Below are 72,089 nucleotides of genomic sequence, written 5' to 3'. Positions count from 1 at the left end.
GCCGGGCACAATAATTGTTTTGTTCCTTGATTTATTGATCTGCATTAATTACAGAAATCGAGTTCCTGCTCTTTGCAGACGACCTGGTCCTGCTGTCGCCCACAGAACAGAGGCTGCGGCAGAACCTGGCACTGCTGGAGCAGCACTGTCAGACCTGGGTGCTAACAGTCAATCTGGACAAGACCAGAGTTATGGTCTTCCAGAAAAAAAGCCAGACTTCCTTTAGTCTTCCTGAAATTGTCGGATTATGAGTGAACAAAAGCATCTTATTAAAAACACGTTTGCGTTTGTTTGGGAGCTATATTATGTATTTTTCATATGTAAGATATAATGATGTGTTCCCACTTACACATCGCACGACTTTAAAAGCTAGAAAAACAGGTTTCGATTCACATTATCTGGCGAGCCTTGTTTTGTCAAAGGACAGCACAAAAAAAAAACAGACAATACACAGGAGGGGGGAGGGCAAGCGAGAGAGAGAGTTTTTTACCCCACTGTCAAAAAAACCAAATCACCCGGGGCAGAGACTCTGGGGGGATCATTGTGTGGTACAGAATGGAGCTCAGTCAATCCAAACAAGTTCAGTAGTAAAGAGAGAAAAGTCAACAATTGATTTAAGGCAAATAAGATACACTCCACAGACATTCACAACAGCGACATATCATAAAATGTTTGCACATATAGTTAAGTTATTACTTGGTTTTCAAAGTGCAATGAAATACAATACTGTTGTTGTTGCTGTTATTGTTGTTTTTATCCTGTAAAGCGTTTTGAGAAGTCACCTTTAAAGGCGATATATAAAAGCGCTGATTCTTATGGAATGTGAATGTGTGACATAAAAACTCCTTTGCTTTTAACAGAGCATTTCATAATTTCCAACTACGAAATTGATTTAAACTGCGACACTTATCATTCAACCAGAGCTCGAAATATCACAAGGATCCTCTAGAGCACAGCAAAGACTGTATTAAAAGTATACTAGTGACAAACTTGTATCCTTTAGATCTTTTTTTCTGAACCGGGGAAAATCTGATCATGTTTCTCCATAACAATAATAAAAAAACATTATTTTACATATCACCTTTATGTGATATCACCTTAAGGACAGCACATGTTAATTGCACAATGGACCATGCAAAGAAATTTAAAATAGTCTTCTTTAGGTGTGAGGGCAGGAGTGGATCGCAGAAGGCATAATCAGCAAATTAGGAAAACAAAGAACAGGACAGGTGAGACGTTTATCCAGAGAGAGAGTGATCAGAAAAAGGAACAGCTGTTACACCCAGGTTTTACGCTTTCTCTCTGCTGAATAAATAAAAGCATTTTATTAAAAACGCATTTGCGTTTGTCTGGGTATTTACTTTGTAATCTGTGGTTTACATCTACTGTATTGCTTTGAGATGCCACTTTTAAAGGTGAAATATAAAATAAAGTTTTTTATTATTGTTATAGAGAAACATGATCAGATTTTCCCTGGTTCAGAAAAAAGACGATTAAAATCTTTAATCTTTCCACTTGTATGTCATCGGAAAATACAAGACGTTTCTGCTTTGTGTAAGGATGGTATCAAAAAGTAATCTAAGTGGTGAGAAAGCTTTGCTCCTCAAAGCGCTTTACAGGATAAAAACAATAACAGCAATAGTGTTAAGCTGGGCAAACGATTTTTTTATAGAAATACAAAATGAGATATAATGATGTGTTCAGGCTAAGACATTAACGAGTACAACCCCCCTCTCTGCGGGAGTGCTGGCTGTGATGAATTAAGCCGGTTTCACAGGTATTTTCAAAGTAGAAGGGGGCGAGATTTCCAGTGAAAGACACCTCCCCCCTCCAAAAGTACAGTACTTACTAGTTAAGAAAGCTAGGCTCCTCAATGAAATCGCTTTAACATGCTAATGCATTGGTGTAACAGTCCGGGCGTGGCAAGCTTCTAATGTCAACTCGACTCGATTGGAAGACAATGAACATATTCTAGCCCTAAATGAATTAATAGCAAACATGGTTTTCATAAAAGACATTTTTTCAAGAAAGTTCATAATAATACGATCTATAGTTGAAATCTGAGCCTAAATAAAAAGAAAAAGCATTTTCAGAGAGTAATCACGCTGTGTTTATGTAGAAAAAGTGATTAGGTTTATGAGCAATCTAATTACTTATTCATTTAAAATGCTATATAAAATAAAGTTTATTATTAATTTGCTGGACAGAGCGGTGAACATTATTATGGATAAGACAAAGATAACGATCCTGATCAGTTTAGAAATCTGTGTACGCTGTAAGGTTTTTACTTTTAAAATACACGTTTCAAATATAAAGAAATCATCTTCCTGGTACAGTATGTATAGCAAACCAGCACATCTTTTTTCTCCAATCAGAGGGGTTAGATGCTCGGTTAAAAGCAAAGGAGATTGTCTGTTATAGTGGACATAAAAACAAGAGTTCGCTGGCATTATATCCTAGAAGACACAGACCGGCGCCAGACCAGGCGTCTGCCTGCAGCGTAAAAGAAAATGCCTGATGAACTAGGGATTGGACAGTTTCCAAGTGCATATACAATTGATGGAAATTTTCAAATAAATGTGCAAAAGAAATAAACAAAATAATCATTTATTTCTTTATCATATTGGCTAGCTAATGTCCTCTCTTTGCTAGTTAGTGGCTGTGTTTCTGCATTGGGTAGCAACGGGTGACTGTTCTCAGGCGGAAGATGTAAACAGCTTAATTTTCGTGTTAAATATTTTTTTTAAATTAAAATTCATTCTATACAGCAATCGCATATTTGGTTACCGTTTCATAAAACTTTCATGCTTAAAATGTTTAGGGAGAAATGGAAGACTGATAATGGAATGGAATGAATGATAAGTGTCGCAGTTTAAATAATTTTCGTAGTTAGAAATTATGAAATGTTCTGTTAAAAGCAAGGGAGTTTTTATGTCTGTTGCAGTAAAAGAAAATGCCTGACAAAGTAGGGTTTGGACAGATTCCAAGTGCATTTTTGCAATTTACGTTGCATTGTCCATTGTGCTGCTGTAATACAGTTTTAAATAATTCAAAGTCTAAACTGTATCAGCTTTATTTATGGGTTGCAATTTAGAAAAAGTCAAAAACCACACTCAAAATGCAATTTAGAGCTTTCTGGCAAGAGGAGACACCCAAATTAATGTTACATGCCACTGTTTGTGCATGAACAAAGTTATAATGCTATTTCCTTAGATTAAAAAAAAAAGTAAAAAAAATTTTGAATCCCCGGCGGAACACATTCCATAAGAATCAGCGCCTTCATATATCGTCTTTAAAGCTGGCTTCTCAAAACGCTTTACAGGATAAAAACAACAATAACAGCAACAACAACAATATTGTATTTCATTGCACTTTGAAAACCAAGTAATAACTTAACTTTATGTGCAAACGTTTTATGATATGTCGCTGTTGTGAATGTCTGTGGAGTGTATCTTATTTGCCTGTCTGTCCTGGCTCTCTCGCTCGCCCTCCCCCCTCTCTCCCTCAATTCAATTCAATTCAAGGTGCTTTATTAGCATGACAGATGGGTACAATCAGTGTTGGGTATTTACATTGCCTTGAGATTCCACTTTAACTCCGCAAGTCTGAGTTCTCGTGTCTGTCCTATCCAAACCCAAAAGTATTACAATATGTATCTTTATAGCGGGTGGTGTACAACTTTTTAGCATAGATTACACTTTTCTAAATGTATTTAAAAAATAAAAACGATTACAATCTAATCTTTCAATGTTTGATCCCAAGATCCCAAGAAAAATAAATCCAAACAGGGAGAAAGTTATGCTGAAAGTTTATTTAGATACTTAGAAGACAAATATATCAATTTATGTTGCATTTGTCTGATTGTGAATCAAAAAACCCATATATTTAAACACGCATTTACGATTTAAATCAAAACGCGATTCAAATCAATATAAATGTTTATATTGTAACGCATAGGTGACTATTCATTGTTATTAAAATGACTTAAATTCGATCATGTTGTGATATTTAGAAATATAAATTTGTTTGGTGCGAGTGAGGTTTTATTTAATCTCTGACCAAGGGAAACATTTCATTTTTTCAAAGAAATGTTTGTTAAAAAAAGTCATGGCTCCAGTGGGATTCGATCACAGACCATGTGACGTGGGAGTCAGGAACCTAACCCACAGCGCCACCAGCAAGGTCACATGCAGAGTGCTGAAAAAGCACTAAAGAAACATTATCAACAGACAACGTACAGTGTGTACTATTCTTGTGTTGCGGTACATGAATATAATTATATCGTTATTAATTTCTTTAGATACGCGCTTCCATATTATATTCCCTTTTAATCAAAATCTAAAAGTATGCTTGTTGACTCCGGTATCTCGTTAGTTAAAGACTTCGATGCTTAAAATGTTTAGGGAGAAATGGAATTCTGGTGTGTATTTTTTCTTTAAAGTACCAAGACCAGCCATATACTGTAAGTTTATGTTCCAAAATTAATATCGTTTATGGCCTTCACACGCGTTACAGTATGCTCCTATTCTTTTTATGCTCAGGTACTAAGATTTCCCTTCAGTGGTAAAATTCCATATAAATATTCAATACCACAACAGGCACAGTAAAGACGTTAACTATAAATCTTTCTACGACAGACCAACGGACCACGAGTGCCCCTGTCGGTCAACCAATCACGTACCGCGATACCGCATGTCATCGTACGTCACATTGCGCGATGCCGTAGCCAATTACCTCCGGTACGTGTCTGTACCGCGCACTTTGAATGGCTGCATCTGTAGATGGCTGGGCATTTACTGCAAGAGATACAGTAAATAAGGTTGCTGGAGGTACAAGATGCTGTCTGGGTGATCCGGAATTGTCCTGAGGGGCCTTGAATAAGTGTGGTTGTGGACGTGTACTTAAGGGGGTACAGAGAGCTCTGTTGCAAGGGAAAGTACTGAACTGTTGCAAGGGAAAGTTTTCCGAACTCATTCATCAGGAAGACTACCAAATCCAAAATGTGTTTTCAGCATGGAATAAACCTATTACTTGTTCTCTGTTTGTGGATTGTTTACTGACTTTTGCCTGTTTCTTGGTTATCACTTTTGCCTTTCAGATTTGGATTTGTTGTCTTGCTTCTACTGCCCTCTACTGTTTTTTATTTACTTATTGCTAGTTTTCTGGACTTTGGATACTTTCTTAGAGTTTTGAACCTCTGGCTATAGCGTTAGTGGGTTCCCTTTATTTTTTGGCGCTGCACAGGGTCTATTTTCTCTTCCTTCCTGTGACAGAATAGTGAGCAACTTAACATGGACCCAGTGGGGCAAGACGACCTTTTTGCCTTACTGCACCAGCAATCTCAGATAAAATTGATTGCAGCAGTTCAAAATGTAGTCGATCACATCACCCACTCTCCACTGCCTCACCCTGCGGCTCCCAACCCGGTACCACCTCTCGCCACCGCCATTAGCCCTCTGCACATCCCTACCTCGGAAAGGTTTGATGGAGACCCCGCCAAGTGCCAGAGTTTCATCACCCAGTGTTGGATGGGCTTTCACCTCCGTCTGGACTGTTTCCCTACTGACAGAGAAAGGATTGCTTTTTGGTCTCACCTCTGTGGATGAGGCTTGGTTTGGGCAACTAGCCTCCTCTCCCTCACAACACCAATATCAACCTTTTTCACTCCACCATGCAATTCGTTAGTGGCCAGTTTCATTCCTACCATCTGGCCATCTCACAGCTTACCTCTCTCACTCCGGGTACCCGCTTCCTCCAAGATTACGCCACAGACTTCCGCTTTCTGGCTTCTCATGTTCCCTGGAACCAGGAGGCTCTCATTCATCAGATCGGTCTTGGCCTTTCCAATGAGCTGTGAGATCACCTCACTACCCTGCCCCTCTTCTTCTCTTCCCTAGAGGAGTTTATTTCCCGAGTCTCCGAAATTGACATCAGACTGCAGGAGCACAGATCTGAAACTTTACCCGCTCCCGTTTCTCCCCCTCCCCCAACTGTCTATCCCTCTTACTAGACTTTCATCTGAAGAGAGGAACCGCCAGATTTCTGAAGGCCGTTGTCTTTACTGAGGGGCTTCCAACCAGTTTAGAGCTTCCTGTCCTCTTCGTCCTACTCAATTCTCACTACCTACAACTAAGGTTAGTTGCACTCTTTACTCCTCCCACGCTTCTGGATTCGTTCTTCCAGCATTCATTTCCTGGAACCTTTTTTCCCTTATTGATTCAGGTACCGAGGACGGATGGCCCCCACCTTGCTCGCATTGATTGGCAGTCAGCACCCCTCACTCTTCGTGACAGCACTATTCATACAGAACAGATTAAATTCCTACTCCTCCTCTCCCCTTCACACCATCTGGTTCTGGGATACCCATGGTTATGGAAGCACAACCCCCACATCTCCTGGTCTGATAATAAACATCTAGCCTGGAGTACTTAATGTCTCACTCTGTGTTGTCAACCTCCCTTAAGACTCTCGACTACGCACCTCTCTCAGGAAGAAGCTACCGAGATCCCTTCCCCTTACTCTGATCTCATATTTGGCCTTTTAACAAACAAAGGGCATTATCTCTATAACCCCACCATCCCTACAAGTGTGCCATTGACTTACTTCCAGGAACTCTACCCCCTAAAGGGAGAATCTACCCACCGTCCATGGAAGAGTCTGGCTTCATTTGGCCTTCTACCTCTCCAGCCTGTGCAGGATTCTTCTTTGTTGAAAAGAAGGATGGATCACTACGCTGACTACCAGGGGCTCAACAAGATCATGCTTAAGAACTGGTTCCTGGGTCTCGCAAATTTTTATCATCACTTCATCTGGAATTTTAGCTCTATTGTGGCACCTATCACCGCTCTGACCTGTAAAGGCCCCAGACAGGCAAATGGACCTCTGAAGCAGAAAAGGCCTTTAACTGTCTAAAATAGCACTTTTCCACAGCACCAATTCACCCGGACCCTTCACATCCCTTTGTACTTGAAGTTGACACCTCAGCCCATGGAGTCAAAGCCATATTGTCACAACGCCATGGAGAAAAGGGTATCCTCCATCCTTGTGCCTTCTTTTCTTGAAAACTCTCTCCGGCAGAAGCTAACTACAACATTGGGAACGGGGAACGTCTGGCCATCAAGCTTGCCATGGAAGAGTGGAAGCATTGGCTGGAGGGTGACCAACATCCTTTCACTATCCTCACTGACCACAAAAACGTGGCTTACTTTCAGTCGAAAAAACGTCTCAACCCCCGCCAGGCAAGATGGGCTTTATTCTTCTCCAGATTCCACTTTTTTATTACCAATGCTCCAGGGTCTAGGAACATCAATACCCCCTCCGAACCCATTATACCTCCCGGCAAGTTTCTCACAGCTATACATTGGGACATTGCAGATCAGGTTAGACGTGCCCTTCAAGGCCACTCGAAACACTCCCCCCCCACCTTGCCCACTGGACAAACTCTTTGTACCCAACTCCGTCCACTCTGCTGTTCTCCACAGGGGTCAAGTTTCCCGCTTCCCTGGCCATCCGAGGACTAGAAGATTCAATTCAGTTCAATTCATTTTTATATAGCGCCTTTCACAACAAGGTTACCCCAATGCGCTTAACAATGCAATTGACGATACATTTTGTCAATAGAGAACAGAAGACCAGAAGACAACGAAGGAGAGGAACCAAAAACTCCTTAGTAAGGAGAAAGGAAACCTCTAGGGGTCCAAGGTCAACTGGTTGCCCAACTCCTTTGGGTATGCTAAAATTATATAATTAAAAAATGAGGGTATTAATCCATCCATCCATCATATTTTCTGTGTGTTAGTACTCCATGCAGATCTCTGTAGACCAGTAAATTCTTCCTAAACGATAGCTAAATCCACAATGTCACTCTTGGATCCATGGCAGTGATGCAGCATCCAACTCAGATTGTACCCAGTCCAGGCACCATCTGGACATGTGGGGAGGAGAATAGGATAGTTTGGTCAGAACAGATATATCTACCTGGTGGGCCAACATAGAGTCACACAATGGCATGTACAGCAGCACCAGCAACCATGGTTGCAGCAAGCTATAATGTAAGGTGTAAGTAGGATAGGCTGAAGTAATAGGTCTTCCGCCTGGGTTTGAATAGTGAGATTGACTTGGCATCCCGCATATGGGGAGGGAGACTGTTCCATAAGCTAGGGGCCCTGTAAATGAAGGCTTTACTGCCAACTGTTTTTTTAATTAATTTGTGGAATATGAAGAAGACCTTCATTCTGTGATCTAAGCAAGTGACTTGGATGTTAAACATTAATAAGTTCCAATAGACAGCTGCCTGACCTCTGAGAGCCTTGTAAGTAGAAGAATTTTGAAGTCCACCCTGTACCTGACAGGAAGCCAATGAAGAGAGCTAAGTATTGGAGTTATATGGTCGTACTTTCTGCTCCTAGTAACAATTCTAGCTGCTGCATTCTGAATTCACTGTAAGATGTTAAAGGAGTGGTGGGTGCTCTCTGATAGTAGGGCATTGAAGTAGTCTAACCTGCTGTATATAAGAGCATGTATTAATTTCTCTGTGTCTTGAGTGGAGAGAAACTGCCTTATTTTTGCAATACTTCTTAACTGTAGGAAGCATGTTTTAGATATTGTTTTAACATGAGAGTTAAATAAGAGCCTTGTGTCTAATATGAAGCCTAGGTTATGTGCTGAGTCTTAGAGACAAATTTTTAAATCCTCTGAGTTAAGTGCTGATGTTATAGTAGTCCTATCAGTATTGTTGCCTCCAAACAACAGAACCTCAGTTTTATCAGAGTTGAGTAACAAAAAGTTTTCACACATCCAAGTCTTTACTTCATTAATGCAATTAACTAAAGTAATAATAGAAGAGTTGTCGTTTGGTGTAAACGAAATGTATATTTAAGATCCATTGAAGATCCATTGAATTAATCTCCAGGGACTTCTGGTGGCCTTCTCTGAAGACCAATTTAGTGGAATTTATACGGGCATGCCCTACCTGTGCCAGAACCAAGGTTCCCTGACAGAAAAAGGCTGGCCTCTTGCAACCCCTCCCAGTTCCCTCACGCCCATGGTCCCACCTCTCAGTGGATCTTCTTACAGATCTCCCCAATTGCCAGAGCAAGACCACTATCATGGTCGTTATTGACTGGTTCTCTGAATCCACTCATTTTATCCCTCTCTCTTCTCTCCCTTCGGCCCAGGAAATGGCTGATCTTTTTATCCTCCATGTTTTTCAACTCCATGGCGTCCCGAAGGATATCGTTTCTGACAGGGGCCCTCAATTCATATCCAGGTTCTGGAAGGCCTTCTGAAGAGCCTTGGATGCTTCTATCTCATTCACCTCTGGATACCATCCGGAATCTAACAGCCAAGCAGACGGGATTAATCAAGACCTTCTTACCTACCTCAGAGCTTATGTCTCCACCTCCCAAAACAACTGGGTCTCCCTCCTTCCTTTGGCCAAGTACGCCCACAACTTTCTCTACACCTCTTCCACCAGTATGTCTCCATCGCTGTGCTCACTCGGATACCAACCCTTACTTTTTCCTGACACCATTCCAAACACCAATGTCCCCTCAGTGAAGAACTATTTTTCCCTTCCCCAAAGACTGAAAGGCCACTATGACCACTCTTTTAAGATCCTCACTTAAACAGAAGATCTCTGCCAACAGACATCGTCAACCTTTCTCCGGTTTAAGATAAGGTCAATATGACTGGCTTTCCGCTAAGAACATTCCTCTCCGTCAACACTCCTGTAAACTAGGCCTTCGCTTTAATTGGACCTTTCAGAATACTTTCTCAGATTTCACCTGTTTCTTATCATCTTGCCCTTCCTCCCTCCCTCAGAATTCATCCCACCTGCCACTTTTCTCCCCTAAAGCCTTACCATAGGTCTCCCCTGCAAAGACCACAACCATGCCCACCTCATTCCCATCTTATGATGGCTCTCCTACCAATGTGTCTCCTCTATAACTCTTCAGTTTACAGAGAATTTCCACCAGAGCCTCACAACATTGTCCAATAATACTCTTCTTGTGTCTAATTTTTAGTTAAGCAGGATTTGAGTTACAGACCATAACAAAAAACAGGATTCACTTTTTTCTGTCTCTTTCTCACCCGCTGCGATTCGGGTGTTAATAAAACGTGTTTACAAAGAAAGTGGAATACAGTAATACTACCAGCTATATAGATACATATATGTAGATATTTAGATCCTTAAATAAATATCATTATTAATTTCTTTAGATACGTGATTCCATATTATATTCCCTATTAATCAAATTCTAAAAGTATGCTTTTGTCTACTCTGATAACGAGTGTATTCGCAGAAAAGGTTAAAACGATCACTTTTCACAAAGTATATAATATGTTAGAAGGAGCACGTAAAAATGTTTCCGAAATAACCACATGTAAGACTGGTGTGTATTTTTTCTTTAAACTACCAAAACCAGCCATATACAGTACAGTTTACATACAGTAATATGTTTATGTTCCTAAATTAATATCTTTTATGAGCATGTGAAAGGCATGGTGAATCGGAGATTCTCAAGACTTATTTTGTATGATTGGAATCAAATGCGTGATCGGATCAACAAAATGCTGTGGTGTTACTTTTTGTTAATGAAAAAGTAAAGTATTTTCATTCAAAGAATATGGACCAGGGTAATACTTTGAGTTTACAGCTTGTCCAAGGTCATTCATTATTAATACTATTAGTAATATCTTTGGTAAAGACTTTGATGCATAAAATATTTCTGCATAATTAAAGTATTTATGATAAAGGTGGTAGGTTCTGTACTTTTGTCCAACTGAGTAATCTTGCTTTCATAAAATATACCAACTTTTTAATGTATAATGATTAATATGGTGTAATACATGGTTTAAATTTAAAAGTCTAAAGAGTATACAACTTAAATTCTTAATTGAATAAAGATTGTCCCTTGGCAGTGATCGGGATTCGAAACCGGGTGTTTTCTGGTGACAGCTCAAATGCTGTACATGAGAGGTTAAGCTTTGTTAGCTCCACCTGGCAGTTTTACAAGATGATTCAGGATACTATTAACACAATCTAATTTGCATATGGTAAAATGTTGTATGACACGGAAGGATGCGATATGATGCGATACGCCCACCGCGTTGTACCGCAGTGTACCTAGCTCATTTTGAATGGCTGCATCTGTATAAGTACAGTAATTATCCAATCACTTTTCTCTGCCATCACTATTTTAGTTCCTCTCTTTCCCTTCTTCCTTGCTCTCTATTGTGGTTTGTTTCCCTGAGCTCCTGTAATGTGTGTTGTCTCTCTCGTCTTCTCTGGCTGTGGATTGTTTATTGAGTTTTGCCTGTTTCTTGGTTATCGCTTTCGCCTTTCGAATTTGGATTTGTTGTCTTGCTTCTACTGCCCTCTACTGTTTTTTTTTACTTGCTTGTTTTCTGGATTTTTGATACTTGCTTAATGTTTTGGACTTCTGGCTATTGTGCCCATGGCTTCCCTTGTTTTTTAGCCCTGCACAGGGTCTATCTACTCTTCCTTTTTGTGACAGAAACTCACATGCCTACACTTAGACTAGTTCCAAATATTATGCTATGTCCGGTCAGCAAGTTGGAAGTTTATGAGAATTTGCTCTCTGTTCCAATCAAGCAAATAGACTGGCTCACAAAGTGTCCTCTGCATGATTTTTAAGTGTCTGCAGCTGGTCAGGAGACAGTTGGCAGCAGCTCATGGCCCTCAGAATTCAGTAAATTGTAACTAGAATCACCATTTTGTCTGAGCTCACTAACCTCTTGCAATATCATAATTAGTTTTATACACATTGGTTAACAAAATCCACTTGCTTTTATTGAGAAAAATCTGAACATCATGTGAAACAAAAGTCCTGTATATGCCCAGAGTTGTTGCTAAAAGCATTGTCTTCCTTCCCTTACCATGTATTGGTTGTATGATTGCAGAGAAAACAGGGGAGAGAAAGTATAATGGGACGATTTGTTCAGGACAGCCATGACTGGAGAGAACACTTTGGTGAAACTATGTAACTAGCTAGAGGCTCGCTAGGTAACTAGTCAGAGCTGTTTTGGTAGAAACATAGTGCTGGATTTCTCTTTGGTAACACTGCTTTTGGGTAACTGGGGTCCACAGGGTGGGGTTCATGTGGTGCTGTGAATGCATGTTCTATATGGTTACTTTTTTGTGTGTTCTTTTTTGAATAGATTTGGATCTTAGGTGATGTATGCTTTTACGTTAGGAATCAGATAGAAAGAGAGACATTGGACTGACCTTCTTATGAAACTGATACAATGCCAGATGTTTTTCTACAACTGTGGCAGTTATCTCTACAAGAGTCTAGGATACCTTGCTGGTCAGAAAGGTCAACAGGAATCTTCTTTTTTCACTGCAGGACAAGTCTGTCTTGCAAGAGAGAAACTGAGTTCCTGAATGCCCAGTCTAGATTTGAAATATGTTAATTGTCTCATTAGAAGTATCTTGAAGCAGAATTGGTCAAAATTAAATAATAACTTTTGCATTCAATATACAATTCCAATTCAAAAACTATCCTTAAATATGCTTAAAAGTTATGTAATTCGCAGACTTCCTTTTTTACTTCATATTGTATTATTAACCCCATTTCATGGAAATATCACAATTTCCTGAACAGTTCTTTTAAGCCTTTAGTAAGAATAATAAAACTATATGAGCCTAAAAGTACTTTTCTGAATTGTAATAATCACGTACAGTAACTGATGTCAAATTCCATTCAGATTACTTCTTTAGTGAAAAAAATGTTTTTTCCAATTCAGCTGTTTAGTATTTAGAAACATTTATTGCACATATGAATTTTATGTTGCTGTTAAATATTTACAACATTCATATTAGCTAGAATATGCTATGATGCTCACATGCAAATGCAGACTGAAAATGGAAGGATAGCAATAGTTTTGGTAAAATGAGAAATATTTTCTACTGGTATGTAATATTAAATGTGCTTGTGATTAGATTTTTTATTTGAAACTGTAAAACAAAAATCTGCATTTATCAATCCTGTTCTATAAAATAATTTCTTTGTTTTGAAAAATGTGTGTATTCTGACAAAAGAAGGTATAAGGACTCTGTCTTGAAATAATAATTATGGGGATTTTTGAGATAAGAGTGATGAGATCATGATAGGAGAACTAAAAAATTCCATTTCCTTGGCTAAAAGGATCTGTAAGCTAATGATGTGATAGACCCTGCTGTTTGACAAGATAAAATAAATTATGAATATAGAATGCCATTTCTTCTCTTTATTTTACAATAATAATCACTGAAATGCTCAAGTTTGAAAGATTAGTATCATTGATATTGCTAGCCCTCTGTTAAGCTGATCTTCTTACCCTCTATAATTCTTATTAGTTTGCATTTTCATGGGCATACCTTTCACAGGCTAAGAACTGCTGCTCTGAAGCATGTTGTAAGAATGGATTACAACACTGTGAACATTTTATTAATCCTAGAAATTATTGTTGGATTACCTCTTAAAGTGCAGTTTTACATTAAGATTCATTCTAAGAGAATAATCAATGTAATCCAATTGATCATGAACTTAACATGCTAAAGAAAAGATTGGATTCAGAATACCCCAAAGAAAGTAAGAAGTGGGTGAAATATAGGTCCGGCACAAGCATGTCAAATGATTACACAACAAATGTTGGGTTAGCTCAATGGGGCACACCTTTCATGCAATTATTGCTTCAAAGGGATATAAACTGTAATCCAATTCTAACTTTTTCTCTCTGAAATATATTTTAACTGAATGTGTACAAATACTTATCCTGACTTTAAAATACCAGGTTGCACACAATATACTGTACATATATGTATATATCAAAGATCAAAAGAAAAAATAAACAAAGCAAAAAAATAAATACTAAAACTACTTTCAGGAATAAATACTGCATAAAGCTGACAATAACAGTCAGGAATATAAACATAAATACGTCCTTTAGCAAGTTGATGAAAGTTGCCTTAACAAATTAATCACTCAGCTGAGTAATAACATTGCTAGCAGCCATATCAACCTGTAACTCACATCTGGCAACCCACTGATGCTAAGCACCTGTGAGCCTGGTTAATACCTGGATGGGAGATCTCTGGGGAAAAACTAAGGTTGCTGCTGGAAGAGGTGTTAGTGGGGCCAGCAGGGGGCACTCACACTGTGGTCTATGCGGGTCCTAATACCCCAGTATAGTGATGGGGACACTATACTGTAAAAAGACACTGTCCTACAGATGAGATGTAAAACTGAGGTCCTGACTCTCTGTGGTCATTAAAAATCCCAGTGAGTTCTTGAAAAGAGTAGGGCCGTTGCATTATCCAGCTGAATGCTGCACAGTGACATTGTTTTTCCCCACAAAATGAACTTAATCTGTTATTGCAAGTTATTGTTATTGCAGAGTCTGGATTTGACATTTTAGACAAAGCTTATAACCCAGCATAATCATATGGATAGAAGAGTCTTTGATACTGTATGTTTCAGAATTTTGCAGGAACATTATGAAAGAAGCAGGAACCTTCCTAATTGAGGTAAGAATGCCTAGCATCATTAACAGAAATGTCTGAGTAATGTATTTCAACTGCAAAAGACCCAAGAACAGATCAACTTGGTGATCCTTTTAAAACACCTGCACAAAATCTTCTTCATCAGCATTACAGGAACATCAGCTCATTGAACTGAAAAATGACAGGACTGAAAACATTTTTAATGCAGTGTCCTTGCTACCATCATTCTGGATGAAAACCAGGACAGAGCATCCCAAATTTAGCAACCTGGCTTTTAAAAGGCTGATTGTTCATCCATCTATAACTGTGAAATGTTTCTTAGCCATGAAAATAACACACTTGTTACACTTTGTCAATATACATTGCATGCAAGTCATACAATCCATACATGTCGGTTAAAACAACTACTTTTTTTTAGGATTTATTTTTTACTTTAACCTCTAAGTCTACAGAATGTTGCCAGTTTTGAATTTGTTTCTGATATGAAAAAGGATTGATGAAGGTGGAGGCTGTCATTGTCGTGTAGCCTGAAAAAAGGACTGAGCTCTTAACCTAGAGTCAAAGGCATCCCTCTAGAGTTCTATGTAAATGAAAATAGTAGCAAAAGGCAACAAAAACAAAAGCTTAAGTGCAAAATACAACTGAGCATTATTTTCTTTTCACCTTTAAATGGAGTTGTGTGACCATACATTTAATTTTAGATTTATTAATTATAATCACAGCTTGTATACTAAATGTAAATACTATGTTGATGAGTGATGACACCACAGAAAGTTGTAAAGGTAAAAAATAACTTTACATCTGTAAATGATTTGATAAGTACTGATGTGTTTTGCAATTCATTCCAAAGTGAATAAGGGAATGGAACCACAATACTTTTTATTTATTTATTTGGATTTGACTATTTTTGTCATTATTTTTTTAAAAACTTAGATTTATTAGCATTAGCATAGCAGAATCATGGCATTTTTATCTTACATCCAATAAGTAATTTCTGCATGGACAAGAACTTAAAATACCAGGAGCTCGATTAAATATCTGTTCTGGGAAGATGCTACCTGCCATGGATTTAAACTAGGGTAAATTAGTTTCTGAAAGAATAAAATTGCAATGGTAGATAAATTATCAAAGGAAATAAGACCTTTTCCATCCCTTTCTGTTATTTGATTTAATGCAGCAGCAATATATGCAGAGATTTTAAGATTTAGAATATGATGTAAGTTGTAATGATTAATTTAATGTCTCTTTAGCATAAAAGCTTGATTTCTTATCTCTCTAACTCAGAAGGAGACATTCAAAGGTTGTTATCTGGGGATAATGAGCTTTTAAGTCAAACTTCTAAGTCCTCCCCGTGGTCTTTTGGGAGTGATGATTGTTTTATTCTCTGTGTAACCAAAGTGAATGAACTCTTAGACTATGTTTTATAAGAGAATAAAGCATATTCAATCAATAGTTATAGTTCTGGAATGCAGGAATGTGACAGTGAATTATTAAACATACAACATATAACAACATATTAAACATACAAATGTTATTGTAATGTATACAGTATATCAGCTGTTTTTGAAGATAGAATAAAATTGACCAAGACAGTATTGCATGGTAGGGATAAATAATTTAAAAATGAAATTATACATGTAATATATAATTCATAATATTTCATAATTTTGGGAGACAATATAATGACATGTAATAAGTACAATTCAAATCATCTATACTGTATACAGTATGTGTGTGTGTAAAGAATAGGTCTGCAGTTTTGAAGGTAAAGATTTTTTTCAGTCTGTCAGACTTTAAAATACCACAAATTATATTAAATATGATTTAAATTACTTGACAGTACCAAAAGTGCCAGCTCTTCGTAACACAAGGTTTTTATTCTATTAGTATTAGATATCATTGTACATTTTATATCAAGAGAGCGAAAATGTTTTACACTATAAAATAACTCATTTTACCAAGAAAAAACATTTCTTGTTAAATATAAAAAGCAGAATGTGAATACAGAAAGTAGATAAAGTGATTATATCAATTCAAATAATGCACAATAAGGTACTGTAGCTGAACCACTCTGCACAATAAATTCATGAATTTATAACAGCAGAGGCAATAACACTATTTAAAAAATTAAATGTAACCCTTTTCAAAATTTCGTAATAGGTAACTTATTGATTACAAGAAAAAAATGGTTAAGGCAGTGGTGTTAGGTATTTTATTAACAGGATTTTCAAAAATTAAATGATGCACTGGGAGCAGACTAGCAGAAAGTAGCATATTAGTCATTCATGGACATTCTTCAATGTAGAAAAAATAAAATGTTAACAAGAGAAATACTTTAGATAATAATACTTCAATATGAAAAAAATACTAACAAATACACATTACTTTATAAATAATATAAAATATTTACAAATTTAAAATGAATTATTATGTATTTATTTACTGTATGTTACAGAGATAGAACATGATATGCAATAATTAAATGTTGTGAAAATAGATGGCCTTAATTACATTATTTACAAATGATTTAGATATAATACATATCAGAAGTTCAGGTGATACTGTTTAACACAAAGATATTTTGTCCAAGATTAAATGTGTCCATTTTTTTCCCTGATAAAAGCAAGAAGTCAAAGGGTCAAAGGTGTACAGTGGACCAAGATGCTAGAGGGCTTTGTAGAGAAGTTCAGAAATGATGTAACAATAATTTTGAAAAAGTCGTCAGTGCAGTGAAAATATTAAATCTTAATCAATTTTCTAGCCCTCAAGTATATAAACTATAATCTTTTTTTAAAATACATTTGCTTGTACAGTCAACAGCGCTATATCATTATAAAAAATACAGAAAAAAATGCATTGTAAATTTATAGTGTTTGTCAAGTGTGCAATAAAAAGAGAACAGCTATTCTTTTTTAAATAAAAAAAAACCTCTAAACTTGGCTCTACTGCCCAGGCTTTGTGTAGCAGAAACCGGTCCTGACTCCCGTGTAGTATGTAGTTTAGGACCCTGTGCAGACAGTATAATCCAGAAGTGACTGGAACAGGGCTACTGTTAAAGAAAGTTTACACAGTTAGGAAAGTAAGGGATGGTAAACAGGGGGTGGTGCCGACAGTGATCAGGTGCAAGGGGGGATCGCAGGCAAACAAGTCCGAAACGGGAAATCCATCCAAGCTGAGACAGGGTTAAAATCCATAGCAGGATCCGGAACAGGAACAGGAGGTTAAAAACAGAATGGTGAGGCCAGGCGCTCCGAGCCCTGGACTCAGCTTGGCCAAAACGCCGATCAGAAGCCTAAGCCCTCAAGCCGCAGACGTAAGGCGATGATGCTGACGGGGCCTCCGGGTATCCGTCTTCCAATGCAGAGCCTGGAGCTTCCGGAGCACCGGGTTTAAATAGTACGGTGAATCCAGGGAAAGGTGTACGTGATAATGAAACTAAAAACACAAAAGGGTCGGGGCTTCCTCTAGGAGAGATGACGATAGTGACACTTTGGTTCTAATGTAACAGCCATTCTCTTCCTCCTAAAGGTAGCACATCAGATAATCCAGTATAAGATTGCACATACAATGTTTGTACACCGTCATTGTTATTCCAGAAGGAGATTGCTCCTGTCCCTGTCTGTCATATACAGTACCTATCTATATACAGTATGTTCTGGGAGTATCCTTTGTTAGTGCACTCTTGAATAGGTGACAGAGAAGACTGTGCTGTTGAATCCTCAAATGCTCCTTATCAATGGAAATGTCTAAATTGCTGTCAACACACAAGTGTTTTATTTATTGATCTGGCTGCCGTCCAACCAATTTGTACAAGGTTGGATGGAAAGAACAAATTTACAGTAGATAAGATCTGGTAAGTCTTAAAATATGCAATAGATACTTAAATTGTTATTAATGTCTAAAGGAAAAAAAATCACATTGCTGCCAAATATTTTCTGCTGGTAGTGCACAATGGGATATATATCTACGACAGGCTATTGTGAAGTTGTTCAAATTTGTCATGTCGGCACATACTTGGCTGTATATGCGATAGAGCTCTGCTGCAGATCACAGATCAATGAGGTCAACCTCAAATGGTAGACTGAGAAACATTATATTGTGGAGATGCCAAGGTGCTTCGGGAGACTCCTATTTGTTGTCCCTGAGACTTCTCTGCTCACATATTTGGTTACAACAAATGCATTAGCTATGAACATCTTGATGATGGAAAGCACAGACAAAACTGGGGTTCTTTAGGTTTCAAACATCAAAATGCATGAGTAAAAATATCTCTAGGTTTCTTGAGGTTGATAGTCTTTTACCTTAGATCACTGGGTTAAAGCAGCTGGATAATAATAATAATAATAATAATAATAATAATAATAATAATAATAATAATAATAATAATAATAATACATTTCTTACACTTATATATCGTTGGACACTCCACTCAAAGCGCTTTACAGGTAATGGGGACTCCACTCCACCACCACCAATTTTCAGCACCCACCTGGATGAAAACACATATTGATTATAATTTGATGTTATTTTTTTTTTCATATTGCACTCACTAACCTATTGTCAAAACTACAATACGTGATAGCTGAAGTTAATTTCAAAGTATTATATTGCTTTTCCCATCTCCTATTATTTGTGAAGCAGCAAGACTGTATCTCAGGGTTATTTTTGAAATGTAATTCCTAATGCCAGAAGTGGAGTTCAATGAGAATGTCTCAATTAAATGGAGAGAGGAAACTTTTCTAGACATTATGAAATTATCATCTTCATTTTGCAGTCTGTAATAATGAAATTGTGTCAGTTTTCTGGAGCTCTAAGGAGCTTTCAGGTTTTCATACAATGATTTATAAAGTAATTATTTAGCAAACATTTTGAAATAATTCATGATAGACACAGGTATTAAAGCTATAATGCCTACTATCCAGTGATTACAAATGGTGTATCTGTAGAGAGTAATTTGGATTTGTGATACTAATTAAATGTTTAGGATGATAGGGGAAATTATTGCTTTACAAGAGGTAAATATATTTTCTTCCAGATCCACAAATCAAGTGCAGAAGATTACATTTGGGACATAAAATTGTGTTACACACATAAATGACAATCTCTTCAAATGTTTTCTGTTTGACAAATACTGTTTAATTAAACACAAGTTGAATGTTATATATTATATTTATTTGTAAATGCCTTCTAAACACATAATGGGAAATTTGATTTATTATTGTTTAAGAAAGAAAATAGCTTTGTTTAATGTTTCCCAGAAAGTTCTTATAACACATACTGTAAGTTTGACTCTTCTAATACAATGCAAGCATTCTTGAAAGTGGTATTGGGAATAAAAAATAAAGAAAAAACCTGCTTAAAAGTCCTTGAATAAAGAACAAAGAACAAATAACCAGAACATGTGTTTCTGTCTATCCCCAAGGTGCCGATCACCCAGGAAAGCAATCCTCCAGTGGCTTAGCCTGCGGCAGAGGTAAATAAACAGAATGGAGCCCATTTCAAAGGAAACAGAATGACTGCAACTGATAGACTTTCCAAATTAAGTATGCAAGATAACCTTTGATGTAATGGGCTAAATCTACATTAAACCATTAAGTCTTTCTATGAATGTGTTGTACATGAGGTACATGACACAGCCCCTGATGTGATTATATGTTTCTTTAGAATATTCCAAAATGTGCCATTGTAGACTGTAAAACTGAATAATAACTCTGTATAAAAAACAAAGGAAAAAGACTGAGTGAAGTAGCATCTCTCAATATTCAAGATGTGAGTTAACAAAACTTAACTGAAACACACAAAGAAACATCTGTGATTGACAAACCCAGAAACTATAAAACCAAAAATGCTGTCCAGCAATTCTGAACAAAATTTGAAGATAATGAAAGATGAACGTTGGACTGTGAAACAGTGATTTGGAAATGTCAAAGTTTCTGTTATTTGGATTTAACTGAAAGCAGTACATTTCTAAACTTCTTAAAATGCCTTTACAATCTTAGTCTCAGTTATCCAGCTTTCTGGGGTTCTGCACATAAGTAACAAAGCTCAATAGTTATACGATACATTATGTTAATATGAAACATCAGTAAAACTGGCAGGGGGTAAATTGTCCTTGAAACAAGCAACAATGGCATAAAGTGGAATGTATTATCTGTCTCCAGGGTCTGACAATATTAATTTATCTGTCAATCATTCCGGTATGTAGGACCACTCTGAAAATCCCTTAGGAGCATTATAATTAAGGTGCTGTCGCACTAAACTAAGAAGCATTTGGTGCATAACAAGACAATATCTCTGAAGTAATTATCATGGATACCAGTGTCCCTAAATATAATTATTAAAGTGACATTTTTATAAAGACTTCACAAAATAAAGACATTTTCAACACTTTGTGTTTGTAATTTAAAGCACGTTTTATGAGTGCAAATTATTAAAAGGCTGAAATGTAAAGCATGTTTTTATAACAACAGCCTGCAGACACAAAGAATACTTGTTTTAAGAATTCCAAAGAATTGTTTTTGTGTAAAAGACCAATCTCAACTGTACTTCTTTTCAGAAAACTGACATACAGTTGCTCAGTTATGTAGACATCTTATGATTGCAGGCATCTTATGATCAATTGTCCTAGAAGTTTACTTACCAATAGAAAATAAATACAATTGAAGTTTTACTTTTTGAGACTCAACCTGTTTGTCTTCCTTATCAAATAAGTGTATAAAAGGTCAGCTGTAACTTTTCTTGTTATAACCATCCCCATGAAGGATCTAAAATGTTTTTTTTTTTTTTATCTGTCCCACACAAAGCACATTTATGGAGTGACCAGGACATGGTTGACTCACGGACATTCAACTTCAACAAGCTCAAAGAGACATTTAGGGTCTTGCAAATGTTTTATACCCTTGGCCAAATTTCTAAGTTTATACAACTTGATCCATGAGTTGATCTGAAAGCTTCTTGGTCTTCTTGGTCTAGTTGAATCTTTGCTTTAAACTTTGACTGAGGAATGTTACAGATATGGGTGTATTTATTCTGAAATAATGCGAACCACTATTATTGCAGACTAAATCTACTCCACTAGTGGAGTGCCTTGTTAAGGTAATTGTGTACACCTAAATTAATTTAGATTTGCAAAAAGATATAGCTTGAATACTTATACAATTATTACAATTCCAGTTTTTTTTACTCCGAATTTATGGAGTGAGTCATGCAAAGCATTGTGAATATATACATATGCAGATTTTGAAGCTTTTTCAACATGCAAAGCAAATTCTATCAACCATAAATTCATTTCTGACTTTTCAGACATGATGTATGTGACTACTACTGTATACTGTATAAGAGTAGTACAAGTAAATGTTAAATGCTATCTGTTCAATCTTTCTGAATTCAACAATGCATTTAAATGTGTTTCATTCTCTTCAGACATGAAACAGAAATGAAAATAAAAAGGAGACAATTATAGTCAAACCAACTTTCAATAGAAAAAAATTGTCATTAAAGTATAAATTAACAATTAACAGGTAAAATGTTACAAAATGTAATCAATACATACAGTAAGTACATAAACAGGCTACAAAACAATAAATATGAGAATATGATATATAACAAAAATAGTATGATATGAAACTAAAAAATAGAAGTAGAACACCAAGAATATAATTAATTGACACTGCAATATATTTTTTGTTCACAATTTGCAAAAAATGAATGCCTCCTTTTAAATTATCCTTTTTGTACATCAGTACAGAAAAACATTGTTCTATTACTGGAGCATTTTTAAATCACTAGATAAGGCAAGTATGTCCCCTGAGGACATTGTTCCTGCATTTGGAATGTTTTTTGTTCAAGTTGAATAAGTTTCACAAGCTAGGTTTAGAACAATTTTATTATTAATTATAATTTTTGCAATGTTTTCTGTGTCCTGTATGTAAAACTAATTATGTTTGTTGCAGGCATATGGGAGTTTTGTTTTTAATTCAGTTATATTTTTATAATAAAAACAGTTTTACCAGTTATCTTATTATAATGTTTAGTAGAATAACAGATGTGCACAAAAATAAGTAGTCCTTGCCAATATTTTAAATTACAAGATCACTTACTTATCTTAATCTTTGAAAATGTGGCCAGGTTCATATATAGATGTATAACCTTTCAAAGAAATGAGGCTATCTTGCCTCAGGGGGTCCTGCCTGGTTAAACCACTAATTAAAAAAATAAAAATAGTCTTTTGGAACAGACAGGTGTTAGAGCACCTAAGACACGTTAAGTCCTCTGCCTTTTATTTTAATTTTAGTATGATTAATTACTTTGGGGACAGTGCTATAAAATAATAAAGTTTCACAAAGGCAATGTTTGATGAACTGTATAAAATGATACAGTTATGCACTTTTTATTTAACCTTTGGTACATTTTCTAGACATACTGTACAGTACCACATAACTGGAATTTTATGAAAATACAGTACACTAATACAAAGAATTAATACAATTTCTTAAATATCTCTGTAAAGATATTGTTAGGGTAACATATTTTATTTGTATAGAATATAATACATTTACTGTGATGTAACAATTCCAGTAAAGTATTCTGTCCACTAAAGATTTTACACTCAGCAATAAGGTGTTATTTATATTATACTGTAAGGCGTATGGTTTACTTCAGTTCCTTTCACTTTCTTGACATGTTGTTTCCAATTATTTTGACTTTGCCCTTTAGCAAACCCTGTTGTGGCAAATTTTAAAGGAAGCACAAATGTAATTTGTTTTAAAAAACTTTATCTCATTAACCTCCATAGTGCTTGTGTTTTAGATCTTTTCTGGTATGTGTTCTATTTAATCTTCAGAAAATTAGTTGGTAGGCTGCATGAAACTTTGAAAAGATATTTTTCCCAGTAAGAAATCAAAAAGTTAAAAATTAATCAGACTGATGCATCACTTAAATCGGAAATATCATGAAATCATACAGCATATAAAGAACATATTGATTTATTCCAAACAAACAATGAAATGCATAATTTTTTGCTCACATTATTAAAGATTTAAAAAGTAAAATACTGAATGTTTTGTATTAAATATTAATATACTGCACAAATTACAAAATAGCTTTTTATACAAAAAAAAACAATTACCATGGGTATATTGAAACGTGAAATATATTTTATTTGATCCCTTTCAGTTTTAAACCAATTTATAGTTAATAGTTTGGTTGACATGTGAAAGGTATTAAACGCATTGGGTTGAACTATGAAAGGAACATAATTAAATAGTTTTTGGCATCCTTACAATATACACTGTAAAGTGTTTCTCATACAACTGTATTGAAAATGGGTAACAGTGCAACCTGAGAGCTACAGTACGTGACTTTTACAGAGAAAAAAAACTGTGCCCCAGTTTATGCAGTCTGTCAACTGTACATTTTCTCACCCAGAAATGTGAACAGACTGAAAATTATTATGACTGTTCCAGGTCAGGTTGGCCATCACAGAAGTGCCATTTGACATGACATAGCTTCCATTCCCAGGCACATGCTTATGTCAGCAGTTTGCAATGTCATAACGCAGCATGGTTCATTTCTCGAACTAGACAGAGCTCGTACAGAACCTGAATCATGTAATGGTGATTATTTTACCCATTGCCATTGAGATGTCCATTATCCCAGCAGTGAACCCTCTAAACATTTCAAACACATTCAATTAGAAATATTGAAATTAAATTAGAAAATTTAAGAAGATATTACTTTTAAAAGTTATTTAAACTCTTTACAATTTTATACTGGTTTAGTAATTTATACTGTATATTAGAGGTAATATTAAATATACCTTTCTCAATATCTTTGCTATAATCCTGCATCACGTGATTATCTGAATTTACATATGATTTTTTACTCTTTTATTTTTAATTCACAGCCCTTTAACTTTAAAGAAATTAAAAGCAATTTATAAATTATTCCAACGAAACTTTAATTAGTGCATTTTAGAGCTTTTTATTCTCCTGACAGTTTGATTAAATGGTAGAATAATCAGTTAATGGAGTGGGTTGTAATAGAGTTTCACAGATTTTCTTTAGCTAATCAGACCTTGATTTGATAACTACCTCATTTCTCATCCATGACAAACTAGCCAAATTGATATTCATTTATTTCGACATGAGTTGCTTTTAATTTATAGAATTGGAATATTAGCTCTATATTTTTATCGTATTTCTGTGAAGAACATACAAAGAGAACAGTATTTCCCTTCCTACATAAACATAGTGCAAGAATAAACACATACTGTAATGCCATAGTTTAAAATGATTTCCTTATTTTCCATTTTGGTTTGATTTTTAAATACAGTATTTTGCAAAGCAGATTGCATGCATGATTATTTCAAATCTGAAAGACATAGTGGGTGAGATTAAAACACATAATACATGATAAAAATAGATTACTGTAAAGTGTTTATTTAATTAAATAAGCATACAATTAAAAAAACATTCAAAATGAAATATATATCGAGCATCAAAAAACATGTTTGTAACTGTAACAAAGTTATATATCAGGGACATGAAAAAATCTTTGTTGTAGCAGGTGCCATTTTATTAAACAGGCACTACACAGGTAAATCCATTATGCAGATTTAGTTCGTCATAAACATCGCTGATCAGCAGATGTTGTACACACTTTGAAGGTGGCTACACTGCTAAAATGTTTCTTCTAGTTTTTGCTTTTTGGCAAAAAATATTATTTTCTTAACTTGAAACCTTACTTCTTCTTATATTTAAATATAAAATTAATCTATACATTTTTTTTCTACATTGTGTAGCACCATCTACTGGCACTGTTCATTTGAAGATACAGTAGATTGTTAAGGACACTGGGACTGCTCCGGGGACAAGACATTTACTAAGACTGTAAACTTGCACCAGACAGTATGTAGCTGTTTTACATTGATGCTATTCTGATTCTGTTCATGGAGTTCTGTCCTTGTCTGAGTTTCCCCAGTGTATCTGTTTATCTTGCTATCTCTTTGGTCACCCTGGGCTGTGTTATCTGTAGTGTGTCAGTTGTATGTGTCAGTGAGGGCTGAGCCCTATGCAGGAAACATTACATTATACATGGTGTAAAAAGAGAAGAAAACATAATATCTATGTTTGGTTTTTACTGAGATCTTGACTGGTACTCACTTGGTTCTAAGGAAAAGGTAAATGTTTATTCCATGCTGAAAGGAAAAGAAAAGTGACTAAATGTTTCAGTGTCACACCTGAAGAAGTCTTCACAGCAAAAATCTTGTGTCTCTTTTCTTTTCCTTTCAGCATGGAATAAACCTTTACCTGTTCTTTTTCAGCCTACTCATGCTGATGCAGCTACACTGGATCTGCTTGAACTCACTAGTTTCTGGCACTTAACAGTTCAACGTATTATGTTATGTTATGTTATGTTATGTTATGTTATGTTATGTTATGTTATATTTGTAAGCATACTCCAAAAACAGTTTTAAATAAAAGTATTACAGCACTGTATTTAGACTATACAAATATATTCATATTTGTATATATTAATATTGTATATAATATATTAATATTTGTATGATGCAAATAAAAATGAACCAGAAAGTCTGACTTCTTCTCAAGAAATCACACAAAAGGGATACAATATTTCCAAATGTACTATATATAGAGAACCCTGATACCTTCTAATAATAATTGCTGTATTTTAATTGTTACACTGCATTAACAGTCATATTGATAATTACTCTTACATTTTAAAAACATATTTATTTATATACAATATATTACATTAATATGCTGGACTACTTGGACTTATACTATACTATGTAGTGTATACTATACTATATACTACATATATAGTATACTATGTAGATGTATAGTATGCTATGCTATGCTAAGTATTTACTTAGAGGTGTATTATAGTTTTTTTTCTGGTTATTTATCTTGTCTTTAGTCTTTAAAAATATATTCTATCTATGCAGAAATATCTTGTGGTAAATCAATTATTCTCTCATGGTTGTCGTGATTCTATTTCAGTTTCTAGTATTTATATAGTCAATTAATTAAATACAATAAACTTCTACTTGAAACTTCATGTTAAGGGCTGTTAGCAGTTTCCAAAAATAAGATTACTGCTATCACTGAAATATCAACAAATACATTTTTATATCTTGAGATTTACACCAACATTTACTGATATAAAGTTTATAAGAAATGCCTTTTTGCACAAACACAAGCAGAGCACTCTTTAAAAAGATGCATTGCAAAGCTCAAGACTGAAACTGAATGCTTAAATTACTACTTTGTCAATACGCATGATTAAGTGAAACATGCAAGTCCAAGATAAGCATAAATTGTGAGTTTTAGAAAGCTAGCAATCAGTTTGTTACAGCTTAATAGGACTGAGTAGTACAACGTAGATATACAACATTCTTGGCTGAATGAACAAAAGCTTTTATATAATGCTACATGTAGCAATGAAGGTTATATGGTGCCCATCTGGCACATTTGTTGAACAGAAACTTCAACAACATTAACAGAAAAGTTCATTTAAAGCTGAATACTTGAGTTGAATGCAACACCATGATCCTGAAAACTTGCTAAATTCCTGAAATGAATGAAGAGACAGAATCAAGAGGCATATGCTTTGTGTCACTAGATGTCACTAAAGATCAAAATCAAAGATCAAAATCGAGGCATTGCTTTCTGAATAATTTAGCAAGATGCACCAATAATATAGCACCGCAGAACCTGTTTGCTATTGTGCATCTTGAAGAGAACCTTCAACTTGAGATAAAGGAGATATCAGGATTTGTTTACACATCTAGGATACATGCTAGTTACCTGCATCCATAAAAGTACTATAAACCTGGAAAAAATATTAAAGAGCAAGACAATAGAAGAACTGGAAGTCACTGAGTCTACAGATAAACAGAATGGTATTCATAAAAGCTAAAGCCAAGGAAGTCATGAGATCTAATGAAATCATATTTCCCAAATTAATCCCAAATCCCAATTAATTAATCCCAAATATGTCAATAAGGGAATATAAAACAGAATATTGACCTTAACATAAAGTGGAAAAAGTACCAGCTGGAATTTTAAGTGCCCGATGATTTTTAGAAGATTTTGCTGTATGAAGAACATTACAGATAGTTCATTTATTACACCCTTTAGAAAATAAAGATTGAAGAGACTGGCCTTTGGAATTTCATCTATAACAAAAGTACTCCAGAAGAGCATAGCACATATATTAGAAGATGTGCAAACATAAAGAACATCGTGATTAATATTATTGTGTGAGGTGAAGATGTGACACAACATGGATTGGGATTAATTCAGTTGTTGTAAAGAGCAAGAGGCATCAATCTGAAACGTAACATAAAAGAAAAGCAAAACCAGAATGGTAAAAGCCTTTACCAAAACATGTCATTAAACAGCGTAACAGTAAACAGTAAAGACATGGTAAAGAAAGCAATTCAGCAGATGCCAATCCAGAACACAATTCAACAATGATGAGGTTTATGGGAATGTTAAGAACAGATTGAAATTTATTACAAATTTGTCTGATTCAAGTGCAACTCTGAGACAAATGTTTAAATGAGTTCCAGTGGCATTGTAAAGAGATCCAGAAAAAAAAACCTTTGAAGAACTGAAAAATCTAGCAACATTATGCCCTATTCTCAAATCCTATGATGTGATCAACCCAGTAATTGGGTACGTTGTTGGTGGATGTAAACTGTGATAGATTGGGAGCAGTTAAAAATACTACATGTACTATGTTAATGGCTCCATTTCCCCACCTGTATGGTCAGAATGAAAAGAAGCTTAATCGTGTGCAGATGTCAGAAGCTTCACCAATACTTAAACAGTGTCGAAGAAAACTCAGTCTTCACTCAGGTTTGGAGATTGTCAACAGAGATCTTTAATACAATCAGCTGAAGGGGAGCACATCACAGAGATAGGGTTTCCCCTAGCACTCAAGACATGCTCACTGGACTGAGGTTATACTTTCCTTTTTATACATTAAAAGTAGGCAAGACTTTAACAAATCAAAGGAACATACAGATGTAGCCATTCAAAGTGCGCGGTAATGACACGTACCGGAGGTAATTGGCTATAGCGTCTCACATCGTGACGCGCGGTACCGCGGTACGTGATTGGTTAACCGACAGGGGCACTCGTGGTCCGTTGGTCTGTCGTAGAAAGATTTATAGTAAACGTCTTTACTGTGCCCGTTGTAGTATTGAATATTTATATGGAATTTTACCACTGAAGGGAAATCTTAGTAGCTGAGCATAAAAAGAATAGGAGCATACTGTAACGCGTGTGAAGGCCATAAACAATATTAATTTTGGAACATAAACTTACAGTATATGGCTGGGCTTGGTACTTTAAAGAAGAAATACACACCAGTATTCCATTTCTCCCTAAACATTTTAAGCATCGAAGTCTTTAACTAACGAGATACCGGAGTCAACAAGCATACTTTTAGAATTTGATTAAAAGGGAATATAATATGGAATCGCGTATCTAAAGAAACTAATAATGATATAATTATATTCATGTACCGCAACACAAGAATAGTACACGCTGTACATTGTCTGTTGATAATGTTTCTTTAGTGCTTTTTCAGCACTCTGCATGTGGCGCTGTGGGTTAGGTTCTTGACTCCCACGTCACACGGTCTGTGATCGAATCCTACTGGAGCCATGACTTCTTCTTCTAACAAACATTTCTTTGAAAAAATGAAATGTTTCCCTTGGTCAGAGATTAAATAAAACCTCACTCGCACCAAACAAATTTATATTTCTAAATATCACAACATGACCGAATTTAAGTCATTTTAATAACAATGAATAGCCATCTATGCGTTACAATATAAACATTTATATTGATTTAAATTGCATTTTGATTTAAATCGCAAACGCGGGTTTAAATATATGTGTTTTTTGATTCACAGTCAGACAAATGCAACATAAATTGATATCTTTGTCTTCTAAGTATCTAAATAAACTTTCAGCATAGCCTTCTCCCCGTTTAGATTTATTTTTCTTGGGATCTTGGGATCAAACGTGGAAAGATTAGATTGTAATCGTTTTTATTTTTTAAATACATTTTAGAAAAGTGTAATCTATACTAAAAAGCTGTACACCACCTGCTATAAAGATACATATTGTTATACTTTCGGGTTCGGATAGGACAGACAAGAACTCAGACTTGCATAGTTAAAGCAAGTTAAAGCCTTGATTTTATATATCACCTTTAAAAGTGGCATCTCAAAGCAAAGTAAATACCCAACACTGATTGTACCCATCTGTCATGCTAATAAAGCACTTTGAATTGAATTTAGAGAGAGAGAGAGAGAGAGAGAGAGAGAGAGGGCGAGCGAGAGAGCACAGCCAGGACAGACTGGCTGTGCTTTTTGATTTAAATCACAAACGTGGGTTTAAATATATGTCTTCTAAGTATCTAAATAAACTTTCAGCATAGCCTTCTCCCCGTTTAGATTTATTTTTCTTGGGATAGAGAGAGAGAGGGAGGGAGCACAGCCAGGACAGACAGGCAAATAAGATACACTCCGCAGACATTCACAACAGCGACATATCATAAAACGTTTGCACATATAGTTAAATTATTAGCTGTTTTTCAGGAAGTTAAAAAAACACTTGAATTACTTATCCAGTCTCTCGAAATAAAGTTATTTTTCAAGCAATGCAACAAACGTCGGGCAATGTGTTTTTTTTTTATCCAACATTGACAGCCACATCTTAAATCTTGTCAGTCAGCTCTTTTTTCTCTATTTGAATTGTGGCGATTCAAACAACCTGGGATAACAAGTGGTCTCAAAGTCATCGAGCTCACAGAACTTCAACAACAGATAACAATTCCCTTAGTCCTTCCTTAGTCTTCCTGAAATTGTCGGATAATGAGTGAACAAAAGCATCTTATTAAAAACACATTTGCATTTTTACGGAGCTATATTATGTATTTTTCATATGTAAGATATAATGATGTGTTCCCATTTACACATCGCACAACTTTAAAAGCTAGAAAAACAGGTTTCGATTCACATTATCTGGCGAGCCTTGTTTTGTCAAAGGACAGCACAAAAAAAACAGACAATACACGGGAGCGAGAGAGAGAGTTTTTTACCCTCAAAAAAACCCAAATCACCCGGAGCAGAGACTCTGGGGGGATCATCGTGTGGTATTGAGCGGAGCTCAGTCAATCCAAACAAGTACAGTAGTAAAGAGAGAAAAGTCAACAATTGATTTAAGGACGATCTGTCAAAGTGCAATAAAATACAGTACTGTTGTTGTTATTGTTGTTATTGTTGTTTTTATCCTGTAAAGCGTTTTGAGAAGCCACCTTTAAAAAGCGCTGATTCTTATGGAATGTGTTTTCTTTCTTCTTTTTTTCAGCATGGAATAAACCTATTACTTGATTTTTATGGATGCCCTGTTCCGCCGGATATTCAAATGTTTTTTTTTTAATCACGTATCTAAGGAAATAGCAGTATAACCTTGTTCATGCACAAACAGTGGCATGTTACATTATTAATTTGGGTGTCTCCTCTTTCCAGAAAGCTCTAAATTGCATTTTGAGTGCGGTTTTTGACTTTTTTAAAATTGCAACCCATAAATAAAGCTGATACCGTTTAGACTTTTAATTATTTTAAACTGTATTACAGCAGCACAATGCACAATGCAACGTAAATTGCAAAAATGCACTTGGAATCTGTCCAAGCCCTTCTTTGTCAGGCATTTTCTTTTACTACAACGGACATAAAAACTCCATTGCTTTTAACAGAGTGTTTCATAATTTCTAACTACGAAAATTATTTAAACTGCGACACTTATCATTCAACCAGAGCTTGAAATATCACAAGGATCCTCTAGAGCACAGCAAAGACTGTATTAAAAGTATACTAGAGACAAACTAGTATACTTTAGATCTTTTTTTTCTGAACCGGGGAAAATCTTATCATGTTTCTCTATAACAATAATAAAAAACATTATTTTACATATCACCTTTATGTGATATCACCTTAAGGACAGCACATACAAGGGTTAATTGCACAATGGACCGCGCAAAGAAATTTAAAATAGTCTTCTTTAGGTGTGAGGGCAGGAGTGGATCGCAGAAGGCATAATCAGCAAATTAGGAAAACAAAGAACAGGACAGGTGAGACGTGTATCCAGAGAGCGAGTGATCAGAAAAAGGAACAGCTGTTACGCCCAGGTTTTACGCTTTCTCTCTGCTGAATAAATAAAAGCATTTTATTAAAAATGCGTTTGCATTTGTCTGGGTATTTACTTTGTAATCTGTGGTTTACATCTACTATATTGCTTTGAGATGCCACTTTTAAAGGTGATATGTAAAATAAAGTTTTTTATTATTGTTATAGAGAAACATGATCAGATTTTCCCTGGTTCAGAAAAAAGACGATTAAAATCTGTAATCTTTCCACTTGTATGTCATTGGAAAATACAAGAAGTTTCTGCTTTGTGTAAAGATGGTATCAAAAAGTAATCTAAGTGGTGAGAAAGCTGTGCTCCTCAAAGCGCTTTACAGGATAAAAACAATAACAACAATAGTGTTAGGCTGGGCAAACGATTTTTTATAGAAATACAAAATGAGATATAATGATGTGTTCCGGCTCAGACATTAACGAGTACAACCCTGGCTGTGACGAATTAAACCGGTTTCACAGGTATTTTCAAAGTAGAAGGGGGCAAGATTTCCAGCGAAAGACACCTCCCCCCTCCAAAAGTACAGTACTTACTAGTTAAGAAAGCTAGGCTCCTCAATGAAATCGCTTTAACATGCTAATGCGTTGGTGTAACAGTCCGGGCGTGGCAAGCTTCTAATGTCAACTCGACTACGGCGAAAGGAACCTTTCTTTCATTGGAAGACAATAAACATATTCTAGCCCTAAATTAATTAATAGCAAACATGGTTTACATAAAAGACATTTTTCCAAGAAAGTTTAGCCTTTGTCACTAATGAAACCACTAAATAAGATTTTTAAAATACATGACTTTGCTAAAATTAAGTTAAAAATAAAAACGATTACAAACGCCAGCGGAGAGAGAGAACAGGGGAGGGATGTTGGTTTTGCATAAGGGGCGGGGCTAGAGGAAATGAGGAAGTTACAAGTTCTGGCTCTTTGTGAATTATTGTTGTTGAGTATAGAGTGTTGAGGTATTGATTTTGTGTAATGCTTTATGTTGAAAATTGAGCTGGATTTTGTTTATGATAAAGAGGATAAACTGGGATGGGAGGAGGGTTTGGTTTTGCATAAGGGGGGGGATTATGATAATTTGATGACTTTGAGAGAGTTTTTGGTTTGTATTATGAATAATTCGTACAAGATATTGAGATTTGTTGTTGTTTTGTTGAGATTTAACTCCACAAGTCTGAGTTTTTGTGTCTGTCCTATCCGGCCCGAAAGTATTACAATATGTATCTTTATAGCAGGTGGTGTACAGCTTTTTAGTATAGATTACACTTTTCTAAAATGTATTTAAAAAATAAAAAACGATTACAATCTAATCTTTCCACGTTTGATCCCAAGATCCCAAGAAAAATAAATCTAAATGGGGAGAAAGCTATGCTGAAAGTTTATTAAGATACTCAGAAGATAAAGATATCAATTTATGTTGCATTTGTCTGATTGTGAATAAAAAAACACATATATTTAAACACGCGTTTGCAATTTAAATCAAAACGTGATTTAAGTCAATTCAAATGTTTATATTGTAACGCATAGGTGACTATTCATTGTTATTAAAATTACTTAAATTCGATCATGTTGTGATATTTAGAAATATAAAAGTCAATTAATTGTCCAAAATATTGCTATTCTATTTTTTCAAAGAAATGTCACAGTACACGAATATAATCATATCGTTATTAATTTCTTTAGATACGCGATTCCATATTGTATTAGCTTAAAACTACCACTTTTTTACACGCTATTTCACATGTTAGTTAAAGACTTCGATGCTTAAAATGTTTAGGGAGAAATTGAATACCGGTGTGTATTTTTTCTTTAAAGTACCGATTCCTGGAATCTGACTGGCTGACACCCTTCTGAAGTGGTTCCATAATATCTGGGATACGAAAAAGAAAGCGTTGATGAAAAAGCCTGGATTCTCATGTATCTGATACAATTATCTTTTAATACAGTCTTTGCTGTGCTCTTGAGGATCTTTGTGATATTTTGAGCTCTGGTTGAATGATACTGTAAGTGTCGCAGTTTAAATAATTTTCGTGGTTAGAAATTATGAAATGCTCTGTTAAAAGCAAGGGAGTTTTTATGTCCGTTGCAGTAAAAGAAAATGCCTGACAAAGTAGGGTTTGGACAGATTCCAAGTGCTTGTACAAATGTGCTAAGGAAATTATACTTTGAGTTTACAGCTTGTCCAAAGTCATTCATTATTAATACTATTAGTAATATCTTCGGTAAAGGCTTTGATGCATAAATATTTCTGATAAAGGTAGGTTGTGTACTTTTGTCCAACTAAGCAAATATACCAGCTTTTTAATGACTGATGATTAACATGCTGTAATACACAGTTTAAATTTAAAAGCTCAAATGCTGTACATGAGAGGTTAAGCTTTATTGGCTCCTCCTGGCAGTTTTACAAGGTGATGCCAGATACTTTCCGGCATGACGTCAAATGACGTGATTAACCCCATGATACTGCGTGATACTGCGACACGCCCACCAGGGTATACCGGGAATTACCCCACCCATTTTGATTGGCTGCATCTGTACAGTGAAAGGGGCGGTGTCAGAAGTCAAACAAACAGGACAGGGAGATGCCATTTGGCATCCTACAATCTGTTTCATTTCTCTCTGGTTGAATGGGTGTGAGAAATCACAGGCTTTAGTTTGCACCTAAGACAGCGGTCTTAGGTGCGAACAGAAAACCTTTCCCCTCGCATAGTCACTGTCCTGACCTTTTGACTCGGTCTTCCACAACAGAAAACAGGTGTAGATGGAATCGGACCACAAACTTATAGAGACATTTTTAAGAAACTTCCCCTTTAGGCACCACCAAAACTTCAAAGAATTTTAAAGAGACTTAAGAGATACAGCTAGCAACTCAAGTACAAACTAGGCAAACACATTTACTGACAAGGGCTTATTGAAGAGAGAAGGGTATAGAACTGCTTGATAAAAGCTAGAAAGTCTCTTACCCACACCTCAGAAGAGATCCATCTTCTGGCAAATTGCAAGAATTTGAGACTTCTATACTTGTAGCATTTTAATTAAAAGTTATATAAAAATAATCTTAGTAATATTTTTTTAAGATTTAAAATAAGATGTTGAATGTTTCATTGTATGAGAGATTACATTAAATCTCTTTTGCAAGTGTCAACAGGGATAAATGAAATCACACATACTAATTTTTCAGGTTTTTTTCCCCAAGATGTTTAATACAGCCTAATCATAAATTAATATAATTTACAGAAAGAGCTTGTTATCAAAGCTGAACATAAGTGTAGAAAATTAATGATCAATGCTCCATTAGCATTAATGGAATTTTTGAAAGCCTTCAGCAAAAACAGAATTTCACATAACACAAATTACTCATACTTTGCAGCTTGGTTCAACTAACACTTTCAAGATGCCACCACAACTCATCTCATTAGCAGATTTCTATTAAACTCACAGTCATGAAGTGTGTTTTCTTGTAAATTCATAACTGTAACAATACCAAGACCGACAGCATATCTTTTCAACAAATAAAAATATTAATTTGTGTATTTGTAAACTATGTATGCATGATTTATTGTACAAGGAATACTAATATGCATTACTGTTTTGATATATTTCTATGAGTGCATATTTATAATATTTGAATGTTGTTGTCACGGATCTCACTGACCAGACACAAGCCCAGACTATTTCCCGCAACTGCATTTGCACATCCTAATTATCCAATTATGTCCCTCACCCTGCACCACACCTTCCGACAACCACTACTTAACTGCTACTCACCTAGAGTCTCATGGTCAGTATTGAGTTAACCCTCATCGAGCTACTTTTTCTTCGACTTCTATGTCTAAGAAATCCTTCGTCCTGTGCCTCTGGCTTCTTGGGCCACGCTTGCTCTCGACCACGAATATAGACTACGTTACTTGGATAAGTATACCCGGCTCCACTCCACTTAACCTTGTTTCTTTTGCTCAATCTTCGGCTATATTGCAGTATATATGCAATACAAATGCTTTTCAAAACAGCCATATTTGGCACATTTGGTTCTACTCAGTAGAGTAATTCAAACAGGCTTCACATTACCATAAAGGACTATTAGCTCTGGCTGGCATTGTGTAAAGTTAACTTCTAGAGCATGACTGACCTTTATTGGTTATTTCAGAAAGGAGACTTATTTCTCACCAGGATTTACTTGTAGAATTTAAAAGGATGAGATTATAGGTTGGTTATTGTTTAGAGGAGACAAAGTAAGATGGTTGTCATAAGGACTATATTAAGTAAATGGTGTTCATTTAACAAAGTGTACTTATAGTGTCATATACTGTATAGTATTTAGAATATTTACAAATACATCTTTTTGCCTATCACTAGAGTTTTATCTGATTTTTATTTATCTTTTTTTTTGTACTTTTTACCTAGCTGGTCACTGGATTGAACCTACAGTAGATAAACATGTGCTTGATGAGCTTTGTTTGATAAACACCCTGCAGCCTTTTTAGGAAACACACTTCCTCATAGATTCTATGATACTAAGGATAAGTAAAATAAAGTATGTGTTCTTCTCCTACAGTATATTGCATTTAATGTTTAATAATTAACAGTTCTTGTGTATATATTTATATAAAATGAAACAATGTTACTTGAAATATTATCTGCAGCTAATGCATGACACTCTTTACAGCAATTACTGTACTTAAGTTAAGGAAAACATACAGTACAATTATACAAGGGCTTGCCCTATTTTGGAATGGCACACATGAATTTAGCCCACTCAGTGTTCATGTCTTCCTCATTTGTGTCACTTTATGAGAAAAGAACAATGTCTTTGGAAACTGGCAAGGTATGTAATGCTGCAATCATGTGCATTCCTCCATACCCTGCTATGTGAATGAAATACACAAAAACAATTTCACATGGTTGATGGAAGCCAAATGAACTGTGGATAAAGGTTAGAAAACATAATGGTTTGAAAATTATTACTGTAACCGGGATGGCTTACTGTATCAAAAAACACAACACGCTAAAGAGCAAAGAATGGAATCCACCATTTTGTGTGTGTGTGTGAGACAGCCCTCTGATTTCCCAATTGACTAAACCAAAAAACCTTTAATTAAAATGCATGCAATATAGACAAGTATATAACATACACATTTTATAGCTAGAAAGACAAAGGAAGTTTTAACAAGCTTAAAAGGTATTCACAGACCCAAATCACATAGTAGAATTTAATAAATTCACACTGTTAAAGAGAATCAGAAAATATTACACATAAGAAGAACTTAGTTTAGATTACTGAGGGTAATAGCAGCTGACAAATGGTTTATTCTAAGCTTCACTCATTTTGACTACAAATAAAGCAAAGCTTTATTTATTTGCAAAGCTTTATTTATTTGCACCCTTGCACTAGTAAATTCCCAGAATGTAACCTAATACAAACAACATTTCGTCTGTGGCACCTTCTTCGTGTATAAGCAAGACCCGAAGAAGGCTCCACAGCCGAAACATTGTGTTTCCTTTCTTCTCTTTTCAGCATGGAATAAACCTTTACTTGTTCCTTTGCAGCCTACACATGCTGACGCAGCTACCCACTTGAACTAATACAAGCTTTATCTTACATTATAATTTACACGTGAATAATTTTATTAATTAAGAAGTCCAAAAGCTACTTAGAAAATAGAACATGTTCAATTTTGTACTGCTTTTATAAAATGTCAAATTTGCTATATTCTATAGCTGAGCATATCTGTTAACACTGTTTTTTCATATTACAAAGGTATTTCCAGTTAGAATGAGCACTAGAAATTGTATTTACTTTGTAAAAAATATGTATTGCAGTAGTGAGTTCACAGAATGAAAGGATAATCTCTGCTATTTTGCATTTGTGATTCTAATGTTAATATCTTCATTACAACTCATTTTACAGCTTTGGTACTGTAATCCTCCAAGTGATGCATATACTGTATACAGATTGATCTAATGGAACTGAACTAGCAAAAGCATTTCTAATTTCATCTTCCAAGAAAATGTAAAGAATATTTTGTGACTATACATATCGGAAAAAAAACATGATGGTAGATGTACACATTTTAAACAATATTACTGAAATAGACATTTAATGTTAATATATGGGATAGAAATAAAGAGAATAACCAAAACAAAAAATGTAGGAATGAAAAAAAAAGTGTATTAGTGCAATAGTAATTATCCATACTCCTAACTGAATAAGGGACATTTCTAATACTGTACATATTCTTGCCATTCACACAGTATAGGTACAAAAATTATTATTATAACCAGACATTTGTATATAATAGCACAGCCAGAAGGCCCCACAAGCACAGGTTTCCTCTTGTGTCTGCTGGTTTTGTTGATGCTGATTCTGAAGAAATAATCTGAAGAAATGTATTGAGTTGACAATATTAATGCCACTGAGGACTTTGAATATTTGAATCAGGTCCCCATGTAGTCATCTCTCTTCAAGAGTAAAAAGGTTCAGTACTTTTTGCCTGTCAGTGTACGACACTCACTCCCTTAAGCCCTACTGTACCTACTGTATCTATTTGCTCTTCTTTTGTGGATTCCTGAGTGTTTACATAAAGGCATGACTAAGATTGTACACAATATTCTAAATCAGTATTTACTAGTGCATTGTACAATTTTAAGATAACATTGCTTTATTTGAATTCTACAATTTTAACTACGGTATACATCCTTATATTGTTTTCCACATCTTCAGCTTGTAAATGAGATGTCAACACAAATACCAATGTAGTTTTCTTAAGAAGTCGCTTTAAGCTTAGTGCTTCACATTTTGTCTTTTTTGCTAGTTGACAAAACAGGCATTTCCCCTGGCTTCAATTGTAACTCGAAATTCAGCTCCAAGCTTAACTAGTTTACTATTCCAGAATCTACTAAATCGTTGATTTAAGTTAGTAAGTGCAGTGGTCCTAGGACAGATTCCTGTAGGCTCTGATTTTTGCCCAACCCCTTTATCTGTACTTTCCACATTCTACCAATTAACCAAATCTCAATCTTTACTCAAATATCACCCCAAACACTAGTATTTTAAGAATTTTAGAATATTTGATGAGAAATTTGATCAAAATCTAAAAAAAATATGAAAATCTAAATGCTGTATGTATGACATGATTTAGATTTGAATTTGACATTGTATCACATTTGAAAAGTTTACCCATTCAATAATACACATGTAAATGGGAATGTGTCTCTTCCATGGACAGCCTGGTATGAGATCATTATATTACTCTAGTGGTTAACTGCAGAACCCCTTTCTATGACACACCAAGTTTTCTCAGTCATATCTCATTACTCTTTTCTTTTTTATCCTTCCTTATCACAGCATTACAGAAGTTGGCAATTGACTTTAATGATATATGATTTCAAATGAGAGGATACCATTTAGCTCATTTGGTTGTTAGTAGTTCATTGATACAAGGATCTCATCCAGTTATTTCTTGAAAGCCAGGGTACTTCAACAATATGACTGGAAAACCTGTTCCATACTCCCACAACCCTTTGTATCAGACTTTGACATTGTTTCCACTTGTGTTCACTGGTTCATTTTTCACTGTTGATACTGAACTTAAGGAGATCCCTGGGTTGACTATGAAAATGACTCCATGGGTGCTTTTGTGCATTTTGTGCTATTGGGAACTTCCAGACTATATCGCTCTCATGTCTGCTTCTCATCATGCTAATAAAATCAGCATACCTTCTGGCAACCTCTTTACACACTGTTGTTGAGATGCTAATTGCATTAGGTATGTGGAGTGCAGGAGAATTACAGATCTGAGTTAGAGAAAAACTAAGGAAAAAAATAAATATACTACAACACTTGCCAATTAACATACAGTCATACCCATGCTAATGAAATTGCAATTTCAATACAGTCACCTATACACTGACCTTATTTAATAACTGAAAACAAAAATGATTGTTGAATTCAAATGAAATATTGATGGTTCTTACTAAATAACTGGTATAAGTGATTGACAACAGAGTTGCTCTAGTGCAACATTCTCACAACAATGATATTTCTTAAACCAAATTTTCTGAATCTTGTAGGTTAGCTTTACTTCAACCATTTAAATTTTTTATATTATATTATCTTATAGGTGTGCATAAACTAAATGTGCAGTGGCTAATAAATGCTTAAAATAGAATTTCAATAATCAAAAGCAAGTTCTATTTGAATAAAAAATAAAAACACTTTAATTGTAGCTAATATATATCCAGCTGTGCTTTCTGAGTCAAAGAAGTTAGATCTTTATGGCCACACATCACTTCTCACTTTAATTCAATCTGTCACTTTTAATATGAATTAGCTAATTGCAGAAATTAGATATCGTTTGCCTATTTGTTCTGCCATTGTGATAAAATAATTAAGACAATAGCTTGTTTGCCCTAAGCTAATGTCCTCTAATTTCAGTTCTCAATTATACTCTGCAAAACTAAAAACATCGCCAACCAGCTGATACTCATATACATCACAAAATCTGTCACTGTCACAACACATTAATTTGTTTTTTTTTCACTCTTGTTTTTCTAAAAACATTGATTTCACATTCTTCACTTTTTTGATACAGCTTTAGAGACACCTTGGTTAACTCTAACCATACTCATACTGTATATTGATTTTGGAGTGAAAAGAAATGTTGAATATGATCATTGTTCCATAGAAATTATTTACCAATATCTTTGCTTAACCTGAGTTTTGAACACTACTACAAAGTGATACAATTTACAATTACTGCTAAATATAGTTATATAATAATACAACACTTATAATATAAGTTTATCAAACCATCAAAACAAGATTAAAGTGATAAAAAAACAAAATTTCTTCAACTAAATAATGATTATTTTATATTGTTTTAAGTTAAAGGTACACCTGTTGTAAAATTTCAAATTTAGATTCCATGTTGACTTTATTAAGGTTTTGTTAACTAGCCTTATAATATTTTCCAGTAAAGTGCTGCTGAAGTAATAACAAAAACTATATGAATATATAGTGTATAGAACATTATATAATTCTTAGTAGTGTCTAATTTACAGTATATAATCTTACAGGAATAAAGCAGCTGTGTATCTCATTGTATTATAACAAATAGATAACGGATGACACAGACAGGTGATATACATAAGAATAAAACTTTAATACTCCTGATTATAATAGTCGCTGTATTTTAAGTGACACACAATTCTGATACTAATTTGGATATTTGGTCACTGCTGTAATGTTTAATTCTAAGCATTCTGATGCACTTGTTTTCCAGGACTATATTTTATCAATGTTTTTGAATAGCATTGTCAAAGAAATGGGAAAAATATTAGTTTATAGACTTTTCACCTCTTGTTATGTGCTTTCAGACCTGCTTATCTTATTGCCACTCAAGTATCAACCTTTCCCAGGAGTATGTACTGTAGGAGTGCTACAAGACAGATTTGAATGATGTAAAAGTCTCTAAAATCCCTAAAAAGGAATATTTAATTGATCCACCTGAGACCCATGAACCAGGAGTCCTGTTTAAGATTCTATGTGTTTGAATTAATTGGTTTAGTAACTTGCAGTACATGTCCTGGGTGTGAGTCCCATAATCATCTTCTGAGGAAGAGATTCAAGGGTGAAAATAAGGGAGAAAGGGTGAGAAAATCAAATGTGGCCCAATTTTATTTAAAAAGGTAAAATTGGGTCAGAACCACAGGGATCAGACCCTCAGGAGGAATCAACTCTGGGTAATTCATGAATCTTTTTGACATAGAAATATTCAGTCCCACGTGAAAAGAGGCATGGATTTCTTTAGTTTTCAATAATATAATTTTGTTTGCATTTCAAAATCAAAGCAGAACTTACCACGCTGACGGAATTAAACATGCCCTATTCTGCAAAGCTCCAGTTGTGCAACCTTGTACCTTTTGACTTATTTTAATGCTATTGTCTTAATTCATATGAAAACTATAAAAAGGCCACGGAAACATTCTCAATAGACATGCATTAATCTTGTGTTTTCAAGCAAGCGAGACAGGATGATGAAAACAGAGCTGAGAGAAGCATTAGGAAGCTATGATCATATGCAGTGAAATACATTGTGTACAGGTACAGTTAAAAACAAAGGTACACAATCTTAGGAAAAGAGGCTATAAGAAAATGAGATACAGTTTAAGAAACATAGAATGGTATAGGAGTAGAATGGTATAACGAGAGCCTAGTGAGCAGTAGTGACTAAATAGTTCAACAAATCAGGAAAGAAAAATATTAGGGAAAATAAAGCAATAAATAAAATGATTAACAGAATCCAAGTATGGACTGCAAAAATGAGCACAATAAACAGAACCTGTGTAGGCTACAAAGGAACAAGTAAAAGGTTTATTCCATGCTGAGAAGAGAAGAAAGGAAACACAATGTTTCAGCTGTTATTATCAATCTTTATATTTATTTAGCTATTTTTTGTTGTTGTTTTATTGGCTGGTTTGCTTTTTTGGCAGACACCACTACACAGGGTGATTTACAATGTGTATCCACAGACAAAAGGAGGACATTTGATGTATTTGGCAAATATAATAACTTGCAGATAGAGTAAAAGAAATTTGCTTAAATTAATTTCATTCATATAATGACAATACGACTGGTACAATAAAGCTCAAGGTGCAGGACAAGAGTCATATAAAATTAAAAAAGAAAAAGCAAGAACTAAAACTAGAAAGTATATTCAAATAGTGTGGATACAAAGCAGAAATGTAAACACCTCGTTCTATGTGTTTAATGTTTGCAGAGAAGTGCAAATTATAAGTTTCCTTACCAGTTTGAGAATTAAAAACATAAAAATAACAGTTACTGGAGATGCTTCTTAGAGCTGGGAGGGCACAAGTATTTGAGATGAGTCTTGAGCAGATTTAAAAATGAAGTCATGGACAGAGAACGTTTGATTTCTGAGGGTAGTTCTTTGCACTACTGAATGGCAATAGTGGAGAATGAGCAGGCTCTGGAAATATGTGAATGTAGATGAATGGAGAGTTTGATGGAAGAGGAGAAGTGAATGGGATAAGAAGGGGTGTGGGGAGAGATTAAAAACTTCAAATAGGCATTATACTGCATATCACAAATATGCTTTGTCTACAGGGAAAGGATATGTTATAGCTGATTTCTTTGCAATTGGAGTTTTCCAATGTGAAGATCCAGAATTTAACCATGAGTAATTGAAAGTAATTTTCTACATAAAATACTTCAAATCCCACAATTTAATTATCCTCCTAATCATAGCATGGCTTTCACTACCATTTAGCTACACAGCTCTGTCTTTTTGACACATTGACCTCAACTGTGCAGTCATAAAAGTACTGTTATTCACTCCACAGGATGTATAGTTCACACAGATATCAGAAAATGATATAGAGAACAAACTTATTATTTTATTTGGACACTTAAGCAAAGATCAAGGTGGGAATGAACCAGCCACTGAAAGCCTTTTGAGAGACCCATTTTACATTTCACTGCCTTATGTTAGAAATTCCCATGGAAACCAAGCACTGCTGTTTACTGATATGTTATCCACACTTATAAAAGAAAATAAAAACGTTTTAATTGCACATAAGGAAATAATAAAGGTAAATGTATTAATAATTCAAAAGCCTGGAATACTCTCAAGTAAATTAAACACTCAAATTACAAGAAACAAATAAACAGAATAAAAAGCTAATATTCTACACTACTCTTCTGGTGTAAAATGTTCCATTTACAGTACATAGCCCAGGATGATCCAGCATCGAGAGCAGATATGTATGATGCCACTGCAATGGATCTACTACTGGTTTTACTACACTATAAGTGAAATGGGGCTTTAACACTATTATGTAGCACTTACTTCAGATTAGAGGGGAAAAGGGGTTTTAAAGGAGGAAACTACTGGGACTAATCAATAAAATGAGATAAGCTGCGTCAGCATGCATTGGCTGCAAAGCAACAGGAAATAGGTTTATTCCATGCTGAAAAGAGAAGAAAGGAAACATAAAGTTTTGGCTGTGGAGCCTTCTTTGGCTGTCATTAGCAAAAAGCAGTACTGAATGTTTCCCTAACTGTCTGTCAGATAGCACAATTGTAGATTAAAATAAAAGTTGACTACACATTGTGAAGAAATTATAAAACAGTTATTATCAAATGTCTAGAAGAATTATAACATTTGTAGCTAGAAACAGTAATTTTTCAATATAGAAAAGTTGTACTAAAACCGTATAACACATCTGTGCAGCTAATTGATAAAGGGTGCCAAGACCAGACCATCCTTCACATATGGGTATGTGTGCTTTGGAGGACCTGCATACTGTTCTATTTCCACATTTTTGCAAACGTTTATCTTGATCTAATTTTTCCATAAAACATTGTTCCAAAACTATCCCATTGAACTTCTGAGTATATTCTGAAGCAAGGTGGAGGTAAGGAAAAGCCTGGGCATGGATGGCCAAATCAGGAACTGTCTTAATTTTTACTGATGATGTACAGTAACTAATGATTTCCAGAAACATTTTGTCTACTTATATAGAATAATTGATTACATATTGGGCAGTGCTTCACCCTGACAATGACCCAAAACATATAACTAGTGCAACCAAGGAGGTACTGAGGAAAGTGAAAATCAATCTCCAGATATACTGTAAATGCAATAGAGCATGCATTTTATGATGAAAAGAAAACAATTCAGAACACCCAAGAACATGCAAGAACTTTAATTGGCTGCAGCAAAATATATCAAATAATTACACCGTAGTGATGAAAATTACTTTGCATACTTTGTGCAGCTATTGGCCTAAAGGAATAAACAAAAAAATACTGACTTTTCACAGAAACTTGATTAGAGTGAATGTGTTCCAATATCCATGGTGTCTCGAAAGCACTGGGATGAAAGCAAAGTATTTTAATATGATTTAATGTATACATGGAATTACCTAAAACTAAGGCAAGCTAAATTTTTACTTATTAATTACTTAAGCTCATGAATGTATAGGAAAAATAGTACTTTTGCAGGTGGATTCTAAAACCCCTTTCCCTCTTGTGCCATTCTTAGATCTTCACAAAGATTTGTTTTGCACCACTCTTTTGGATTTAGTCATCTTCTCTGGGTAGATAGCTTGCCATTGTTATTTATCTTGTACTATGTACTGAAAGTCCCTAATGCTATTTGTGTGTTTTCTTTATTTTACAGGTGCAGTTTCTGTCCCTTTTTATCAAACTTCTAAGATACACAAAACTGTTTTATACATTCTTTTTGTTATCTATCTGGATTTGTACTTTTTTCTTTTCTTAACATTATGATGTTTTTTATTTGTTCAACTATGGTCCATAATGTTTCCCACTTTTGGACATTTCACATGGTTTAAACAATGTTAGGTGCATGATAAATAGCACCCTGTTAGAAGATTATAAACATCTTCTTAATGCCACTCTACATCTCTCAAAATTTGTCTTCAGTGTTACCTCTTGAGCCAGGAGATGCCTACCTCTTGTTAAAGGATTTTGAGTACATATCCTGTTGTATTTGACATATTACATAATTTAAAGGGTCTTTTGACACACAAAATGTACTTAAGAAACAAACAATTCATTATGAGCCATACAGCGTAAAAATGGTCTTGCACAATACAATAATCAGCAATATTCCACATTTAGTTTAATCAACAAATATTGTGATATACAATCTCCAAATGCTCCAAATGCTGTCTGAAGCCTTTGAATACTTAAATGTTTGAATATGGAAATCGCTCCTTGTGTATGTGTGCCTGGTATCCTGTCTAGGATGTGGTCTTGCCTTGCACCCTCCTGCACAGGCTTTGTATTGCACAACCCTTACTGAGTATTACAGCTTTCTAATAATAGATGGATGGTTGATGAGGAATCATAGGCAGATTCATATGCAAGACAGTCAATTAAAAACTGTTTTAGGATATTTGCAATTATTTCTGGGCTGATGGATAATCCTGAGTAGTAGAACACAAAAAAACACCACAGTTAAATTTTTCTTGCCCCAACTTTGTGTTCAACAGCATCTGGGTCTCCACACTGTTGCTTGACCTCTGGGGAACTTCCTATATTGCCACCTGCTGTTGAACCTCCTGGGACTCATCTTGATTTTTATATAAAACACATCCATATTTTACATATCATTACAAGTTACACATCTTTATTTTTCAAATCTTTACACATCACACATCCTAATTTTACATTCAGTAGACGTTACGCATCCTTATTTTACATATCTTTAGATGTTATTCCAGCAGCCATATCACTCTGCAACTCACAACTGGCAACCCACTGAAGCTAAGCAGGTGTGAGCCTGGTCAGTACCTAGATAGGAGACCTCTGGGGAAAAACTAAGGTTGCTGCTGGAAGAGGTGTTAGTGGGGCCAGCAGGTGGCGCTCACCCTGCAGTCCATGTGGGTCCTAATGCCCCAGTATAGTGATGGGGACACTTTACTGTAAACAGGCGCCGTCCTTAGGATGAGATGTAAAACCGAAGTCCTGACTCTCTGTGGTCATTAAAAATCCCAGAGTGTTTCTCGAAAAGTGTAGGGGTGTCCTGGCCAAATTTCCCATTGTCCCTTACCAATCATGGCCTCCTAATTATCCCCAGCTATGGGGATAATTAGGAGGCTTCATCATTCTGTTCTCCTCCCCACTGATAGCTGATGTGTGGTGAGCGTACTGGTGCACAATGACTGCCATCTAGGTGGATGCTCCATTACCCATTAAAGCGCTTTGAGTGGAGTGTCCAGAAAATATCTATATAAGTGTAAGCTATTATTATTATTATTATTATTATTATTATTATTATTATTATTATTATTATTACTACACATCATTTGACCCATCCATGGTCAAGGAACCTGCAATTTAGCTGGGTAGCTTGTTATAAATTCATGCCCCCCTTTGTTTGAAAAAGTGCCTCGTGTTCTCAGTTTTAGTTTAGTACAGTCTTTCAATAATCTTTAAATTATATCAGTAGTAAATACAAATATATACAGTACAACAGTAAGGAATCAACATGAATAAGACAAAAAACAAAACTGTAGAAATATCTTACAACTCAATAAAAGATATAACAAGTGATGTTTAAGGAAACAAGGGGAAGAACAAGCTACTGTAGGAGAACAGGGATAGTGTGGAAAACATACAAGATAAAGAGGAGTTAAAACGATCTTTGAAATAAGCACTGTTAATTTTGTCTTACATTATCAGTGAAGTTTGTTTTTCTTTGTGTGATGTTATGGGCTTTGGACCCAATGTTTCAGTCTGAGACAGAAAGGGTAAGAGATGTTTTTTAGTTATAACTGTAATTGTTAATCTGACAAATTAACAAACAGAATGATAATAACAATGTTATTTTTTTGTCCTGTAGTATTGATATGCATTTTCTCAATGGAAGCCTAATCAAATCAACACAATGTTAATTATATAAACAGTATTTGCCTTCCTTTCATTTCAGTAATATAACATTTTTTACAAACGCAGTAGCCAAAAGAAATAGTCAATGGTATTGGTGGATGGGGTTAATAATGAGAAGTCTCTAATTAAGCAGAAACCTGGAGATAATGGGATGGTTCAGTACAATCTAAGAATTTATTTTATTACCTTTGGTTTATTACCTTTCCCAGAACTGATATATTGCAGAACAATGCCAAAAAACATGGTGATGGTCTGGACAATGTTGACAAAACACAGTCAGTTAGGCCCATTGTGAATAGCCCTTTTCTGGTATAGTGTGTTTGATGATGTACTTTGTATTGAATATTGAACCTTAAGTTTAAGATTGTATCTAAGATCCTTATTCTACTTATCATGACGTAAAGCATGAAATAATTGAATGAGAAATAATTTATATATAATTTATATTAGATGTTATTTCATTAAATTTCCATCAGTACTTCAAACAGTGGCGAGGCTGTAACAGAGATGGATGGATTTTTATTTTATCATTCAGTTCTTCCTTCTGTTTTCAGCTTTAAAGTACAGTAGTTTAAAAACCTTAAACTACTTTTTTATGATCTCTGGTTTATGCTTTACTGATTCTGGAGAAGTACATTGGGGTACTTTTGAGGATTTTGAATATTTACATCAAGTCCTCATAATTTGTTCTATATTATAGACTAAACATATTCTGTGCATTTAGTCATCAGGACATGATATTTGTTTAGGCCCTGGTCTCTCTTCTGTACAGTTACTCCACAATGTAAAAAAATACAGTTTTAATGTGGTGAATGTGATTGTATATCCATCCACATGTTTTCTAACCACTTTATCCAATACAGGGTCCTGGGGACACTGGAACCTATCCTAGCAAGCAACAGGTACAAGGCAGGATACACCCAGGATGGGCTGTCAGTGCATTGCAGGGCACACACAGCCACAAAGACAGAGACTCACAGAGGGCCAATTTTCCCAGAGGCCACTTAACCTACCAGTACATTATATTGGACTCTTGGAAGAAACTGGATGATCTGGAAACCTACGTGAACACAGAGAAACTACAGAAACTGCATCTCCATGCAGATAGCACTCCAGGTCCAGAACTGAATCCCGAGTCCCCATGCTGCAAGGCAACAATGTTAACCACTGTGAGAATAATATAAATAATATACAGTACACCTATAAATAATCATATATATCATTCTAAATAAGTTTGTACTAATGTTTTGTACATTATGATTTTGACATACTGTCAAATTCCCAAATTTAAAGTTGCATACAATTTCAAATTTAAAAAGGGGAAATTAGATTTTAAAATAAACCTGAAAACATAAATATTCCAATCTATACAGAAGATATTAATGTATTGTAACTAATTATCTCACTGCAGCCTTCTGAGTCAGTATTTGCAAATCCCTCAAGTGATTGTCCTGCCTCCTGTATTTGCAAAACAATGTTATATTGCTGAAATGGAAAAAATATATATATATTTCCCAAATTCAACTATTCAAAACAATATAATATGATACAGTATAATACAAAACAGCACATGATCTTGTAGTGCAATATGATATAACACCTGTCATGATCGCTACTCTCCCTCTTAAGGGCGCTCCAGCCCTTCCTCGTTTTCCCCCATTGCTTACACCTGTTCCTTTGCCCAGCCCCTCTTTAGTTCCACCTTTAAAGCCAGACATAGGCGTTTGCCCGAGGCTTCTCATTGAATCCCATTTCATGAGAGCCCGGCGTCCTGCCTTGTCTGGCTCCGTCATGGTTTTAGTTTCCAGTTCCTGATTCCCTGCCTTGGACCCTGCCTCCCATTTTGGATCCCCCCTTTGGATATACCCTTGGATTGTTTGCCTTGGATTCACTCCCCCTGGACACCTGCACTCCTCAGACACGCCCCCCGTCTCCAGACCCTTCTCCTGCATGACTATTTTTCCTATTGTATCCTCACAATTCCGGATCATGTCGTCTGCATAGGGCCCCGAAAGAACTGATCGATACAACACCACACACTGTTTCATGTCTTCCTCTTGTGCAAATTCAACTTAATTCCCTGTGTGGATAGCTCAATAGCATGTGTTTTCCTTTATCTCCCTGTCTCATTATCCTCACCCAATGTCTGAACAGGGCTACAAAAGCACCTGTTGAAAAGGTTCTATGAGGCTGGGTAGTATAGTTGTAAACTCTAGAATTATTTTATCATCTGTCTTTTCTTCTGCCATCATCTACAGCAGTGAAAACCTCTGCAATGGTCTTTCTCCACTGGGAGAGGCAGCATGCCAGATATTGTAATTGCTGTATCATATATAGGTATTATGACTGTTAGTCCCAGTTCTCAGCTCAGCTGGAAGTATTGTTATATTTTCCCACATACTGTTTGAGGTAACAAAAACAGCTCTGATTAAATCTGTGGATTGAGAGATAATCACTGATGGAGTGCCTTCTGCCTGCTGGCACTTATTATAGATCAAATTAATATCTACATGACTAAGTTGCAGGATATTCTGAGAGAGAAATTCATGAATAAAGATTGGTTTCTTTTTTTTACACTGGTACAGATAATTTGCTATGCTAAACAGATCCAAAATATATAAGAGTGGATAGACCTGTGTTGTTCAGGGACTAAGCAGCAAAAAATACAAAGACGGCGCTTTGAACAAATATAAATACTAGCTGTTCTACAGTATGTGACAACTCACATATATGCAATGCTGTACACTCACAATCACAGAATTGCACATCACAAAATAATAACTAATGCAATTCAATCCATGAGGGTCTTCTACAGACAACATAATGTGTCGCAAAACTTTTAATTTTTATCCCAAGTGTATTTGGAATTTGAAGTGTGACTGGGACAGCTACACAACTTTCATTGTGAGCAACAATGCTACCGGTCACGTGGAGAAAAAAGGCAATATAAATATGTGTACATCAGAGTTAAATATTGTATGTTATTTTACCATTTAAGGGTTGGTTGTGAATAGACACTGTGTACAATATCTTTTGTATGCTTTGAACAGGTTGGACTAGGTACCTGTTTCCTGTACAGTATGTTCATATATTTATAATTGTTGGAAAACTATAATAAAGGAGGAAGAGTAGACTACTTAGCAGACGTGCTTGCGTACCTATAGGGTAAATGTTATTCTTTATTTCTATTTCATACTTTATTTCACCCAAATTATCATCTTCAACAAAGACTTGGAAAGTACCTGTTTGTACAGAAGACAATATACTTCATTTTACTACATGTGCATTGTACCTCATGAGAAGCCTCAAAGTTTCTCAAAGGTACAACTGGTGCATCCCTTTCAGGACTTGGGCCTATAATTCTCTGGTTTACAATTGTGAGGTAGTAATAATCTTTTGTTCTGTCTTCTTCAAGTGCTATGCCTCTTTGTTGGTGTAATTGACCAGAGGGATCTGTAGTGTTAGTCATGGATTAGATCCTGAGATGGTGTATAAAAACTCCAGAGACTGAACAAAATAACTCACAGTTCGAATGAGGGTGTTAGACAAATATGCTTCACCTAAAGGTGACCTGATTTCTCTCTATAAAAGTGTGGAAAGGATGACAGAAGTTGCCTCGTCCCCTTGGGTATATATTGGTTAAGTCTCTTTGAGGTAGACAAATGTGTTTACACTGTGAAAGCAGAATAGAAGATCAAAGTCAACTGCGATATACAATAGTGAAGCAGTTACTGGCAGTTGCTGTGTCAGAGGCATAAAAAATATCACAAGGTTGATATTTGTCCCTGACCAAATAGGATCCAATAAGGAAGAAGAAGTTTTACCTGTATGGAAAGTGGAACAGCTAAGGTTAAGGACCAGACCACATACAGTAGGGAAGACTTAGATAACACTATTGGTCCAACTGCTTACCTACTTTCCCATACAGCAGGAAAAGTAGTTACAGTATATACATGTACTGTAGATTCTGCAGACTGTGCTTCTTGAACAGGGAGATCTGCTAGACTGGCTTATAAAAAAATTAATATTTTGAAAGACTTATCTATAGTTTTGGATTGGTGCTCAGTGAGAGACTACAGTATATTTATTTTAATTTAGAATTGCCAATTTTTGTTTTTTATACTTACCCAATTTGGAAAAGTCAGTAGTGTGTTGTTACATCTCAGCACACAAGTAATAATCCTGTGATCACGCACAGGGGAAAAAGGGAAAGTATAAGCAGATTCCACTGAAACACCTACAGTATCTTTGAGAGAATGATTTTTTAACTCTTCACAGGTCTTGTACTGGAGGTTCAGTGTTGATTGGAAGAGGGAAACATCCCTCACTAACAGTTCTACATGCCCGGGAGCCTGCAGGTGTTGCTGAAATACTAATTTCTAACCTCAGCACACTCTGCCAATTATGTGTTGTCACTTGTAAAAGCCCCAGTCAGGTTCAGACATCTGGTGAAATAGACTAACTTGCACTTAGGCGAGATCCCTCACTAGTAGAATTATTTAGCATTATTGTAATGGGCTCTGGAATCAATTCGTGATGTCTGCTTGGAGTATCCCTTTGTTTAAATGGGTTTCTGCCAGAAGCTCTGGTTTCCACCCACAGTCCAAAGACATACTGGTAAGTTACTTAGCTTCAGGGACTACTGGCCCTGATGTGAGTGTGTGCATATCTGTGTGTGTCTTATGATTGACATTTGTCCTGTCCATTGTGCCTTGACTCCTCCATGATCCTGTATTAGACTAAGCGGATAGGAAAGAAGGGATATTTTTATTTCTATTTACAGTTCACTCTGTAATATAAGATCAGTCTAATATTTCAGTAGTAATGCATGGGTTAACATCAAAAGACATTTTCCTTAAGCATAATCAATTTCAAGCTAGAGATCACTTCAGAATGATTTATCTGAAGTGAATGATAGCAATAGCATTTAAATATAAAACTTGAGAACAAGAACCGGATATGTTACTGATGCTATGTTATTTTCCATTTCACTAATTTTAAAGATAAAGCTAAAGATGTCATTAAAAATAGACCAAATTCAGGAAATGGCAAATCCCTGGTAGATGTCGTTTAATGTAGGTATGTATGGTATTTATAACAAAAATAAAATACTGTAAAGATAAAATGTGAAACACTGAGCATGAAGAGGCTATTTATGAGGAAGACATCCTCAAGATACTACAGGGACAAAATGAAAAAGGCAAACTTTCTTTCAGGACACAGCTGGAAGAGATCCTGAGAAGAATCAACTATTGAAAACTCAAACAAGATGGCAGATCATTTGTAACTGTTCTTACATCCTCATCTTGTAACAATGTGGAGGTCAGGACCCTATGCAGACGATATAATCCAGAAGTAAGTGAAAACGGACATGGGGAGGAGACAACGAGGAACTGGGCAGGTTGACAAACGGGGGGGTGTGACGATTGTGCACTGGTGCTCGGGGGGCTTGGCCATGGCCATGGCAAACAAGTCCAGAGGAGTCCAGGGGGTAATCCAGGGAGAAGTCCAAAAGTCTAGAACCAGGTTATTGATCCAAGACAAAAACAAGACAAGGTTTAAAAACTGGAACAGGGTCCAGTGCAGGTACAGGGAATAAAAAAAAGTTAACGAGACCAGGTGATCCGAGCCCCGGACCCAGATGGTCAGGACGCCGTGGTGAAGCCTATGCTGTCAGGTCACTCCAGGAGCGCCCTTAAGCGGAGGGATTACGATCGTGACACATGTGATGTGGCTAGGATACACAATTTTGTTAAAATATTTATATTTTTGCTTCTCTATAGTTTAACCAGTATATTACTATGTGTAATCAAAATTTCCATGTTTTGAACCTTTTCATTTTGGTGAGTTCTTTTTTTTTTGCAATGCAATTGTGCTTCAGCTAAAATGTAGTGGCTTTAATTCAGCAGTCATTTAATGTTCTTTTAGACATGTTACACGTAATAGGTTTCTGATTTTGGCCATTAATTTGTGATTTAGTTTACACTGTAGTTTGACAAATATGAAAACTTAACACAGAAGAATTAATCTACTGAGCTTCCACTGCATTTACATACTGTATGTGGTAGATAGACGTTCTTAATATGCCTCACTTCATCTTAAAAATATCTTATTTCTTATTAACATTTGGATTATTGTAGCAGAAACTCAAAAGCTCTTTCTTGTGCAATGAGTTCATACACATTTCTGTAATTATTATTATTCAAAATGCCATGGGCAAACATCAGTTTTACTCATTAAACTAGTTTTTAAAAAGCTGAATTTGTTGATTGTGCCCTTTGGCATGCGAAGTACATTGGATGCACTTAGCTTTATATTAACCACGTTTGTCCTAAAGCATAATGTAACAGATTTAGAGGCTCAAAGAAGTACAGAGTCTGTAAGCAAGCAGCTAAAACTATTGTTTTTAGCATAAATATTTTATGATTCAGCAGGTTTTCACATACATGGAAAACACAAGTACTGGAAAACTCTCTTGGGTTTTCTAGTATTTACAAAGTCATTTTGGTACATGAATTCAAGGCAATTTAATTTGCCACATTTTTTGCCACATATACAATGAAAAGTCACATTGCTACAAAATACTAAACAAAACCTGATATTGTAAATGTAATGACGAAAACTGATATGACACTATTTTAAAAATGTACTCATACTTCTGAAATCACTTTTGTCAACAATTCTTACTTATCTGCATAAATCATATTATTAAATCAATCATCAGTCAATAAATCATATTTATTGTTATTATTTTACTACATACAAAGTTTATGTAAAATAAACAATACAAGAAGAAAGAGGGAGAAATAATAGGAACTGCAATAGTAGAGAGCCAGATGTAATTCAAAATGGAAATTCCATTTTTTATTTTAAATAAAACTTGCTTATCCTTCTGTAGGACTTTTTAAAACATAATTAAATGTATTGTATGACATACTTACAAATGTTCATAAAAAATGTACAAAACAGGTTAGCATGAATGCAAATTGTAAAGCTTCAAATTCTACACTTACTTAGTAATAACAAATATATACTCTTTCTATACAACTCGCAGTTGTGACCACACCCCTTGAGGAAATTATCTACCAGTCTAATTTCTTGTACAATACTACAACAGATCTTTAAAATACATACTGCAGTGTAATAGACCATTGATTTCAGATGGAGATGGAGATCCTTTTCTGAACCGAATTCCCCAGAAAGCTGTGGAGGAAGAGCTGCTTACAATGCATTAGTATTATTTTAGCTTTACATCCCTTGACCTAAAGGCTATACTTGAAACTGTCTGCCAATGCATTTTATTTGCCTTTTGCTCTGTTTTTCTACATTATTTTGAAGATGTAAATGATATGTAAACATATACACTAAATCTACATCTTTTCACAAGTGGCTTCTTCAAACACAAATACAGGCACAAAATTAACATTGAAGGTTTAGCTACATTTTTGACTCATCATTTTATTTTATTTTATTTTTGTTTCTGTATATTGTTCTATATACAGTAGAAGTGTTAAATTTACCATATATGTGAAAACAAAGCTACTCCAGACAATATGACAAAACATAGTGTTTTTGTATATTTTGCATGAAATTAGCTTTAAAGGAGTTAATCCGACAAGAGGGCAGTATCCAGAATGTTACAACACTATCTTGAGACTTCAGCAATATACAATTACTGTACTTTTTACCACAGAAAAATAGCATCACCTGTCTGTTACTTTCATAACAATTTGTTCCTGTGGTAGAGTGCTTGGAGTTCTACATAAGTGAGACTGGACCTGTGGTCTCTGGTACAGGGAGCTTGGATTTATATTAGTAGATTAAATAATTCAACTGAAACAAAGTTACACAAGGTGGTAGCACAGCAGTGAGGTTTGGAATTCATTTTCTTAAAGGTGTCAGTTACAGAGCTGCTATCAACTGTTAATAAGGGACCTTCATTTGAGAAGTGAGCTGTGAGGCGAATACAGCAATAAAAACAGATGAGGTCAATATGATTCTGTGAGACATCATGTGTCTTGGGAACTGGCACAAAACTGAGAGTCCAGCTGACAAGGGGGTCTCTCAGCCTAGAAAAAAAGTTAGGTAACAACAAGAACTGTGCTGAAGATTTGAGTAATCGGTCAGGTTTATTCATTATATACATTTCTACATACATGACTAAACTATGACTTATTCCGTTCTTTGAAGGAGGAACTTCTTAACTAACATATTACCCTGTCAAAGGCATCAAGATAACACAAATCGATTTTTAGGTGTTATTCTAATGATGTATACTGTCACTCAAATAAGATATACATTAGAGTGGCTTCATCAACAGATCTATTTTTATGATAAGAGGAAAAAAGACAGCACTGCAGAGGACAAAAATTTTATTGAATTTGCAGCACAAAGTCTTTGTAGGCATTCCAGATATAAATTGATCAGATGCCTAAAACATTCAATTTCTATAAAAAAGAAATATAAAAAGAAATGAGTTTAAAAGGAAAACAAGTCTTTTCAACACAAAACAAAAATTCATTCACAAGCTTAATTGTTTTTCCATGTGAAAATATAAAAAGTGGTGCTTAAATTTCCATAAAATCCTATGAGAGAATTCAATAGCTTGGTATAGAATATTTTTCCAAGTTTTCATAAGTCCCAAAATAGTAGTAAATCTAAATTTAAAGATCTAAAGAATCATATCTCTTGTAAAAAAAAATTAAAAAGCTAATTTTCACATTTCAAATGTTTCACAACTATTAAAAAATTAATATTATTAATTCTTAAATCGTAAACTCATGATACACTCATAATTGTATGATTCATATTTATTTATTAATCACAACTCTGCAAAATGCATTAAAATTAATAAGTTTAGAACATATTGTTTTTCTAAAACAAAATATATGACTTTCATATGCTTGTCAGTCATTGGAAAAAATGACTGAATGAGATAAGAGAACGGAATAATAAGAATAAACAGCTGTGTAGGGCTAATATTGGAATTAAAGAGCAGATCTGCAGAGATCCTAGGAAGGGTGTTGACATTGGAAGGAATGAGAACTCATAGATAGATACTTTATTGATCCCGTGAGGGAAATTGCAGAAATGATGACCAAGTTTGTATGCTTACATGACAGGATCATAGGACACAGAAATTAATAGATACAGAATTCTTAGAAAATTATGTATTATAAGAATTAGATTGTTACAGGTGAAGATACTGGCATATGACATATTATTATTATTATTATTATTATTATTATTATTATTATTATTATTATTATTATTATTTGAAACTTGTTCCTGATATTTTATCAAGACTTCACAATCAAAGCAAACAGTAGTCGATGACAGACAGACATTATTTTCCATGTGAAATAATGTTAAATATGCCTAGACCATAAACAATTAAATTAAAGAATAAGATAGACAGATAAAATTGATATTTTATGCTTTGTGAAATCTGAATATTTTTATAGACGTGCCTATTAAATAATTGGCAATATATGAAGTTAGGAATAATTCTACAAGCTCTAAAATAAAATCATTTCACAGACATACTTACACAGTGCCCTCCAGATTTATTTTTACACCCGATGAAATAGAAAAAAATTGGAAACTACCTGTATGTGTTATAGTGGATGTGTTATAGATTGGATAACAGTTCCTTTAAACTGTCATAAAAAATGTAATGCGCTATGACCTTAACCATGGATGTTGCACACTAGTACTGAATGCATGCAGTATGTTACAGTACCTCCTTTTACACCCCATTGAAACAGGAAACCTTTGGAGGATTTCAAGGAGCAGAATGTTTTTGTGGAACAGCTTTTGTTTGATTGTATTTAATATATTACTTAAAGGTGTAAATAAACGAAATATTCATGTTTTATGGAACTTAATTATTTGCTTATGTCATTTTTCTTAATTTGTTCAGAAGGACACATTATTCAATCTATAAATGTTTCTGTTATATGATATTTTTTTGTATTTCATTGGGAATAGTAATAAATTAGGGGAACACTGTATGTGAGCAACAGTGTCCCAAAGAGTATCTGTACATGTCAAATGTAAGCAAATCTTTGGGATTTATACCTTCAACCCTTACACAAATACATGTTTTGTATATATGGATGAATGTGAATATTGTTAATAATGAAAACAACTGAGAATTTAATGTATTTAAAATGTCTGTTGAGTTCTTATAGTCATAATAAGATTTGGCTCAACCCATGGGAGGGGTCTTGGCCCCTGAGCTAAGTGAGGAGTTAACAAAGGATGCCTGCAAAGGTGCACATGCAGTGGGATGAGGGATGCAAAAGAATGGGAAAAAAAATCATTTGTAGTATTCACAGGCTTCTTGCTTTTTATTTAGGAAATGACTTAAAGAATGATTATAAGGTAGAGCTGCCAGCCGTCCTGGACTTTCTTTGCAAAATCCATTTAAACTAGATTTGGAAAAATAAGAAAAGAAAATATTTTCAAAAACATTTCCCTAGTAATGGTAGACATAATGTCAAGTAAAAAGTCAGAAAAGCTCTGTAGGATGCTTCATGGCTTGGTATGATTGTGAATCCTGATGGAATACAATTACAGTACCACTTGCTGTATGAATACAAATGGTTCCAAAATTTCTGGTCGAAAAAATGACCCTCAATTCCCTTTAAATTCAAGTATGTCTTTAACTTGTTCCAAGTGCTCTTAACTAGACTTAAACCAGTTGAGTTTATGTTTTTTTGGATGTATTGGAATAGCTTATTCTCATTTATTGCTACGTATACAGAGGCAGTCATCTAGAATATGCATCAAAACACACATCAGGGGAAAGCAAACTACAGCGTACTACAGTATAGTTTCATCCGACATGCAGCTTTCTGCCCTTCACAGCTCCAAACAGATCAATAGGTTCCATTTGTGTTACTCTAAATGTTATTGAAACTGTAGCTTCGTAACTGCAGAAATGATAAAGAAGAAGGAATGTCTGGGGAGTCAATGGATTATACTAAAATTTTTAATGTTAAGACAATTGTCCAGGAAATGAGCTCTCAGCCCCAGGTCTCCTTGGAGACTGATGACATTCACACGGTATATGCACCAGATTCAGAAGGCACTCCCAGCCACCTGCTGCCTGTTAATGTTAATGAGCACAGTATTTAAGCCTCAAAGCACCATTGCTTGGAGTTCAGTTATTGAGCTACTCTAAGTCTTGGTTTGCCGTGAGTTCTGTGTTTCAGTCTTGTCTTGCATTCTTGCAATTCTACACAGTAACACTTCTATCCATGGTCCAGTTCCTGCTTACCTGGAGGTCTGTGCAATCCCATTCCTGTTTTCCAGTCCAGTCCTGTTTTCTCATTGTCATGTCAGCTGAATTGCCCCTTTGCTCCCTGTACAACCACCTTCCCCTCAATAAACCAGCCTGTATTATGCATATGGATCACTTTATTACTTATAACACCATGGGCTACCTTCTATTTATCTCAACATAAGAAATGGGCTTCATTTGAAATACCTGATTACAGTAAGAAAGAAAGTGATAAGACAGATAAACAGAAAAATATTATTTTTCATTCTAATGCAACAGTATGATATAATATTATTTCCTTTATTCTTTTATTTGTCATACGCTGTGGGTCTCAGCTCTCTGCCACTGGCCAGGCTGCCGGTTTGTAATAACAAGATTTGAGGCTAGACCTTCCAGGAGATGCGTGAGCCATACAGCTCATTTTTAAGAAGGATTGGAAGGTTGGAGATGTAGCCAAGATCACATTGGCTTATGTGACCATTCATGACTCAGCTATTAGAAAATCACTGAGCATGAATGGTATTCATGGAAGGATAGCAAGGAAAAATACACAGCTCTCTAAAAAGAACATTTCCAGCCCATTTGAAGTCCTTCAAAGAGCACATACTGTAGATGATCCACAAGGCTTCTGGAACAATGTTCTTTGGATAGACAAGTCAAAGGTAGAATTCTTCGGCCTCAATGAAGAAAATTATGCTTGATGAAAACCAAACCTCTTTCAAACCAAAGAACCTGATCCCAAACGTCAAGCATGGTGGTGTGATAATCTGGGGCCGCTTTGTTATCTCAGGTCTTGGATGGACCTTCAGTGATACAACCATGAATTATGCATTGTATCACAAGAGTCTAGTGTAGAATGTCAGGCAATCATAAGTCTGTATCCTGAAGATGAACAAAAAGTGGGTCTCAAAGCAAGAAAATGAACCTGAACATACAAGAAGATTGACAAAGGAGTGGCTGCAAAAGAAGACGTTCAATGTTTCAGAATGACCCTGTCAAAGTCCAGATCTAACCCCCGTCAAAATGTTGTAGCAGGACCTTAGACAAGCTGTCCGTGCAAGGGAGCCCTCAAATGTCACAGAGTTGAAGGAGTTTTGTAAGAAAGAATAGGGCCTCAGAACCAATGTGAGAGACTGAAAAATGGTTACAGGAAATGTATAGTTGCAGTTCTAGTTGCACAAGGGAGTTACACCAGTTACTGAATCAAAAGTTTCATTGTCATGGATATTAAATGTTGTGTCTTTTGAGGATTAAAAAATGTTTACATAATGTATTGTGTTTTGTGTCATTTGTTTCATCAAGGTTACATATTCTGTTAATATGAGTTAGATTAATAACAGCTAATAACATGTAATAATAATAATAATATATTGATTTCAGTTGAAAAGAGGAATGCATATTATGAAGGATTTATATTCACATACAATTCTAATTTCTAATATAATTTCTAATGGATGCACAGGCACAATAATAAGTTTGTGACAAAGCCTGTTGCATATAAAAATATTCCTGAAACATAATACAAAACACATGATGTAAACAGGTAATACATTTTCTTAAACTAATGAAGGCAATTTTGATCACAGCATAAAATGAGTTTTGATTCACTTTGTGTTATTTTAAAACATGATACATTTATCATTTTATGCAAAGTGCTCTTAAGTATATAGAAATATGTTTTACAAAATGTGCTGTAATGTATTAAAAAAAACCTGTTAAACCAGGATTAGCACAGATGGTCAAACTATCTCTTGCATCCAACCTGACAGATGGGAGGCCTCTGCTTCACAGCAACAGATTTATTTTGTTCTCAATTCCAGCTGTAAATTAGCTTTTGATGCAAAATCTCTGTTTTTACTTATAAATAGTACATATCTTTTGGGGGAAAGCATGCAGATGTCACAATACACATTCTCAAAGAAAACAAAATGTAGTTCAATATAGAGAAGTAATCTGCAATATAATATACAGAGTAAGGGATACATGTGAGACAGCAAGGCCCATTACTTTAATCTACTAATTAAGTCATTAGAATCTGAATTATATTGCCACAATATTTGAACATGAACGTCTTTTAACATCTTAATTAGTGTGTAGTTCACCTGTTTGTTTATTTCTGCAATAGATTTACTTCCTGTGTCCATTCATTCATAATAATAATTCCTTACACTTATATAGTGCTTTTCTGGTCACTCCATTCAAAGTGCTTTACAGATAACGGGGACTCCCTTCCACCACCAATGTGCAGCATCCACATGGATGATATGATGGCAGCCATAGTGTACCAGTACGCTCACCACACATCTGCTATCAGTGGGGAGGAGAACAGAGTGATGAAGCCAATTCATAGATAGTGATGATTAGGAGGCCATGATTAATAAAGGCTCATGGGAAGTTTTCGCCAGGATGCCGGGGTAACACCCCTAATCTTTTTGAGCAATGCCCTGGGATTTTTAATGACCACAGAGCCCTTGGTCTTATCCGAGGAATTGTGCCTTTTTACAGTATCATTTCCCCGTCACTATACTGGGGCGTTAGGACCCACACAGACTGCAGGGTGAGCACCCCTCCTGGCCCAAATTCGTTATACATCAGAGCCCAATTAACTGATTGCTCTCATTCTAAGAGCTGCAGGAGATTTAAAGTGCCAGAGAGTAATGAGAAGAGCAAATTTCATGGCAAGTGCCGAGAGCTAATTTTCCAATGAGTGGTAAAGGTTGATGAGCTGCTTGTTAAGGATGGAGTGAGGAATTTACTCCTAATAATTTCTCGCTACATCTTGAACAAACAGCTCTACCAACTTTGAATTGAATTGAAGCTCGACTGTTCTTGGAAGACCAGGGAGTGAAAAGATATGATAGAATGGAAGGTGAGTGAGGAGCAATGTACAATGAAAGGGCAAGTTTAAGCAATTTCGAGTGTGAGACATGTTGGACACTGACGAGACCAAAAGACAAATTGTGACACCAAGGATTCTTGGCCGATTAGATATTTATGAGTAAAAGCAGAACTGTGAGATTACAATGTGATTGTCACGGACGTCCAAAGGGACTAACCGTGGGGAGCAGGAGAGCGGAAAAAGACCCATATGCGTAGCGGCGAGACGGGAAAAAGGCCCGGGCTCATTAGTGCAAAGAGTTCAGGAATGCCGTATAGAAACCTATGCCCTCAGGGAGCGGACGTGGGGCGCCCTGGTGCTAGGCGGGTCTCAGGACATCCGAACATCAATGCTGAGCGAGGACAGAGTGCAAGACCCGGAAATATATAGCCCAAGGAAGAGAGGGACAGGAAGGACAGCAGACTGGAAACTAGGGACAGGACAGAGAAGGAGCGCCCTCTGGCTGCAGAGGGCGTGACAGTGATGTCCTCCCTAACCTCTATTTGAAAACATGAATTATTATGGGTTGTACATTTGAATTCCATTTAAGATGATTCAAACATAATAATTAGGAAAAACGTTTATAAACAGTTGCCCTACATACAGTATGAAACATTTTAGAAACAAAAATTTACACAGTGTAATCCCACTCATCGGTTATTCTGCAAAGCTGTGAAATTTTCTACAGATCACAGACTTCTTCCACCCACCATGCCCCACTTAACTGGTAATCATGTCATAGATGTTGGAAGGGCAAGCCATGGAATGTCCAGGAGAGCAGTAGAGACCCTATGCGTAGCGGTAAAAGGGGGCAACAGGGAGGTTAGCCCAGACTCAGGGGGTCAGACGATGTCGCTATAGAAACCTATACCCTCAGGCCACGGACAGGAGCGACCTGGTGCTAGGCAGGTCTCAGGACATCTGTACCCTCAATGCTGAGCCAGGAGCAGAGCAGACACAGGAAGTAAATAGACTACACAACACGACACACTTATAATCACAGCGAACTAGGAATGGAACAGAAGTAGAGCGCCCTCTAGGTGTACAGGGCGTGACAAATCATCTCATTTTGTCCAGGATATTTAAATCCTAAATTTGTCTATTATTCGGTACTCTGTCATTGAGCTTTGTTCTTCTAGGAAAATGCTCAGAGTACAACCAATCCACTTCAGAAAAGGAAGTCTGAACTCTTCCCTTGTATCTCTCTGGTTCTCAGCCTGCGCTGTCAGCGAGCTCTCCGTCTGTCATCCATTGCCATTTCAGCCCAGTTTTGAACCCCTGACTTCCCTGTTCCGCTCTGTCCTGTTAGCTGTGCCTAGCCCTCAGTCTTTGATCAGCCCAACTGCTTAGCAGTTATCCTGTTCAGCAATCTCTGCCCACGCTCACAGCACTTATCCTGTTCAGCTATCTCCACCAGCTTTCATACACTGTACCCTTGAGCCTTCACTGGGATCGAACACTTTGATTCCTCGGACTGTCCAGCAAACGTGTCTTTTTCCATCTCACTTCCACAACAAAAGAGCCTGAAGCTGTTTCATGGATTGGCCTGCATTATACTGATACCCCTGCGCACAGGAAAGTTTTGGTCACATTTATTTTCTCTCATTATGGTAAAATGGTGATAAAGGAACCACGACAGGTAAAGTACTTACAGTAGGTACAAAGATTGTTTTTTTGTTTATTTAATATGGTTTTACATTTTTAAAGCTTAATTTATCATTGCCAAATTAATCATGTTAACAAATAATTATTTACAAATGTTTAAGGGGAACAATTTTCACCTATATATATATAGTTGCTTCATTTTTAGTGTTCTTTGCCATGATATGAAAGTAGAGCAATTTATATTTTCATATTACATAAATTCTTGTGAAGAAACACTTTGGTAGACCTATACTGTACATATTTTGAGTACATCCAGAAGAAACACATAGATGTAATGTATTGAGCATTGTGAGCACTTCAGTAAAGTTATTTACACATTAATGTGACAGGAAATTTTGTTGATGATTATGGATGTACCCATCTGTTTGTTAATCTATGATTTCAAAAACATAATTGTTTAATTACCAGACAAACTGCAAGAACCCAAGAATGGCAATTGCAATTTTAGTAATTGTCCTTATGTGCACTGAGAGAGGCAGATGTCTAGGCACTTGTTACCAGACATCCTTTATTTCAGCCTTACCAGTTCATGTACAGTAATTTCTCAATATTCACTGAGGCCAAATGAATTGGTCTGGCTGTGGAGGACTCAATGCACACTTGTATCAAAACTTTTAGCAGCCTTTAAAAATCTTAATGTAATCACACTAATAAAATAAAATGAATACAAATATTGCATAAAAACCTTATGAGTTTCTTTAAAATAAAAAATACAAGTTTCTGCCAGATATAGTATTTGCAGTATATGGCAAAACTTTAGCTACTGAATGGCAATATGTTGATGTTTGGCCTCTGTGACTAGGCAATTGAATGTTTTCACTTGTTTCTCTTCATTCTGAGAAAAACATATTTAGCACTATTCAGATATAGTGCTAAATAAGGACATCTTTCAGAGGATTTTGCAAGAAATTGGGAAAGCTGGTGGAGGCAGTTTGAAGAACTACATTTTTCTGATTTTAGACTTCAAAGATGTGTTGCACTGCATATCAATATGCAGTGCTTTTGTAAATCACATGCTGTTTCTACATCAACAGAAAATGCATTTTTTTGTGTTTTCTGAAATATGAAAGTCACCGATCAAATTCTTGCAAAATAAACCTAGGCTAAGCAGTGTATTCAGAGCCACTTAAATGTATTTTGATCTTAACTAAGTTTAACCTAAAGTAGGCTATTAAAGGCAAAATACATTTTTTTTGTTGCCAGACCTAATCTTGCTGTTGATTAATTTATGTTTAATTGGTCCCAATTCTAAGATAAAGCTAGCTGTTTTCAGAATTTTGTTGATTAGGATATGTACATCCTAGAAAAGATAAATGCCTCTGCTTACAGATTTGATTCATTAAATAAGCACAAAGCTTAAGCAATCAATTTATTTAGATGATTGTTTGCTTTTATTTTTGTGATAGTGCTCCATTAAAGTATGTTGTGTGTTACAAGTGCTTGCTACATGAAAATGCATGATTATTTGATACTTCTTTTAAAATAATGAATAAAGCTGCAGACCTCACCTTGGTAAAACATGACCTTTTTGCCATATGAATCTAATAGTCTTTTTGTGCATTATTTTTCCAAGATGGTGTAGTCCTATGGCAAGAAGCTGTTGCTCTGTTTGTTTGCATTGTTGCTTCAAATGGATTATCCAGATTGGATTTGCTAAACAGTGTTTTGGTATCAACATGACCATAACTGTTTTCCTTCATGACTTTGTTATTGGAGTCAGGGTTACAAACTATACCTGCGAGCCTTGTATCTGCCAAAAAAAGAAAGAGACCAGGTGTTCTGGCACCACTGTGGCCAGAAGAGGTACTGTAGCCCTACTCACAACAGTCACAACACATTTTCAAAGATTGCTTAGTGATGTGTTTTTTAGGGAAACCTGGCTTCATGCAGGCGTACCTGACATAGTGGTTGAGAAACCGGGGTCACGAAATATCAGGAGGGGAAGGATCTGTTTTTTCATGATAATTTGACAGTGTAAAGACACTAAATGAATATCTCAAGACTGAACTCCAGTTTTCTTGGTGGTGTGTACAGTACATTGCACCTCATGTGTCCTCTACAGTAGCGGTTCAGCTCCTTGCTCACAGTAAATGGAAAATATATTCCTAGATTCCACAATTATTGTGGGCCCTGTAAAAAAAGTGTTTCTGAATAGAAAGAGTGAGTTACAGTCTGGTTTGGGAACTAAGCCTCTAAAGAGAAAAAGCAGTTATATAGAATGGTCCACACAGCTTCTAAAATAACTGGCTGTGACTTACTATCTGTTGTTTCCATGTATGCAACATGTTTAAATTTGAAAACTTTAAAAATCATCAGTGACCACTCCCATCTAGCTTTTCCTTAATTTGTTCCCTTAGGAAGAAGGCTTAGATATATCAAATCTATAACAGAATGGTTCTGGAAGAGTACCTATCTAAAGTCAAATTGGTCTTTTAACTCAACATTGTCAAAAACAAGTATGCCTTGGTAATTTTTTATGACTTTATGATATTCCAGACAGCTGGAGTGTCTGGTAAGCAAATAAAAAGTCTACGTTTATATTTCTAAGTTCTTGTGTGTAATATTCAAATACATTAAACACAAACATAGTTTCTTATTTACTTTATTAATATATGTTAATATAAAATAAAATACAATGCATATTTAAAATTTAAAATTAAAAATGCAGTAAATCACTGCATGGTGTATTTTGACATTATTCTGTATACTTAAGTTATTGTTCATTAATTTGAGGCCTCTATGCTGGTTTATTGACATTAAGCAAAATGCTGTTCTTTCCAAGGCAGTCCAGGATGTACAGTAGCAGTGGCAGTTTGGGCAGCCAAACTTGGACACTTGGCCAGTCTTCAGCTCTGAAGCTGGCAAAAAGAATCGGCAGCCAGTGCTGTAGCAGAAAACTGCTCTTCAGCCTTAAAGCTGGGAAAAATAAGCAGTCTGTACTATGGCAGAAAAGTGGCTCTTCATATTATGTTTCAGCCTGTGAGAGGACAGGGGCTAAGGTGAGGATTCATCAGAGGTTGTCCTCAGACTTCTTCATCTGGTTGATCCCCTGCTCTAGAGTGGAGCAGGATGCACAGCTGATGCCTGCTCCAGTGTTTGTTGGTGTCCTGTCTCCTGTGAGCTGCATACAGCTATCTTAGTTAGGAGGAATGCTAAAAAAGAACAAGTCTATAGGGAAAACAGTGCCCCTTGCGGCATCACAATGGCTACAATATGTCATTGCAGTCAGTAAAATGTAAAATGAAAATATTTGTTAATGCTTTTCTCTTAAAAGTGCAAATTTTTACATTTTAATTAAGATTTTAAAAAGGCTCCATCTGCACAAAATTAGGAATGACATTTTCTACAGCTAACGTTCTAAACAAAAAAAATAAATGTGAATTGTCTCTGCTTTGGAAGAGACCTATGAGAATTTGTGATGTATTGGTGACCAGACCAGTGGTGATAGAGAGTGGTTTTCCTTTACATTTTATATAAAAATTCACTTTTGTTCAGATCCTCGTAAGATAGTGATAGATTTCCTATTCACTTGGCAAAGACAGCGAGTACCATGTTGACTTACTGTATAAGCCCAACTGGCAACGGCAGTCATTGGTGAAAAAAACACCTCTTTATTTTGGTTATGGGTAATTTTGACAACCCAAACTTATGCAAGGATATCTGATAAATGAAAAATGCATAACATTTTGTAAATACATGAACAACTCTATGTACTGTATATGAAACAATTTATACTAATATAGGTATGTTTTAATTTTAAATCTGTACACAGAAGAAAATGGATATTGTATGTTTATCAGTTTAAAGTGTTTGCTTTTATAGCTACTTTCTTCATATTATGCATGTTTGAATTATTGAATGAAGAATGACACAAAGGTTTTCTTGAGAAATAAGGGTAGTACTATTCGGCACAAGTTAGGTACACATATGTGGCAAAGACAACTGATTTTCTCTTGTATATTACTTTTTCCAAGTTTTGCCGGCATAATAAATATCCCAGTAGCCAAGTAAATAACTTAAAATTTTAATTTCTGTGTAAAACAAACCTTTTCAGATATTTTGAAGGTTGTGTGTAAAAATTATATTCAAAGTAAAATAACAAAATGAAAAAGAAGAATACTTCTTAGTAAAATGTTTTTAAAATTATACACTTCACAGCCTAAGAGTATTCTGTATCTAATAGCAGATTGCAGACCTTGACCTTAAAAATGTTCATACATTTGTCTTTCGGTGGGATTATCTTCTCAATTATGAAAAGAAGAGATACCTTTAACTGTCTTTTTCTTTTTTATTCTTTTGTCATCTGTAATTGCTCTTTTTGTGACTTTAAAGGAGGAAGACAGGTTCAGCTGTGGTTACACTTACACTTAAGTTGAAACCTTATGAAATCATGTTTTTTTTTTCTTACATATTACCTAGTTACTTCTTTCTTTTTGTGGTGCACCTTGTATGTTTGGATAAGGTTGTGTATAATATAATAAATATTAATTTACTGTACTTCAAAGTGTCAATACTGTAAGCTTTAAAACAAAAACAAAGTGAAAAATCCTGCAAGGTTTTGAACACTTTAGTATGGCACTATATATAAGTAAATAACCACCTTAAAAATAAATAGGTGTCACATCCCACACTCTCCCTCGCAACTGCCGTTACATTCCCAAACCCACGGTTCTACAATTCCATTCCTTATTGAATCCATCACATTCCCACATGCACCACATTCCAAAAATGCTCACACCCAGACCAATTATCCAACCACGCCCCTGTCCCTTCAGTATTTAAAGTTCTCTCACACACCAATCCATGCTCACTATTGAGAAGCCTCCCGAAGTATTGTGTTGTGCGTGTTTCTAACCTTTTTGACTGATCTCCAGGTTCCTAATTTTTGCTCCTGCCTTTCTGACCATGCTGTTTGGATTTCGTTTTTCGGATTGTCTTTCTCGGATTTCCTTGGTTACCGGACTCATTGCTTCTCCAATCGACCAAGACCCTGGATTACGTGTTTTGGATTGTCCCTGTGCTACTCCGCATTCTGCAGGATTCACGTTTACACATACGGATTCTCCTATTCTACCTATCAGTTCCCTGACATTAGGTCTCCATAGGTTTTAACTCCTTTTTCTTGTTAATTTTTTTTACCTATATTGCACTAGTGTGTTTCGTAGCTTAATCTGTATCCTTCCCTGAGTTCGGTTGTATTGACATTTGAACTTGTCACTCTGTATATTCACCAAAATACTATATTTAAATTTCTATTGGATTATTATTGAAATTAGGTCACATGTTAGATTAACATATATAATGAAAAGCTTAATAGATATTTGAGTCATGATGAAAATACTGTAAACTAAGGTTACTGAATGAATGAATGAATCTTTCAGAAATACAAGTCTGTCTACTGTGTCTAAGGATAAAAAGAAAAAAAGCAAGTTCTCTTCTGTTTATGTATTATGATGTCTCTAAACTGAGCTACATTTTGTAGTCAATCTATATTATATACTGTACTTTCACACACTTGGACTTGTTTTTGAGGTTAGAATCTACTGTATTTTAAATAATTACCTACTGGCTCTTGGTGTCCCATTCCATCTACAACAAAGCCTGAAAATCGGAAAATGGTTTACCAGTTACCTACCCCCCAACTTTCCAGTGGTTGCATATTTAGACACGAATTGTCTCTCCCTTTCTTGTCTAAACTCTGCTTTTAGTGTTTACAATTGACCTAAATGACTACTTACTCCATTTTTTATTTTCATTTGTTACTACATAGATCAGCAAAATTCAGATTTTGGTCAAGTATCAATGCCTCAGGTGCTCAATAGCTGGCATCATTCAATATTCTTGAGGTACACTATGGATCTCAGGAAATCTTTTTTGAGATTGTAGTCTGAAGTTTGAGACCTCTAGATGGTCTAGTGAATCTATAAATTTTCTGAAAACAAACTGTCAAGCTGCATACACAATTTTACAGACCACATCCATGCCTTACTAAGAACCCCAGCATTAGCACAAACACAGTGCCCTTTGTGAATCTGTATTTAACTTTTTGGTGATTCAAGAGTCCACCAACATTCTGACCTACTGTATTTACTTTAAGCAAATTTCAGAACAAAAAAGGAAGTATTTGGCTGATTATCCTTTTGGGGCAATAACTGCCTCTATCGAAGTCTGCAACTCATTGAGCTTTCAGAGACCTTGAGTTCCGTCCTATTCTTGGACATGTAAAAAACAGTCAATTGAAATTAAATCTGGAGATTAACTTCTAGACTAGTCTAAGATTTTTCCATTTTGGTTATACTGTATATATGTATGGTTATATACACTATACTGTATGTTTTGGTCATTTGCATTCTTCATGTGATGCACAGCCCTATATGTATGTAAAAACATATCTTCTGTTTAAGAGACAAAATATTTATTTTAACTTCAGAATTCAATTTAAAATTCATTTTGCTGCCACCATAATAAGTTACATCATTAAAGAAGAGTAAGCCAGTTTCACAGATGGCTATCCATGTCTAGATATGACCTTTCTTATTTTAAAAAATAACATTTATTTTTATTTCTTTTTCTTAAAAAATAAATTTAACCGTTTTCAAGATTCAGTTTTAATAAGAATGCAGGCTGCCATAATTTGATTAGCACAATATATTCATTTCTCCTTTTGCCATCAAAATCTATTCATTATTACTAAATGATGCAGTCAGTCTTAGTATACTAATGTAGAATTAGAAATTATTTTTAATGAAAAGTGAGTATAAAGCAATGAGTTAGTCTTAATGATGGGTTAGTCTTAATGATTAGATGTTAATATAGTGCAATTTTTCAGTGTATAAAAAACACTGTGTTGTGTTGTTTAAAGTGGTGAGAAATTCTGAGGGCGATTTACAATCATACAGTATGTCCAGAGGAAGTTTTACAGTGTACTTTATCTAACCTGATTACCATTACTTTAAAGTCATGGCTTAGTAATGAATACTGTTTTTGTTTCCTAAATCTAGTAAACTTTTTATGTGAAAGTGAAAACACGTTACCACAACTGCATGAACAAGTCAAGGGTGGGTTTTTGCATAACAAAAAATAAAGTATGGTTTATCTTAACCAATTCATTATAACATCCGTAATGTTTGTACTCCTTTTTGGTTAATCATTTAAAACTGTACTACTGTATATAAAGATGATGGGCAAACAAGAGCCATCCACTGTTCAAAAGCAGGTAAGTGTAGACAGTATAGGTGTTTTTGGATATGCTCATCTTTCCATGTTTCTGTTCCAGCAACCTATTACTGTAACAAAACAAAAGAAAAAGTTAGATTTGTGATTTTGAGTGTTCAAAATTAAGTTCATAAGGGAGTTAAATACAAAGATGTAAAAAGCCTTTTCCTATCAAAATAATGCTAGGGAATGAACAAGCTGTCTCTCAATGGATTCCTTTATTTATTTATTTATTTATTTATTTATTTATTTTTTAGCAAAATCAAATGAAGCAGGAAATAAACAGTGCTTTTTACCTCTGAGGTGTTCAATTCAATTATGTATGCCAGGTTCCATTACTCAAATTACCAAGTAAAATATTGTACGTGTTGCAGTGGGTTGCTGGTCATATACTGTATGTATAGGAAACAATTTTAAGAACTGGTAACTGAATAATGCTGATATTTACAACTTCTACTGTGTTATTCTGTTTATTTTTAGATAATACCTTAAAGCACTTTGTGTTTCCAAATATCTTATGAGAACATCATGTACAAACCAGAAAATGCAATTATTAATTTACTGTATTCATTGTTATCCTTGTTGAGAAATGCACCTGAGAGAAATGGAAAGAGGCATACTATGCTAGTTTCAGCTTTTTTAAAACAAGTTTTGGTTCCATAATTATTTATGAGTCAAGTACGAGAGTCTGAGTGGTGAAAAAAAAATATTTTTTGCATTTCTAACACAAGGCAATTACAGCTGGTAAAAAACAACATCCATAATGCTTAAGGGCTGAACTGACTGACAGATAAATTAATACTGGCAGAACTTCAGTAAAATGGATTAGAGTTAAGGGCATTTGAAGCCTCTCTCCCTGTTTTAATTAACAGATAGTTGTGATAAATATTTAAGCTCCTAGTATTGACATTGTCACTAAAAGAGCGATACAAAGCAATACAATTTGAATTCAGAGAATTTCAGCTTTATTCTGAATGTTTATGCTCTTTGTTGTACCCCAGAAGCTTTCATCAAGGAAGCTATGATCAAATTCATATTTCTTTCTACAGAGATTTGGAATGTATATAATCTTGGAAATTGATTTTCAAAGGAATTGTATATTTCAATGACCTGTTAATTATTGCCAGGTTAGGACAGTACAACAATTTTTTTTTTCTAAAACAGTAACATACTGTATATTAAGAGCTCAAAAAAGTGTTAAGGACCTTTAGCATGAAACAGTCATTACTCACATTTTGGCTTTCTATACTACATTATTTTTTATATTGTCAACAGCAAAATATCCAGGTGGCAGGCCATTCAACTTTCAATTCGTTTTTGACCACCTTTATGTTTGAGTCATCTTAGAGTAGCTAACAGTATAAACAAGGACTAAATTAAATTTTACCACTGTTGCATTTCTACCTGTTACCAAAAATACTAAATATAACAAGTGACACTCATTATATTAATAGGTGCCAGTTAATTTCCTTACTTTGTAAAACCTAGTTTCTCCAGGGAATAAACAGATGTAATATAATAATAATCTCTATTTTATATAGCACTTTTAAAGGTGGTTTTTCAAAACGCTTTACAGAATGACAACAAAAATTACACAATATATATATGATATAAAATACACAATGAGAGGAGATAGTAGATGGTACAGAATATGGTCAGGGCAAAGGGTTATATAATAGCACCAGTTCCTCTTAAAAAAGGAGGTTTGAATCTAGATCTGAAAGAGCTTAGGGAAGGTGACTCTCTGATATCCTTAGGGATAGAGTTCCAGAGCTTTGGGGCATAACAGGAGAAGGCCCTATCACCAATAGAGTGTAGATGGGACTGGGGGATAGATGGGAGACCAGAATAGAAGAGTGAA

This window comes from Lepisosteus oculatus, chromosome 7, assembly GCF_040954835.1.
Source record: "Lepisosteus oculatus isolate fLepOcu1 chromosome 7, fLepOcu1.hap2, whole genome shotgun sequence".
Classification (NCBI taxonomy): Eukaryota; Metazoa; Chordata; class Actinopteri; order Semionotiformes; family Lepisosteidae; genus Lepisosteus; species Lepisosteus oculatus.
The sequence above is the reverse complement of the archived record's forward strand: the minus strand, read 5'-3'. Positions refer to the sequence as shown.